The sequence below is a fragment of the Populus nigra genome, chromosome 1, assembly GCF_951802175.1.
Source record: "Populus nigra chromosome 1, ddPopNigr1.1, whole genome shotgun sequence".
NCBI classification, from domain to species: domain Eukaryota; kingdom Viridiplantae; phylum Streptophyta; class Magnoliopsida; order Malpighiales; family Salicaceae; genus Populus; species Populus nigra.
Window position 1 is genome coordinate 2347263 of NC_084852.1, and position 60948 is coordinate 2408210.

The window sequence follows — 60948 nt, forward strand, 5'->3', positions numbered from 1 at the left end:
ATCAAAACCTCTATAAATTCAAATAAACCTTCAATAAAATCCAATTGAGTCCATAAACATCCAATTTTGGCCCTTTTCTCTTCAAATTAAATTTTCTCTTCCAACAGGGCTCTCCTCAGTCAAATATATACTGTAAAATTTCACTCCTTGCATTTCTGAACATCCTTAATCAATTTTTCTGATTCTTTTCTGAGCGCTCCCACCTCTTATTATTTTTCTAATTTCTTCCGGCTATATATATATATATATATATATATATTTTGTGGGGACCCAAAAATGGGTTACAACAAAGTAAACTGACATTTAAATATCAGGAATTAACTAGAAAAATCTCAGAATTATTTTGAATATTCACCAATTTTATTTGAAAATACTTTTACCACAATATACAAGATGTGAAAAACTTTTTTGTCTTTTAAGATAGGTGAATCCTGTCAAAGCACTTATATGGACCATTTTCATAAGAATTCATTTGGCCATATGAGCCAATAATAAATTCAAAATGTCAAACTTATTTATGAAAGTAAATTTTTTTTTCTAGGTCATAGACGGAGCACTGGTTAAGAACCTGTCAATGTCGTTAAACCACAAATAGATCACACAATGCAGCCTACCTCTCTAATTTTCTTGATTATCCCGATGTGCCCTGTATATAATTCCTTTTGATGTCTTGCAGGTTTTGTTATTGATGCAGAACCTTACTGTTAACTTGTCTAGCCCTGATTTTGAGCCATATATAAGTGTTAATGTTTTGTAAGTATGTTCATAGCAGCTCTTACTAGCATGCATGTATATAGCCACTTATTTTGGCTTATTGAAAGAATTCGTAAATGTGATGATATATTGCAACTATAATCTGAGTATTATGGCAAAGCTGAGATTTCATTCAATGCTAAAGTTTCAACATGTTAGATTTTGAAGTGAAAACAGATTTACATCCATTTTGTTCAGTTCTTTTTCTCTTTTTTTTTTATGTCAAGGTTGTGATTGATAATGAAGCTTGCAAGAATGCTACTGTCATAAGGGTAAGAGTTTTGGTGTCCTTTTTTGGTGGGTGTGTGCTATTCAGTCTTGACCATCATTCTTATTGTTTTTTGGGTACTAAATATTTCATTGTGTTACAGGTTGATAGTGCTAACAAACATGGAATACTTCTTGAAGTTGATAGTTCTAACAAAATGTGTTTAAGGATGACCGCTTTTGCAATTGATTTTTCAGCTCATAGATTTATGGATTATTTTGTAGGAATATTATTTCAAGTATATTGATGAGTCCCCTGTAAAATCAGAGGCTGAGAGACAAATGATTATACAATGTCTTGAAGCAGCTACTGAAAGAAGAGTATCCAAGGTGAGTGAACTATGGTACCTTTAAATCTGAGATCGTTCTTAAGGTTTACTCATAAAACTCTCCTTGTTTTTACCAAAATCATGCATCCAGCCACTATGGTTTCAAGCTGTTCTATGTTCCTTTCCTTGCTATCAAAATGCAGATCTATCATATAATTGTATTGATTATGTTGTTACTTGGGCAATGGTGAGTTGAGTGAAGTTTATACACGGAAGAGGTGATTTTATTGTAATGATAATGACTGCATGTTGAGCTACGACTGGTGTCACTCACCAGTTAAAACACTCTTGCTATTTTATATTCCATGCCTTATGTTTAGTTTCTTCATTTTTGGTGGTAGATGATGATGCATTGATTCTGTTAGGAATTCACTCGCATGCTTGTGCAGAATGCTCTATTCAAAGGATAGCTTGCTATTGGGTTTTCTTGGTGTGCTAATATACAACTTGTTGGGAATAACTGATTGTATAATAGCAAAGGTTTATTAGATATCTTTTGTGTTTTATGATAATGGTATTTGTTGTTTTTTTCTTTAAGCCCTTTAAAGGCAATGGTTTGTAATTTGAATTTTAACTATTAGTGTGTGATTGTGAGTGTGTTATTTAAATTTTTTGAAAGCAGAAAAATATTAGGAAGGTAAAAAATATATTAAACACAAGATTGACATTAATAATTTCATATAAATAAATATTCAGTGGCCAAAAAACTTAATAAATATAAGAGTGACAATAACAATTTAATACAAATGAATATTTAGAGGTAAAAAAATTAAATATACTTTTGGATCTTCAAAGAAAATTAGACAATATCAACATTAATTGCAAGCCCATCAAAAATCCATTAAAAGCCCATCAGAAAGCCCATTACAAAGCCCAAAAAAATAAAGAGGTTTTTTCAGATTTGAGCATCAAAAACCGAACTGAAACCGGTCGATTTGGGCCGGTTTCGGGTTTTTTTTTCTGGTTTGGTTGTTTTTTATGGGTAAAAACCGAAACGAATTGAAAATGATCACCCCTAGCTAATATTTTTTTTTAGTAACAACTAGTGCTTTACCCTGAAAATTTTTGATAAGGCAATTCCTTGACCTCCCATCATTGTGCTTACACGTGCAACAAGAGATATCATCAAATAAAATCCTCTTAAATTAATTGAATGAGATCAAATATTTTACTTCAGTAATAATATCATAAAATATATTGAATAATTCCTCTCTTGTGTGATAAAAAATATTTGAGTGAAATTGTCATGTTATGTCAATGTTTCTTGCTCAAACGCCACCCCCACCGAAGTGCTCATTTATATTTAACATATTTTCTAATGTTTTATTAACATATGTCATTCAAATACTTTATTTATACTCTATACTTTGAGGCTATTTAAATTAAGCTAAAGTGATGATGACATTGAACTTCCTTTGTTATACTTTATACTTTAAAGCCGACGCTTTTAACTTTAAAGCCTCCCCTTCGAGAACCATTTTGACATTGGAGGACTTCACATGTGAACCATGAAACATGAAAGCCATTATTTGATTCTCGACTTAATATCTAATTACGATGGGATTGATTAATCTTGACTTCAATTCTAATTAATTAACTTTCTCAGAATTTAATATAACTTTTTTAACTTTACTTGTTGCTGGGTATGTAGTTAACTTTTCTAGAATGTGAAAAAAGTTCCATATATAGGTGAAACTAGAACTGTAGAATATATATATATATATATATATATATATATATAGAGAGAGAGAGAGAGAGAGAGATAGCATATTTAGAAAGGAAAAGGAGGAACAATGGGAAATTTTATTATTTTTTGAACTGGATTTCGTTTTCGAACAACGTATTCATTAATAATTGTGAGCTTCGGTTCTTCAATTGGTTCCTCGGAACTGGAGCAAATAACTTGTTCACTAGGAGGTCGTGTTTTGTATATCCTTAAAGACATTTAATTGTTAGATCTACTGTTCGATGCCAATTGCATTTATTATATGCTAAAATACATGCGACTGACCTCCTTTACTTTCATATGAACAAGCCTTATTTTTATTTTTATTTCATTTCCACTTGTTTTATTAATTTTTTCCTTTTTTTAAAACTTGTCTTGATATATTTTTTTTAACCAGCCGATTTACTAGGTTATATTAACATAATTTTTACATAATTTAATTTTAATTTCAAACTTAAATTAGAAAATTTTAAAGTTTACATATAAGGTGGAATCAAGAAATTTTAAAATTAACATATTAATCAACTCGATGTGTAAAAATAATGCTAGATAGTTCTCTATGATCCAAATATATATATATATATATATATATATATGGAATTTTTTCACATTCTAGAAAAGTTAATTACTCAGCAAAAAGTAAAGTTAAAAAAAATATATTAAATTCTAAGATAGTTAATTAATTAGAATTGAGGTAAAGAATAATCAATGCCATCTTAATTAGATTTTATGTCAAGAATCAAATTGGCTTTCATGATTCACATGTGAAGTCCTCAAAATGGTTCTAGAAGGATAGGCTTCTTTCTTCATAATGGTTATTTAATAAAAAAGAAGAAGATAGATACCACTCTTAATACTTAAGATAAGTTATATTCGTGTATATTTATAATAATAAATATAGTTTAATGTGGTTTGTCTAAACTAGTATATATATTATTTAAGCTATTGTCTTTATTCACATAACAAGGTCTAAAAAAATAGGGTTTGATATTGGAACTTATTAATTGATAATTCTATTATCTATTAATTAAAATTCAGTGGGACATAGTTTATTATGGTGTATTTTTTAATAGATTTTTTGTATTTTTAATTTCATCCATTGACTTATTTTTTGTATTTTTAATTTCACCCATTGACTTCTTCTTTTTTATTTTGTATTTGTTGTAAAAAAATATGTTAGATAGGCTATCATAATATCATGTTATATAGTTTGTTTCCTTTTAAAAATTATGCCTTTTATTATTATTTTATTAAAATAAAACTATTTTATTTAACCCAATCAAATATAAGTCAAATCACGAAATTTTCTTCTGCTTTTTAAAACACATTTACAGAAATCAAACATTAAAGGAGAAGAAGATGAATCCTGCGGGGAAGTGCCTTTATCATCTTCCCTTGAAAAAGAAAGGCCATGAGACATCTTTGTCATTTCCCTCTCCTTCCTCGAAATGGGATGTGGGAGTTCAACTTGCACCTTCATCGAAATTTGTCATTGAGTACATTTATATTCTGATTTTTACCCCTAATACAAAGCAATTTTCAGAGATTTTGTGGGTACGGGAGAGATGAGAGTAGAGTAGTCATAATTTCTTTTCTTTAAATTATTTTTAAAAATATTTTTAGATTGTTTTGATATACAAAATAAATTTTTAAAAATAATTTATTTTTATATATATCTAAGTAAAAATTACATCTATTAAGTATGTTTTATATTTCATCGGATGTGTAGAAAAAATACTTATTAATATGTATTTGGTAGAGGGACAGTTGTAGACGGTTAGAAAAGAACAATATTACTGGCCGGCTAATTATTAGGGATAATTAATACATGGTTAAGTTGATTGTTTGAAATTGAATACATAATTGAGTACCAATATTATGGAAACCCAAATTAATTTTTTATATTTTTAAATTGTTTTAATGTGTTAATCTCAAAAATAATTTTAAAAAAATAAAAAATATATCATTTTGATATATTTATAAACAAAAAAATATTTTAAATTACAATTACCACCAAAAACCCGAAACAAATCCTTAGAAGCTCCGAGAGATATTGCATTAGATAATGGAAGAATATTGAATGTATTAAAATAGGGAAGAAGAGGAGAAGAGAAGACAAGACAAGAGAGATGGAGGAACTCTTGTGCATAAATAAAGAAGAGCAACGTACAGTACTGATTAAACAAGAACCAACTAATTAAAGATTTCCCCCCTGTCAATTTCAATTCATAACATAGTGTGAACGGCTGTCAAGAAGCGACAGGACAGTTGACAATAAATGAAAAACAAATAAATTAAGGAATTATTCAGAAACTACAAAACCACGTCGTAATTTGTTATTGAGAAGTATAATAGAATATAAATCTGCTGGCTGCCTTACCATAACAAGGGTTAAGGTCTTGTATTATATTACGAGGATGATCGTATATACACAAGAGTAGAAAACAGAGTAAGGAGGGTGATATTTATTTTTATTTTTTTATTTACATGGATGTTTGAGCCAACTTATATACACTTTAATTAATTTTACATGTCCCTGAAATTAAATTAAATTTAATCATTGTATTGATGGATTTGATTAATTCTTTTAATCGTTGTATTGATGAATTTGATTAGTTCTCTTATACGTAGAGATGTTTGACTACCAATATGACGTTCCATTTGGCGCTTTTTTCTTAATTTTAATCCAATTGCATTTTCTGATGAACAATTTCTTAAAGTATCCATCGTCCAAAACATTGAGAAAAAGACAGTCATTACAGATGTCATGGCTGATCACAGATTTTTATTTATCAATCTTCCAGGAAACACATCATCAGAGCATAATACTCTTTCTTTAAAACAAAAACCCTACCAAACCTCATTAAAGCATGAGGTGACGACTGTTGAATCAGAGAAATGGCAGAGAGTCAGGAGCATTTTCTGGCATTTATTGTTTTTTCCAAACTCATACTGATCCGTCGGATGAAAACACTTTCTACTCTCTCTCGTCATTCAAGGTGGGTTCAAGTACCGAGTCGATCTTATATTGCAAAATTAATGTCAAATTGAACCAGCAATTATATTTAAAAAAGAAGAACCAAGTTTTTTAAAAAAAACACGAAAATAAATAGTGGTTTTAAAATTAATGTGAAAAGAACTTTTTAATTTTTCTGAGATGATTTGGTAAAGATTAATATATCTTTATTGAATACTATTAAATAAATATTTTTTAATGCTAAATATTTTAAAGATTCATGAACTGTGAAAATAAAACTGAATGTAACTTAATAAATAAGTGTTATTTTAAAGATTTATGCTAAATATTTTTTTATACTCAAAATTGCATTATCAAAATTTATTTTTCTAAAAATAGATTTTTTTGATGAAGTTAGAGTTAAACATAAAACTATAAAAATCTCATAAAATTATTTTATATCACAGCATCAAACATAAATACTGATAAAAAGAAAGCTCTTTTTAAATTCCCTGAAAGTCTTTAATTTGTTTGGTTCGAAATTGATTCATTGAATGTCGACAACAGAAATTACGTAAATAGGAATTTACGTTTTTCAATCATGAATAAAAGCTTTTTAAAAAATATTATTGGACAAAAAAGGGGATCGGAGTATACTATTCGTTGGCTTGCTCCCGTGCACATACGCTGTGTTTTATTTTCCTTACTTTGACTTATATAGTCAATACTTGTCATGTATTCTTAAAAGTATTTTCGAGTTGTCTTTGCCGATCAAAATTTGGAATGGAGCACTTAGGATCTTTAAGACAATCCTTTTCTCTTAACATTATTTGATTTGTTTATTTATTTTTGAGTTGGACTCTTTCTAATATATATATTTGTTTTCAAACTTTTAATGTGTGTACTTATATGCATATATAGTTATTTAAACAAAATGTAAATATACTAAAAATTATAAGTTTTAAGAGTGAAATAGCTATCTTATTTGAATTTCATAAAAATTTCCTAAGATATACTAAACATGGTGAATACATATTATTATTGAAAATTCCCATTCTGAAAAAAAAGCATTAAATTTTTTTTTATCTAAATTCCTTTCAATTGCATTAAATTTAAACAAGGTATCAATATTCACAGAGAAGCATCACAAGAAAAATTCAGCAGCTTCTACTAAAATCCAAATATGAAATTATCACATGAACAGAGAATCCAATAGCCCCAAATCAAACCTCAATGGTCATATCCAACATTTATATCGTTTAAAGCACATTCACTTGCAATTAGCACAAAGGTCGAGGTTTTTTTTTTTTTTTTTAATGGCACCACCAACCTGGAACCCACCTCCCAAGTTATGGTTCATCAAAGACGCCAAGAAAAGTCTAGTAGACCGTTCAAGAATGTAAGAAAATTCAAAGCTATAGCATTAGTTTATCGACCATAAAATAAGAGACAAGTACTGTTCTGCAAAGCCAATGCTGTGGTGTTAGTTTCCTCCTATAAATAGGGATACAAACCCACTTACTTAGACCATCAAATCCTACGTTCCACACAAACTTAAGAAGTCCCTGATTAATTACTACGCACTACTACTAATTCTAATCATGCCTGCCGCTGTGTTGCATGAAGCCGAAGGGGTTGCTTTACCCGAGACCAAACAGCTTCCACCCACCTACAAAAATCCCACTTCCACTCTAGCAACCGTCCCTGAGGCTGAGCTATGTGATGGCTCTATCCCTATCATAGACTTGGAAGCCCTTCATGGCCCTCGCCGTTCCCATATCGTCAAACAACTCGGCCATGCATGCCAACACAAAGGTTTCTTTGCGGTAGGTTTTTTCTTTTATTAAATGGATTCATTGCATTAAAAATTAGATCTAGCACCGTGAGAAGCACATCAAATTGTAAGAAAATCATTAGCGGTGTGCCCAGAAACTGAGAAAAGAAGAAGAAGAAATCACACCAGGAAATCTAGCTTCTGTTATATGTAATTCTCCAGGGTAGAGAAATACGTTGTTTGCACTGTTTCTGGTGACCTTTCCCAACAGCTTTGTCTCTCCAGCAAACTGCTGTTCTAGCTGCTAATTTTTTTCTTTATTTAAGCTGTAGTTGTAGCTTGGTATATTATATTCTGTTATGTATGAAAATAATCTTTTGGTAATATTTTTTTTTGGTAATATGTATGAAAATAATCTAGCTAGTTCTAACAAGAAAGTTTATGTTAAACTGTCAGGTGAAGAACCATGGAATTCCAAAGACAACTGTTAACAACATATTCGACACATCAAGGGAGTTCTTCCATCTGCCGGAGGAAGAAAGAATGAAATTCTACACTCCTAACCCTAACAGTGACATCAGGCTAATGACAGCGTATAAAGATGAGGTTGAAAATGTCTTCGTCGCAAGGGAATCTTTGAAATTCCATTGTCACCCTGTTGAAGATTATGTGAACAAATGGCCTACAAATCCTCCTTCCTTCAGGTGAACAAAAGCACAGATTGTTATTTTAGCCATGAATGACTCAAATGGGGTAGCCTCGACATGCATGGCGATTCTGTTTTAGATTATTTGTGTCCTTTTTTTTTTTGACATCTGATTGCTGACAGGAAGAAAGCTGCTGAGTATTTGACAAATGTTAGAAGGGTGGAGATGACACTACTTGATGCAATATCAGAGAGCTTAGGCCTGGAAAGAGATTACATAGAGAAGAGATTGGGTGGACATTATGTATCATTGAACTACTATCGAGCTTGTGAACAATCAGAACTAGAGCTTACTTATGGAGTGCGTGGCCATACTGATCCAACTATAATAACTATGCTGTTGCAAGATGATGTGCCTGGACTTCAGGTTCTAAGTGAGGGAAAGTGGATGGATGTTAATCCTATTCCAGACACGGTGGTTGTCCATGTTGGCGATCTTCTGCAGGTGATTTATATTCTATCTATATATGTCTTCTGTTAAAATGTACACTAATCCAAAAACCAACTAAAATATATACGATTCCTTAATTACTATTAACATTCAAAGCCCTCTAATTTATGGAAACTATAATATATTGCCATGACTTACTTTCCATGTTGTTATAATTACATTTTTCTCTTATGTTTCTATTGCATCAGGCAATTAGCAACCATCGATACAAGAGTTTGCTCCATCAAGCTATAGTAAATTGCGAGAAGGAGCGTATGTCCATTGCCTCTTATTGTTATCCATCATCTGATGCTACAATAGGACCTCCTAAGAAGTTGATAGACAATGATCATCCAGCAATCTATAAAGATTTCACATTCGGAGAATTCAGTAAACAGATGTGGAAAGTGATAACGCCAACTGATAAGCGTCTGGACGTTTTCAAGTGCTCTGCTGCCTGACCATTTTAGCTTCTGAGAGGGCACGCACTTGTCTAATAAGAGAACATATAGCAGTGTTGCTGAATATATAATAATTAATATATAATAACTTTCAGTTTTTTTTGGTTAAATAAGAGTCCAATTCAATGCCCCAAATACTTATAAGAGTGAACCCAAATGATGTAATTTTGTAGTTGTTCTGAAATTGATCAGTCCAGGTAAATTATTTAGCAAATGAAATGTTGCACAGTAAATTTAATTTTGAAAAGCTAGAGGGTATTGGCAGAGGACTTTCAGTGTCAATATATCTCCTTACTTGTGTAATTGACTTAATTTTATCCGTCAAATAAATCCTACTTGATTCGCAATGTTGTGTAATATTTTGAGTATTGACATCAAACTGATCAAAGCTACTTGACTGATTGCATTCATACTTGTCAGGAAATTGGAGTTTCTTTGGATAAATTGCTACCAAACCCTTTATTTTATCCATAAAATAGCATACTGACACCGACTTAAAATGTTTGTGATGTTTGGTTTTATTCAAAAAGCTTTAAAAAAATACAGGATCATTCGTAAAATTTGGTACACTTAAATAAAAATTATTTCCAGGCCTAATCTCTCTGATATTGAGGATAAGCAAGAGACAAGAGAGTGACTACAAATATCACGAGATCAAGAATATTTTTTTAAAAGATCCATCTTAGGTAATATCTTCATTAATTATAAGCAAGAGCACAGAGGTAATTAAGAATATCCCAGCTAAAGATTAAAAAAGAAGAAGAAGACTCCACCTGCACGCGCATCTTGCATTTCTTAATTTCATATCCTTATTTTATGTCTTAATTTGTTCATCTCCCTCGTCACCTTGCTTTCAAAGGTCAGCAGGCTTTGTTTCTTATCTCTCTGATCATTTGATTCGATTTCTGTATCCAGATGACATGAAAAGGGATAACTTAGAAGGCATTGCCTCGTGTATTCTATATGTATAATCAAAGATCAACGCAGTAAAATAATGCAAATATTGAGTAATCTATTCTTTCATCTCTATATGTACAGTTAGTAGGGATTTAATTGAATTTCTATAATTGTGTTCAAACAAAATTCTTATGTTTTGTTTTGGAGATGGATGTATGATGATGCAGGTGTTGTCGGGATTTAAATAGGTTTTTTTTTTATTTCATAATTTTGTATCTAATTAATAAACATGTAATTATAAATCAAGGAAAGACAAAATTAGTGGGATTTTCTTTTCTCAATTTTCTTTTATTGGTTTTCTTATTCCTATATTTTTTATTTTAAAATCTTCTTTTTTTACTTCATCTATTTTAAAATAATTGAATTAAATATTTCAAAGATGAGAGGTCTTACTAAAATCAAGAGATACCGAGCTCATTAATCCATATTTTATCCAAATCAAGGGAATGGGATTCCTTCGATTTTAATTTTGACAATGGAAAAGAGTAGGAAAGTACAGTGTGATGTATGGAGGGAAAAGTATTATTTTGATGGCGTTTGATTATTCTTGTCTAGAATGTGACAACTAATATTATTGAAGATCATGGAAAATAAATAAATAAATTGATAAGTTAAAAAAGATTTATTAACAATAGTTGAATATTAAAATAAAAGGCTAATTTTCTTAGTAAAAACAAAAAATAATTGTATATGCAAATATTTAACTTTGATTATGCTTTTTATTTTATAAATTTTTATTTATTTTATCTTAGAGGTTAATTATGATTGTTAATAACAACCTATTTTTATTTTATAAATATATCATGTAAATAAAATTTATTTATTTATTTAAATTATAAAAGAAGAACAATTTAAAGATAAATTACAATAATATCTTTGAAGCATTATAAAATTAAGAAATAAATACAAATATTAATTGTTATTAAAAAAAAAGGATGAACTAAATGATATAAAAAAAATAAGAGAGAGAGTATTAATTAAAATTTAAATACAAATATATATATATATATATATATATATATATAACAATATTTTTCAATTATCTTTAGTGACTGTAAAATCAAGATTCGAATTTTTTTACCTGGAAAACACCTTTAAAATCCTAACAAACCTCCTTTTCGAGTTGTTACAATTGCAAGGACACTGAAAATGGGGGGCCAAAAAAGACTCAAACTGAGTTACACTCACAGCCTCAAATCATTAAACAATTCAAATTTTAGAGGGAAAAAATAGGCATGCATGACGATGAAGGGGAAGGAACTCTCCCAAAGCTCAAGCCAATGGAGATCAGTTTGAGCATCGGAAATGGTGTCGGCTGGTGGAATGTTTTTGCCCTCTGCAGTTAATGTCGGTTGTCAGAATCACGATTTTAACACAGCACGGAACATATAAACTCGGACCATAAAAATAGATTGTAAAATTGTAAACTCATAAGAAATTTTAAAATATATTAAAAAAATTTTATGTTTCAAATAAAAATTTATGGGTGAATAATAGTTATCCTATACCTTTTAATTTTTATTACTTTATAAAGTTTAATAGCATAGTTTTTTTGTAAAATTATTATTTTTAATTTTATAAGAAAAAATAAACTATAAAAAAAGTCAAGTTTAATTAAAAAAAACACCTCACTAAATTTATAAACAAGAATAACCTGAGTTATTTGACAAAATAGTAAATCACTCTAGTTTAATAGAAAAAAAAATATAAATTTAACTTTCTAACCATATTAATATTAAAAAAAAAACAAAAATATTATTTTTAAAAAAAAGGAAAAATAAAACCTATTTTTCAACTAAAAACAAAAAACTCAACGTGGAAAGTAGCAAATAACAATTCATGTGAGAAGAAAGAACCACAGTTACCAAGTCAAGAAGAAAGAGCGCACAAAGTTCATTCAAGGTAAAAAGGAAACTAATACAAAGGACAACAAACCTGGTTTTTCCAGAAATTATTAACTTTTCCATTCAAAGCTAGCCTTTACGTGGCTTTATTCAAGCCTGCCACGCAAGGAAAGTAGGAAAGCATGAAACTTTTACCCTGGTGCAGACAAAATGCATTTTTCGTGTAAAATCGTTAAATCGGTAGTGAAATCGCGATTTTAGGTGATTTCACCTGATTTTAACGATTTTACCCGATTTTACTCATTCTTGAGTTTTACAAGCGATTTAGCACGTAAAGTCTATATCAACTCGTAAAAATGTACGATTTTACGAGTTGAATCGCGATTTTGACAACCTTGGTTGTGAGTGTAACTCAGTTTGAGTCTTTTTTTGCCCCTCATCTTCAGTGTCCTTGCAATTGTGACAACTCGAAAAGGGAGTTTGTTAGGATTTTAAAGGTGTTTTCCAGGTAAAAAATTTCGAATCTTAATTTTACAGTCATTAAAGATAATTGAAAAATATTGTTTTATATATATATACACACACACAGGGGCAGAGCCAAAAGATAAAATTAGAAGGGGCAAGATTTCAGTTCTATTATTATTTTAGTTAAAATCATATAAATTATCAAGGGAAAGTTAGAAAAATAATTTTCTTGCAGGGCCATGCTTGCCACCCCTTGTCTCCGCCTCTGTATATATATATATTGAAAAGTCCATGCATATATTATAAATATTATTTGAAACTAAATATTTTTTATTTTTTAAATAAAATTCATCCATATAAAAAATTAAAAAAAATATAAATGAATCAAAATAATGTTTTCAAAAACAAAAATAACACCATTAAAATCTCTATAAAAAAAAGTTAAATAAGAAGAAAAAAAACATAGTGGAGAGATATTAATTGAAACATAAATTTAAAAATTATTTAAGAAAAAACTTTAGAAAGAAATCAATTAAACAAATATTAGAAAAAAATATAGCCCGAATGTTGTGGCTTAACTCATCAAACTTGTGCTTTGTGCGTCTGGGTCATTGCAAGGAAAAGCCTAGGAGCATTTTCCATTTTCGAGATCAAACAAAGCAATTATACTATCAAAATTTGTGGGTAATTTTTTTTTTTTACCGACTTAATTCAGGTTTATTGAAATTTCTACTGAAATTTCGGCAGTCTTTCCTATACTGAGATGTCCCAACTACCAAAATTTCAGCAAAGTTTTTCTTATACTAGAAGGTCCCAACTTATCGATAATTTATCTTACACATATTTGATGCTCATTCTGCAATCATAACATATTCATATTGTATCACAACCACAATCATCACTGGTCACAAGCATAATAGCTCACATATTCATTTTTCCTTCTCATTTACAAACACTTACAAAGTGGTAGTAAGCATAAAAAAGTAAGAATCTTAAGTCTATATGATTAATATAAAGAGATACTAATACAATTTGATTCATATAATTACTTAAGTCAAAATACATTGGCATTCATTTAATTCTTAATTCATACAAAAAGAACTAGAAAGACTAATTTCCTAATTCATACAAAAGGAACTACAAACATGAATTTCCTAATTTATATAAAAAGAATTAGAAACATGAATTCTCTAATTCATACAAAAGAAATTAAAAACCTAGGACACTACTCCTAGCGTGAATGTGAAGGACTTGCAATATCAAAATTAAAAATAACTATATTAAAAGTAAATATACAGCAAAGATGAGGGAAAGTCACAAATACATGTAATTACACATATAATTGCCTACTCGTGGGTACACAATCATAGTTGTCATGGAAACCCACACTTAAATTTTCCTTTACTACATCTAGAGCCTATCATTTTGTAACCCACTTATGGTTTTCTTTTTACGATTATTATCCATTATTCTTCACCCGTTCCCAAATTTAGGGAGGCTACTATCAATACTAATAATTCCTATTAGTGTCATTAGTCACCCTTACCCGGACCGACTAATCAAATTTTTAACAATGACGACATCAACTTATCGGTTGGTGCCATTAACTATTTCCAACTTGAAATAGTCGATCAATTCTTTTCTGCCTCACCTTGGAGATTTTCCGGTAATGCCGATGCTAAGGTCTCTAGACATAATTAGCTTCTTTCTTGGAAGCTAATCAAATTATCCTGAGTTTGTAGATACCAGCATTGATCGTCGATATCATTAACTATTCTTAACCTGAATAGTCAATCAAGTTCAACATTCATTATATTTTCATAAAAAGCATGCTGATGTTAGCAAATCTTGCTAACATCATTAGCTGCCCATATTCGGGATCGACTAATCAAGTTCAAAGGCAGTTGTTTTGGATCCATCATTATAGTTCATTATTCGAAATCGAAGTCCATAAGTCCACAACCAAAATCAGATTTCAATCCACGTCCATTTCATCATATCTTTCCTTTCTTTAACTTTATTCACAAGTGTTAAATTCCAAAATAAAATAGAATATTAATTTCACTATTAACTAAGGATAGTATAGGTGTGAAACACCTACCTGTCACCGAAGCTCAATTTGCACTCCCTTGATGTTGTTGTACGCCTCCCATGGTTCCTCCTGAATCCTCAAGTACACCACATTAGTTCATGTTCAATTTACATTTCGTAAATAGCAAGACAACAACAATAACAACATTTACTCTTCGCGTTTCGTTATCTTAAATCATTACACATATTATCAAATTCATTATCAAATGTGGTTTATTCCCTTTTGAAGTCAAGGTACAACGTTACAAAATTCCTGGTGGGAAGGAAATCAGGTTCTGCTTTTATCGAGGCTAAACTTTCCCATTTTATCAATTTCACCGAAACTACCAGCAAAGACAACAACTCGACCTTTCCTCATACATTTATCTATATCTAAAGCTCTAGAGCTTCAAATCAAGTGAGGTCAAATTCGTTGGAAAGATAACATCCCTGACTACAATTTCTATGAAGAGACGTTTCCCAAAGTTTTTTGTTCTAAGGCTCGAAGCTCCCCTAGAACAGGGGTGATGAATCTGCCCAGATTTCGTCGATAATTCCTAAATAAATTTTTCGTCATCTTTACTTCTCCTTTTCTTCTACGACACTTATTTTCTACATTTTCCTACATTTTGTGATTCCTCTAATGCTAAAATCATGAGCTATTCCCATGGTTAACAATTTTGTCTTTGCTTCACGTAACACACATTAAACTCATGAAGTCTCCTATTATCAATTTTTTCATGCTTTTCCCTATTAGTGAGCTTTCTACTACAATTAATTTATGCATTAAGAACACACAATATACCATAATTCTTCTTCACTCCCCTCAATTGACTCTTGGCCAAACTTGGCCTAAGGGAACCAAGGTTTCCCTTTTTCTTTTTAGTCAATTTTTCTTGCCTCATTCACTCATTGTTCACATCATACACATACTATAAGTGTTCATCAACATAAATTTTAGAATTCCCTTCTTCCCCCATTCAATCCTCACATGGTCGGCCACCCAAGCCTTTAAGTTAATGATTTTTCTTTAACAATTTTGCATGTTTTTCATGTTCAAAACATCTTATGTTAGCTCAACTAACTTCATTCTAACAATTTTTACACTTCCCCTAGTTTTCACTGAAGAAACCTAATTTATAAAATCTGAAATTGGTGCATAACCTAATTAATTTTTAAATTATTTTTCACAATTAAGTCTAATGTCCATACCTTGCGAAATTTCAAAATTTCAGTTAATTTAGTTGAAGATTTTTGGCCTCTCCTCTCTTGCATACAGCCGACCCTCTCCCTCTTTTTCTCCAATTTCTTCACTTGTTTTCCTTGTTAAAATCCTTCTTAATGGGTGTCCTCTCTACTTAAAGGTCTTAGGTTTGTATAGTCCTAGGACATTTGGTATTTTTCCCTCTCTTTTGATGAAGAAAAATTTGTACTCTCTCCCCTCTTTTCTATGGTGTTCAGTCGGCCATGAAAGAGGAAGAAATTGGGTATTTATAGCCCCATTCTTTCTAATTACACATTGACCCATTTTCTTTTCTTTTCTTTACAATTGGAGTCACATTCCTTGTCTTTCGTATTTTTCTTATTTGATTTTTTTCTTATTATATTCATTTATTTTTATTTCATTTTATTTCACTTCATCATTCATCATACATTCATTTTTTTTAATTCTCGGGATTTTACAGTGTTGGTGGGCCTTCAAGCCTAGGCCCGCATGTCTGGGCTTGGTTTTATTTTATATATATATATATTTTAAAGGGGTGGATGGCAAAATATACAAGCAATGTGGCAAATGATGTGTCATCTGTAAGATCAGATCATTCCGACCACCCCATGGTGGCCAAAAAATCAGAGCAGTGCCCCTTTTATTCAAAAACAAGACTTAATTTTAAGTCATTTCAACTTCAAAACACCTCACCAACACTTTTGGTGACCTAAATGTATTTAAAAAAAAAACCTTTATGGCACGCCACCCATGTTTGATGTTTTTTTCATTTTAGTCCCTCTTTTTTCAATTCCACCTTTTTTACTTAATATTTACTAGTCAAATGCCCGATCAATTTTGTTTAATGTTTAGTAGATATATTAGATGATATTTTGTTTCAAATATTAAAATGATATCATATTAAATCGACTTGGGTTAATTAACATGTTGACTCATGTCATGAAACTATGATAACTCTATTTAAAACATATCAAAATAAATTATGAATGTTAATTTCTAATTAATCCAATGTTGAAGGAAAATTTTAAAAAATAAATAAATTAAAAAAGACAAAAAAAAACTTGCAACAGGTGAAGAACCATGGACCAATAATAATCTGCCAGAGGAAGAAAGGATGAAATTATACTCTCCTGACCGTACCAGTCCCATATGGTCGGCGACCGGATTTAAGGACAATACTCAGAATGTCTTCGTCTCGAAGGAATACTTGGTATTTCATTGTCATCCGCCGGAAGAATATGTGGATCTATGGCCAACAAATCCTTCATCCTTCAGGTGATACTTAATGGATCGATTAAGTTATAAGCAAAAAAAAAAAAAAAGGATTTCGAGTTTTTTGATCTAGATGGACTAATTTAATTGTTTTTTTTTCTAGTAAAGAAATCATTATTAAGTTATAGCCTTTCATTGTTTGCAGAGAGCTTTGTAGCTCTGAGTACAGTGAAGCTGCTAGAAGGGCAGAAATAACACCACTTGAGGCCATATTTGAGGGCTTGGACATGGAAAGGGAGTCTACAGACCAAATATTGGACAAACATGGACAGAAAGTGTCTATGAACTACTATCCACCTTGTGAAAAGTCAAATCTTGGGCATACTTTTGGAATGCGTGGTCATACTGATACCACTTTAGTCACAATTCACCGGCAGATGATCAGGTGCCTGGGCTTGAAATTCTACAAGGTGATGAGTGGATGCCTTTCAAGCCTATTGCAAACATCTTGTTTGTCCAAAGCAGGGAAGAAGACTTGCCTGGTGTGTTGCTGTTGGAGGCGAAGCTGTTGGTGATGGTGCGTCTGTTTGATCGGGTGGCGCCTCGGCGATGACTTCCTGGTCTGCTGTCTGCCTCTGCTTTTAGAGGGCGTTTGGTAGCGAGGTTGCATCTGCGTTTTTAACAAAACGCAGATACAACCCGTTTGGTAAAGAAAAAAAGCAATTGACTATTCATGGGACCCACGGCATTTCAGCGTCCAAAACACAGGAGAAAAAAAAGCAGACGAATGCTGCTTCTTGTGCATGCTGCTTCCTGCGCCCTTCATGCTAATTAATTAGCATGAACAGTGAACTGTTCATGCTAATTAATTAGCACACGAATAGTGTAGCATGGCTACACTGTTCACTGAACAGTGTAGTCATGCTACAGGTCAGACCGGTTTCGGTTCAGGCCGGACCGGTTCCGGTTCAAAGTTTAAAAATGCATTGAACCAGGTGCGACCCAGTAAAATGAAAAATAAAAATTATTTTTTATTTTTTAATTGTGTTTTATTAAAAAAAACTAGTGTTTAACATTATTCAATGACACTGCATAAATTACAGAGATCGCTTGATGAGGTAGCATTTATAGAATTTGATCGCAATTCCAATTTTATTCCTGATTATATTTTACCTGATGTTGTTGCGTGCTTAAAAAACAAAAAAAACTGTAGTCCTTGTCGTATGTATTTCTTACGTGATGGAATTGTAGATAGTTTAATGGAACAATAAAAAATATTTTATATAAAGTATTATTTATTTTATGATGTAATAGCAATAGTTAAATCCACAATATTTAAATTAAAAACCATTAATATAAATATATATTTTTTAAAATTATTTTATAACCTCAATTTCAAAAGCACTCTTAACCAAACATATTAAATTACTTTTTCTTCAACCTCAATTTCAACCACAGTTTTAACCAAACACCTATTTTTTCAAACCAACCTCAACTAAAAGTACTTTTTATAAAACAACTTTTTTTAAACCATAACCACAACAGCTACCGCAATACCAAACACATTCTTATAGGGTTGGATTTCATCCACGAACTTCATCCCTTATCTCCCAGGATGACGATCTCATGGATGAAGATAAACATAGCTTGGATTTGCTCCGTGTTTGATGGGTACAAAAAATCAACAGTACTACCATTGTTGGACTGTTGGTGATGCTTATCTTCATGTCAGGGGAGGGTCGTGAGGATGAGGGATACCGAACCAAATCCTATGGGTTCTGTGGTAGATAATGTAGTCTTAGAATCGGTCTAGGTTTGATGGGATTGATGAGGGTAATTGTTCTAGCCGAAGCCATTTCGGTGGCATCACCGAACGGACTTCCCCTGCTTCCAGAGGAAGAGGAGAATGCCTGGTGTTTGGAATGACGCCATTTTAGGCTAGGACTGTTATTCTTCATTTTGCCCCCTGACGTTCTGATGTTTTGCAATCAAGCTCTCTCTTTCTTTTTTAATTTTACCCCTGGATCAATGCAATTGGACCCCTAGATTTTTGCATCATTTACAAAATAATTTTTATTTTCAAATTTAATCAATTCAATTCTTAATTGACTCCTCAAATCCCCCTATAGTATCATCGTCTATTTACTTCAATTCTTGGAATGTAATTTCTTGTAATTTTAATCCAAATTGACCTTAAACTTTGATATTTTTAAATTAAATCCCTATTGAATTAATTAAACTAATTCAAAGTTTAATTAAGCTCCTAAACTTATTAATTCTTTAAATTTTAGCCAAATTAACTTCAATTTTATAATTTCATCCTTATTAGTCCCCAAACTTTCAATTTGTGTTATCTTGATCGAATTCTCAAATTATTATTTTTATTTATTATTTGTTATTATTTTATTTTTATTTTTAAATTCAAAATTATGTTTATGTTGTCCATAAAAATTCTTCCTAAAAACTTTTGGAAGTAATACTAAGGGTTAAATACGTGGGAATTAAGATAACAAATAGATATTGAGTTCCCAATAAATTCAATATAAGATAGTTAAGGTTTTAAAATAGTAAAATATAATAATTACAAATATTTTTTGTATAAAAATATTTTAAAAAGTTACTATAAAAAAGATGAAAATTAAAAAAAAATTTAAATAAAGGTAAATGATAGAACTTGATAGAAATATAAATAGACCATAAAAATTAATTATTAATTTGACCCTCTAGTCGGATAATTAATAAACTTGATTATTTGGCCCTCTAGCTAGTTGGCCAATAAAATTTAGAGTTTCACGTGGCTTTGCATAGTAAACAATCAAGCCATTATTTTGTTACAAGAGAAAAATTATTTCGTAAATCTGATGCAGACCATCCTATTGATTAACAGCGCAATGCTAAGATCCTGTGATATTAATTTCTAGTTGCTACAATTTATTTATTTATTTATTTATTTCATCTTAATTTCTTTATCAGGTGCTTAGCAATCGTCGATACAATAGTATAGGTCGAAAGGTCAAGCAACCCCAAATAAAATATTCCGGCAACGTCACCTAATTTTGGACTTCGGTAGAGCAGAAGATAAGTCGAAGGGTCTTATCTTATCATCTTGTTAGCTGATAAATTAGAGGAGCGATAGCACAAATTGTCCGTAAACTAGTGTTTTGTCTTCTCAGTCAAAATCAGAACCAGAACTTCCATAGATAAACAAATGGCAACCTCAAGCAATGAAGAAGACTATCATCTCCAGTATGCCATGCAACTTGCAAGTGCATCAACTCTGCCTATGGTTTTCAAAGCAGTGATTGAGCTAGGGGTTCTGGAGATCATAGAAAAAGCTGGCCCTGGTGCCTTGCTCTCAGCCTCACAGATTGCCTCTCAACTTCCCACCCAAAACAACCCTGATGCCCCTACTGTACTAGACCGTATCCTGTGCCTTCTTGCTAGCCATTCTATTCTGACTTGTTCTCTAGCCACCGAGAATCAAGATAGTGATCAAGTTCAAAGGTTATATGGATTGGCACCAGTAGCCAAATACTTTATCAAGAAGGAAGATGGAGGGTCCTTGAGTCCCTATTTTCTTGTTATTCAAGATAAAGTCACAGTGGATCTCTGGTAATTTTGGATCATCTCCAAAACTATCGTCTTCTTCTTTTCATCCCTGATTCTTTTTATGAAGAGAAACATTAAAGGATGTCGATTATAATATTTTGTAATATGTCGTATTGAAACAAACAACGGGTACCACTTAAAAGATGTTATTCTTCAAGGAGGGTTTCTATTTCAGAAGGCTTATGGGATGAGTTCTATGGAGTATGTGAAAAAGGATCCAAGATTTGGTGAAGTATTCAGTGGCTTTGTTAGAGGTTTCAACCCTTTATTTATGAAGAGGATTTTGGACATATATGATGGCTTTGAAGGTCTAACATCCTTGGTGGATGTTGGTGGTGGCAATGGTTCTGTCCTTAATATGATCATCTCAAAGTATCCTGCTATTAAGGGCATCAACTTTGATTTGGCTCCAGTTATAGAAAACTCGCCATCCTATCCAGGTACTGATTTTGTTCTGATCTTATAATTGACTTTCTTTGCCTTGTTCTTTACTGAGAATGTTGAGCTTTCTGACTAGTTACAGAAACAGATGAACTGAGCCGTGTTAGAAATTGTTAAATCTTTTGTTGTATTTCTATTGCAGGTATTGAGCATGTTGCAGGAGATGTATTCTTAACCATTCCTAAAGGAGAAGCCATTTTCATGAAGGTGAGGTTTGATAACACTCTGTTAAAATTAAGCTTCAGAGTATTGTACTGACAATCACAAAATATTTTGGAACGAAACAGTGGGTATCCCATTTCTGGAACGATGAGAACTTCTTGAAAGTACTAAAGAATTGCTATGAAGCTTTACCGGACAACGGAAAGTTGATAGTAGTGGAAATGGTAATTCCTGAAAGCCCCGGTACCAGTGTTGCAGATAGAAGCTTGCTGCAGAATTATTTATTCGTGACAAACATGAATCCGAAGAGAAATGAAAGGACAGAAAAAGAATTTGAACGTTTGGCCAAAGCAGCAGGGTTTTCTCATTTTCGAGTTGCCTGTTCCGCCTGTTCTTTCTCAGTTGTTGAGTTCATTAAAAAGAAGGCAACTGCTAGTACTGCTGCTATAGCAGCGAAGTGAACTGCTAAGGTTGTTACAGTTGAGTTGCCTATATATATGACGTGTATCAATAAGCCCAGTTGCTGACTGTCCTTTTCGTTTTATAAATTTTTATTATATTTATGTTTTGGGATGTCATAGTTTTTTTATTCGAGAAACAAAGATATTGTTAATACTTAATAAGATAAATTAAAACATATACAAATAAATAAACTAAAGAAATATTATTAATGTTAATAAAATACTAAAACAAAAGGTTAATTTTCTTAGTAAAGCAAAAGAAAAAGAGCATGCAAATATTTAATTCTGATTGTTCTTTTCATTTTATAAATTTTTATTTATTTTATCTTAAGAGGTTAATTATGATGGTTAAAGAACAAACAAATTTTATTTTAAAAATATAAGAAAATATAACTTATTTATTTATTTAAATTATAAAAAGAAAAAATTCAAAGATAAATTACAGTAATCTCTTTGAAGTATTATAAAATTTTAAAAAAAAATTGTTATTTTAAAAAAGGTGCACTAAATGATATAAAAAAATAAGAGAGTATTAATTAAAATTTAAATATAAAAATAATACACACACACTAAAATTTTAATCGGTGTAATTGATTTTTTTTCACGATTCAGGTTTTTTTTATTTTTTTCCCTAGTTTTCTCTATTTTCTTGGTTTTTTGGTTTTTGTACTTACTCTTAGTAGAGAGATAAAGCATTAAATGCTTTGAAAAGGTAGCCACTCAAGTAACTTTTTCGGGCAAACAGGTGGAAGAAGATGAACAATAACCAGATGACTTGTCGTCTTGTCATTATTTTGGCTTTAAGATTTTAATTTAGGGATTTGGTCAAAGTTCAATTTAGTCCCTGAGCTTTTGATTTCTTTTAATTGCATCCTAATTGATTTGGAACTTTTAATTTCATGTAATTTTACCCTTGTTGAACTTCAACATCAACCCTAAATTTTAATTTTCACACCTTTTTCATTTTGATTCTTGATATTAGGTTTATGCAAATTAACCCACAATTGATCATTAAACTTTTAAATTATTCAATTTCACCCCTATTTGAAAAAGATTATTGACTATGAATTTCTTTAATTTAACCCTAATCGACCCTAAACTTTTATTTTCTTATAGTTATACCTTTGATTTCAGTCAATTGACTTTGTAAAAATTAAGTTTGATCCTCTAAAATTACAATCTTCTCAATTAAGCTTAAATTGAGCTCCCAAACTTAATTTTTCACTAATTAAGTCCCTAATAAAATTAATTTAGCCCATTTAAAATATAATCAAGTCCCTGCACTTAATTAAATCCTGTAATTTGATCCAAAATAATTCTTAAACATAATTAAACTTTTTATTTGGCTCATGATTAAATCAAATTGGCCTATTAAAAATCTAGTCATGTACTTGAACTTAATTTTTATGCAAATCCATCCAAAAATCATGTAATTTGACCTTGAATTTGCATTGTTTTTCTAGCCTTGGATATGATAGGGTATGATTAGGCTTTCAATTTCATTCAAAACTCTAGCTTGATTTTTCTATATATATCTAGAACCTTCCTCAACTAGCTTTTTGCTAAATTGTTGATTTTTTTATTATTTTTATTTTTTTAATAAAATAATTCAAAAATAGATTATGACACCAAGTATGAATGGACAGCTAAATGAGAGGACACGGGAAGAACTTGAAAACTTAGCTAAAGAAGCAGGGTTTTCTCAGTTTCGAGTTGCTTGTTGTGCTTGTATTTTTTCTGTAGCGGAGTCCATAAAAAATAGTTGAATCGCTCTTATGGTTGCATTTCAGCAGCTGGTGTCTCCTACTTGGCAATTCTAAAAGGTGTGCTCGTATAGCCGTATAGGTCTGCAATCTCGATGCGGCAGTAGCTCTGCATGACTTAGGTCTCAAGTGTTGAGCTGTATTGAAGGTATAATTAATCATCAATAATGCTGAAATGTTGAGCATAATGGAAAATTAATGAAACTTTAATTATCAGCAGGTTAGCAAAAGACATAAGCAAGCCAACAGCAGACTCAATGGCAATTGTGTATCTATCTATCTATCTGCCAATACTACAATTCTATAGCAAGATAATATTTTTCATTCCATTTGACTAAGAACAGGAGCTTGCAGACGGAATGCTAATGATGTCTCTTGAACCTGTAGCTGCTCTTTTCCAGCAAAAGTGCAGTATTGAATTAAGAAATTTGAGCTTCCTTTAAGGTTACTAAATATTGAACGCTGATAGAGGTACAGAAAATCTCCAGTCAACCAGCTGGCCTAATTTCTTCATTTTGTTAGATAGATAAGCAAGCCAGAGGAATGATAAGATTCTTCAGTGCATATTGAGGAAAAAAGAAAATTTTCTAGTAAAAGACATAAACTCCAATGAAATTGAACTACCTATAAAATCCAGCAATCATCTACACCTTATTTTTGCATGGTATTCTCCAGTCTGAACCTGGACTAAATAAACTCCCAAGAAAATTAAAAAATAAAATGGCAGCCTCTACCAATGAAGATGATTGTCATCTCCAGCATGCCTTGTAACATTCAAGCGCACCGTGCCGCCTTTGGTTTTGAAAGCAGCAATGGAGATAGGTATGCTTGAAATCATAGACAAGCTGGTCCTGCCCTCAGCTTCACAAATTGCCTCTCACTAAAAACAGTTTCTGTGCTGGACCGTCTCCTTTGCCCTCTTGCTAGCCATTCCATTCAAACTCACTCTCCAGCCACCAAGAATCAAGATGGTAAAGTTTAGAGAATATATGGGTACCTGTAACCAAATACTTCATCAGAAATCAAGATGTTGGATCATTTAGTCCCCATTTATTTGTGATACAGGGCAAGGTCATAACGGATATCTGATAAGAAATCTTCAGTACAGTTGAACCTTTAAATTTTCTGGAGTTGTTATTACTAATAGCTACTGTTAATGTTTTGTACTCCCTTCAAACCTGTGGGCTACATGAAAAAGGATAAGCAGATTCGGTGAACTATTCAGTGTCACCACGAGAGCTTTCAGCCCTAGATTATGGAGAGAATTCTGGACACTTGTGTTTTGAAGGTCTAGAAAACATGGTGTCAACTCGAACGATGAGCACTTCTTAAAACTGCTATAGAATTGTTATGAAGCTTTGCAAGACAATGGAAAAATGATTGTACTGGGTTTTCTCATATTCGAGCTGCTTCTTGTGCTTCTATTGAGTTGATTAAAATATGTGATTGCTTTGTGATTAACATCAGCTTAGTGATGTAGTAGCTGAAGCCCCCTAAACTATGCAAGTCACCACAAACACATTCTATAAGATGAGTACGGCTTTCTATGAGGGATTATCAGATGGGGATTTGTAAGCAAGTTAGGCGAAGTCATGAGCCAGCAAAAATTCATAAAACCAGTTATTCATCAATGACAAAGAATTACAAAGTTCAAAGTTGAAGCTTCGCCACTCCAATACAACTTGCACTTACCCAGTCTGACGGTTTACTGTCGCTCTATCTGAATGGTCACATGAGTGATATTGTGTTCTCTCCTAATGTAATCTATAACCTTGTCCAGTACCATGTCAGCATCAGCATCAGGCTTGATCATAACATGGCAAGCCAACAGAAACTTCCCTACAGTTATTGCCCAAATGTGCAGTTCATGAATGGCAACCACCTCATCCATCTCGCAGAGACCCTTCTCAAGCCTAGTTGCATCAATCTCCCTCGGGGTACTTTCCATTAGAACCTCTAGAATATTCCGTATCATACCGATCGTTGTGCCCAGAACGATTATCGAAAACACGAGGGTGCATATCAGATCAATAATCTTCCACTCTGGCTTATACCATATAATTGCCCCACCAATCATCACCCCAACACTCTGAATTGAGTCTCCCAATACATGAAGATAGGCACCCTGAACATTGATATTTCTCTGCTTCTTTTGTTTACTCCCTCCTTTTGTTTTGTTGTCAACTTCTGTGTGAGTACTAAGCAGAGGCTCAGCAAGATCTGCTCCGTGTGTATGATGATGTTCATCATTGTTTTCACAGCTCCCTTCATGATGGTGGTGATTATGATGAGTGGCTCCACTCAGCATGTGGTTATGTGCATGATCATGATCCTCATGGCTATGATCATGATCCTCATGGCTATGGCCATCATCACCCTCGTGGCTATGGCCATCATCACTGTGGTCATGATTGTGCTCACCATGCTCATGACCATGCTCGTGGCCATGCTCGTGACCATGCCCGTGGCCATGCCCGTGGCCATGGTCGTGACCCAACAGGAGTGCCATGCCAATATTAACCAGTAAGCCAACAGCAGCAACAGCAAACATGAGTGCACCTTTAACTGCACCTGTATCATGAATAAGTCTAACAATAGCTTCATATACAAGGATACCTGCAAGAAGCCATATCATCTGGATGGAAATAAGAGCACCAAGTATCTCAATCCTAAAATATCCATAAGTCCGACGTGGAGTTGCCTCCCATCCGGATGCCCAGATTGAAAACAAGGAGATTGCAAATGCTGCAACATCTGATAAAAGATGAGCTGCATCGGTCAAAATTGCAAGACTATTGGCTTTTATGCCTCCAGCAATTTCAACACCCATGAAGACAAGACAGAGCCCAACTGCCCACCCAAGTTTCTTCATGGATGCCCCTCGTTCCTTTGCATCTTTAGAACTGGTTTGAGCATCTGAAAATCCACACGATACTCCTCCACAAATCCTACTCCCACCCAGGCTATTCTCCGCAGCTGGAACATCTACATGTACTTCAATTACACGTCCATGTTCTGAATTTCGCATGTCCATCTGAATTTAACCGACAGCAATAACAAAACTTAAATGAATATTAATCTAGAAATGCATTCAAGCACAAACATATCTCTAGCAATTATAAGTTCCTGCATCTAATATTTTTTTGGTGGCTCTATTCCATTAAGGAATACTTTCAGAGACACACACACAGGGCTTATAAGATGCTAATAAGACATTCTATATTAACTTGCAATAAGCATCGGGATTAGGAACTAATCGGTAACATAAAAAAAATGAATCATTAACAAAGGGCAAACTAACTATCATAAATATTCAACTTAACAAGTCTTCACGCAGAATACATTCTTCCATCACTACAGACCTTAAAAAACATAATCATTGATCACCCAAAACTCCATAAAAAAAAAAAAAAATCAGCCCTTGAAAATCAAAGATAACAAACCAAATCCACCATAAAACATACATGCTTAGAATGAACACAAGATCATCTCATCCCAAACCCAAAACCAACTAAAATTTTTTTTTGTTCAACGAAAACAAGACCTCAAAAACCCATAATCCAATTCAGAACAACGAACACAAAACAAGCCTAAAAATGGAATGAACAGCAAAAATGCACGAGACCCATTGACGAAAAGTACACCAAAAGTAATAAAGTAATAAACTTTAATCCAGAAGATAAATTCTCTTTCAAAGATCCAGAAGAAAATCCAAGAAAAAACATTACATTCCATATCCATAACTAATACCAGTCAATAAACAATAAAGAAAGGCAAAGAAAGTACCTTTCGGTATGCTTAAATTCTGAAGGTTTTGGTTTTGGTTTTGGCGACGATATGTTGTCTCAGCTTCTTATGATTGCTCTATCTCGAGAGAGCATGACACCACAAAAAATACTTTGTGTTTTTTTTTAATTTCTTTTTTTAATGTTTGTGTTTGTGTTGCCATGTTGTGCAATGATTTTTAGTATTTTATAGATAGGAAAAGACAACATCATCCCTACGCATGACTCATTTTTCCTTTCCATACTGTATTGTTCTTTGGATCCATTGAATATGCAGATTCTATAACTTAATAATGGATTTTTGTTTTGTTTTGTTTTGTTTGTTAGTTATTAATTTTCAATTAAGCATTGTTTCCTTTTACTTCCTCCTCACAATTACACAAACTTTTGGATTTGGTTTTGGTATAATTGTTTTGGTATAAGTTTTCTTCAAATAATTTGAAAAATATATTGGTATATTGGTATGATATATTTAAAGAAATATTTGTTAGTTATAAATTTGCTAACTATATTAAATTTAGTTTTCAAACTTTTTATTGCTATATATATATATTGTTTTGAATATTTTTTTTCAACTTTATCCTTTAAAATTTAATTTTTATATTAATTTTTGTTTTTATTTTTATAATTGTTATTTGTTTTTCTCTTATCATTTTTTAATTGAAATTTTTTATCTATAAAATTTGGTCCCCATTCTTTTGATTGTTATTTATTTTATTTGAAATAATTTATGAAATGTTAATTATTATTATTTTAATTTCTTCATCTTTTATTTTTTTTATTTTTTAGATTTGATCTCTATTATTTTGATTATTATTTATTTTATTTGAGATAATTTATGAAATTATATTTTTTTCAATTTCATTTGCATTCAACTTTTTAATTTGTAAGATTTGTTCCTTATTATTTTAATAAACTTGAAAAAAAAATAAAACATTAATAAATTATTTTTCAGCTCATTTTCCATAACATACCAAACACTGGAAAATATTTTTCAACTTATTTTTCATTACACTACCAAACATCGAAAAATAATTCACTTTTTCAGAATTTACTTTCTAAAAAAAACTACTTTTCAATAAACAAACGAGGCCTAAAACTTAAAGATTTGAAAAAAAAAATGTCAGAAACAAAGCAAATATTTTTAATCATTGGAATTTGATTTTTGGCATAAATGAGAGGGCATTTTACGTGTTAGGGTGACAATGATTAATTGATTATGATTATGTAGAGAGATAGGAGTTTGGATAGGATTTATATAATATATTAGATTGTTTATATGGATTAATTTATTAAATTTATGATTTAATTTTATAAAAAAATTATAAAACTCAATTTTAAATCAATCTAATATTGAATGATGAAATTGAAAAAAATATTTAATAAAAAATAAAAAAAATAATATGAGTCAAACTAGGTTAACATCTCAAATTTATAACTCGGGTTATGAGATGAAAATAACTTTATAAAAAACAAAAAAATAATAATTATGAAACTAATTTCATCGTATCTAATATTAAAGGTTAAAATTAAAAAAAAATTAAATAAATTGATACAAAGTAAATTAAGAAAAATTATAAAATTTAATTATTAAATAATTTAATATTTAATGATAAAATTAAAAAATAAACTAAATAAAAAAAGGGATGGTTGAAGTGTGTGATTAAAAAAAAACTGGAAAAAAAAAACAATGAACATTATTTTGCGCTATTGTAAGGGTTTTTTTATTTTATTTTTGGTAGCAGAGTTGTTAACCCTAGCAGTTGATTGGGTCATCAAGACGGAGGAAATCCATCTGCTATTCCACGCTCAACGACTTTTCTTTATGCGTCGCCGGCTTTACCACTTTCTTCTCCTCAGGCATAAAAGAAGTTTCTGCTGCCTGGTGGATCTCCATATCAGCGGTTGTGGCCTAGCCGCTTTGCCAAGGCTGAGAACAGTGTAATTACAGCTCTGATTCGCCTTTACGAATCAATGGTGTCGGCGTACGGGGTTCATGAGCTTGCCTGTATTTCAGCCGTCCCTGCACTCTCTCCAGCAACTTTTCTACTTCTTTTGAAGAACGTATTTTGATTAACTAGTCTGGAAATGGGATATGGGATAGTAATTATTTTTTATTTTTTAAAATTATTTTTAATATCAGTTTAAAATAATATAAAAATATTAAAAAATATATTAATTTTAAATAAAAAAAATTTAAAATATTTTTAAAAATACTTTTAAAATACAAAAACAATCAAAACAACGTTCATGATACATAGCATTGCTGGGTCATATCATTTATAATCATTTTTATTATTATTAGAATAAGCCACGAATATGCATTATGCTTTCTCATGATAAACCTCAATCTATTTTTTTTTTGACAAGATAAAAGGTAAAAAAACACATCAACAGAACATCTTTAAACAATTAGTTTCATAATTAAAATTTTTACTAACAATCAATTTTCTCTCTTCTTTCTTATTTCTTGATGAATCTCTCTTTCTTTTCTTTTTTCTAAACTAAGACAGCAAATAAATAAAATAAAATTTTATACCAAAACAAAAATTACAAAAACAAAAGACATCAGATGAAAATTAAGACAATTTTAAAGGGAAAAAAACTCCAAAAGGCGTGCTTTGAATAGTGCAAAAGAACTATAATTTTAACCATAATGTTAAATTGGAATGCTGTTTTTCAATTTTTTTCAAGCAATATAATCAATATTTTAATATAAAATTGAGCATTAACCAACTATCTAGATGTTTTTGGACATTTCAAGAACCTCGTACCAAGTTAATAAAAATAATTTCTCAATTATGCAAGATAAAATTGAAAAAAAAAATGGTAGTTAAAATTGAAAATAACTTATATAACTAAAAGAAAAATTAGGTTTATGTTAACAGTGGTTTATATGCTGGTGAATAGTAATTAACCGACACAATTAGGTTTTTGTAATTCACGTTGTTATTTGGAGTGTTTTGGATTCAATTAAGAGGGTTTATATGGACAGGTAATTTCACTTCAAATCTTTTAATATTTTTAGTAATTAAATACGTAGCTATTAGGTGGCCATTTTGAAAATCCGAAATCCAACCAGCACAAGAGCAACTCCAAGGGGCATGCTAAATAAAATAAAAAAAATATTATTTTAATTTTTTTATACTTGTTTTATGCTAGTTTTAAAGAGAGTGCTAAACAAAATATTAAAATATTTTTTTTAAAAAAATATTTTTTTTATATATCTTTAAAAAAAATTAAAACCAACAAAATAGAATCAACAAAAAATAAACTAAAATGTAGTCACATGAAAAACAAAATAACATGAAACTTATTAAAGAAAAAATAAAGTATTTATTTTTTTCATTTTAATACAATTGACTTTTCAAATATTTTTTTTAATGAAATATACATAATAAAAAAAACACATTTATATTGTTTAAAATATTATTTTATCAATTTAACTCTTTAAAATAACATTGTCCTTTTGTGAGCTCTAAAAAACAATAAAAAATAGTTAAACTACCCAATACCCTGGCTGTGAGATCTACCTATTTTTCTAAATGATAATTATTATATGGAAAAATACACAAATTTCACAAAATATATATATTAAACCAAAATATAATTTGATATGATATTAAATTAAATCATTTGAACTACACGTTTTTCACCTTGTTGATGAATAATAAGTGCACTTTTAAAGTGTTTTTACGGTACAGAAAATTTGACCCACAAAACAAGACTTTTAACAAATTTCATTTCAGCCGACAGTAAAAACATAATTAATAGAAAATAAACAAAATTGGAAAGAAGAAAGAAAAAACCATGTATTATTTGGTTAGGTTCAACTCTTGGTGTATAGTGTTTTTTTATTTTTTTAATTATTATTACTTCAAAATTATTTAAGAACTTATGTTTTCAAATAAAAAAATAAAAAATTACTTTAAAAAACAGGAAATGACAAGACCTTGATTGAAAAACAGAAAATGACAGGACCTTCAATTGGGAAAGGTCAAGAAAAAAAAAAAACCTTTTTTTATTTTACTTTTTACCGAAGTGACATTTTTTGGATTCTTTTTTTCTAAGTCGAGGTTTAGATTGACTAGCTTACCCGCAAATTAACCTGCTATTCAACATGTGACCAGCAACCCAAGTCCTGACTAGATCAACTTTAGGGATGATTTAAAAATGTGATTGCTAGATCAATTTTAAGGGATTTTTAAAAAGTATAATTCCACTTATTTTTTAAAATATATTAAAATAATATTTTTTTAATTTACGAGTTAATGCACGTTTCCTAACACATATTAGAGCATGTTTGGAAATGCGGTTTAACCAGTGTTCTTAAAAAATTTAAAATTTTTTTTTTGTTAAAATTTAATATGATTTATAGGTTTTGGATCGTTTTGATATGCTGATATCAAAAATAATTTTTTAAAAATAAAAAAACATCATTGACATACATTTTGACATGAAAAATTATTTGAAAAACACTTACAACCACATTGCCAAACAAGCTCTAAATCAAGTCTTATAAATAAAATAAAAGCATTTTTACACACACATTAAGTTAAGTCTTATAAATAAAATAAGAGCATTTTTACTTCTTTTTTTGTTCAAGGTTAATTAAGAGTATGTTTGACAATGTAGTAACGGTTTCCTTTCAAATAACTTTTCATGCGGATATACATGTTAATAATATTTTTTTTATTTTTTAAAAATCATATTTAACTTCAGCACATCAAAACACAATCCAAAACATTCAAACCATATTAAATTTTAACAAAAATAAATTAAATTTTTAAAAACAGGATTTCTAAATCTCAGTACAGGAAAAAAAAAGGAGAATATTTTTTTTTCCCTGAAGTTATTTTACAGTATCTAATAATTTCTCTATGGTAATCCTGTTTTAGGGTGTTCATCAACTAGCATCTGACTTCATAAATCATAACATGGTGGACAAAATCAGAAGCACACAACCATCCAGGAAAAGTCTGCTTCCTTTTCCAGTCTTCATCAATGCTTGGCTTTCTTCCCTCCATTTAAACTTGCAACAAATCTTTTAGCACATGGTTACCATCCATCAAAAGGGGATGATTGAACATGAAACAAACTTCATGTAACACAAAACGAGCATGCTAGAACCAATTCCAGCAGTATGAAACAGACCAATCATCACCTTCGAAATACGAACTTCAGACATGCTTAGATTTTCGATTGAAGCTCTAGCCATCCACCAGATTGTAAAATTTATTGCCAAAAGGACCAGGATTGAGGATTGTAGAACATGAATACAGATCTTTCCATGAATTGATTCTACAAATGATTATGAATACAGATATAACAAAATCAAGGCAAAAGTAACCAAGTGAACTACAAGACAACTTTCTTTTTAGGTTCAAGAATGGGAGGATCTACATCGATCCCCATGTTAGCTGCAGTGCCTGCTATGATTCTCATTGCTGATTCAATGGTTGTGCAATTCAAGTCTGGAAGCTTTTCAGTAGCTATGGTGCGTAATTGGTCAATCGTGACCTTACCCACTTTCTCCATCTTTGGATCTTTAGAACCTTTCTCCACTCCTAATTAAGAACACTCGCTATAATTAAACATCTATATTACAACAATGAAAATTGAATGGCAGTTGATATAACATCCACAATCATCTTGCAAAACTAGTACTCTACAATAACAAATTTGTCCATGAATTAAATGAAAATACCCTATACTCACTTTAAGCAACAGCTATTTGGAGGAACTTGTCAATATATAATTTCTTGTTCTTTCAAAATATGAGATTCTTAATATATTCATTAACTATGTTGAGGCTCTACGCATGAAACCTGCATATTTCCTGACATAATGCTAGTAACTCCTCAACAGATATATGGCAACACAAGTCTAAATTTTTAAAGCCTAATAGGGAGTCAAATTGTTAATATAGGCAAAAAAAAACTAGGATTAGTAGTAAGAATTCTATTCTAACCAGGAAAAAGAAGCAGAAAAAACAACAGTAAAATATTTTGTGCATCAACTAGGCAGAAATTATTTACAGATGTTTCCATTTTCAGAGTCAAGTATTTGTTTCTCTGAGTCAGAGAAAAAGAAGAAGAAGTGGCTTCATAATACCAAGAAACACAAATTTTGGTTTCACTTCAACAAGGACTGGTTGCACCCAAGAAGAGTTTCAGTTAAATTCTTCTCTGAGTGAACACCTAATGATAAACATTGAAGCACAACAAGGCAACTCTGGCATCAGCAGCGGTTCAATAAAAGTTACATGGGTTAAGGATGAAAAAGAATTGCTATGGAGCAGATAGGATGAATGGCAAAGTGAAATTTCAATTATCTAATCTAAATTGTTAGAAACACTGAGAATCATGTATTACTAATCACCAAAAGGGGGAAAACATGGCGTGTTTTGAGGTAACAATTTTAGGATTTCCCTTCCACAGCTCACTTAAGCTCTGATTGTTATACGAGTCTTCTCTACAATAGATTCCAAACTAGACTCAGGCAATTTGGCCAAATAAACAATCCCTCCATGAAAAACCTAATACAGCATAACAAGGGGGGTCCAAAACAAGGGAAGAATTCATGTCCCTGATATTTGAAAAAACTTCACAATGAGTTAAGCACTCTTGCACTGCAAAATGACAAACTTTTTCTTGCTCTAGACTCCCAAACCCAAATTCATCAAATTTCACAAGTATTAATACTGGAAGTCTGGAACTCCTTTTGGTATTAAGTAATCAAAGAGAAACACAACTCTGTCAAATATGAATGACTTCACTTAAATGCACAAAGAATGAGTCACAACATCACAAACTCTTAACCTAAAAACCAAGAAGCTTATAATGAGAATATTAGCAGGTGTATTTTCTGCACAAGGCTACCACCAACTCTCACAGAGTTATTACAGCCTTATGTGTGCATACTACACCCATACCTGTTTCTCTTTGAGGAACCTTTCAATGGTTTGATCATTTAACTATCTGCATACAACTTGTCCATTCTACTATTCACATTATATAATTTGTTTTAAAAGTATCATAAATGACTCTCACCATTTAAACTTGTAAAGACATTGTTGGGAATTCAATAATTACAGTTAATCATTCATATGTTAGCACACAATTATAGTATTCTAGATTCTATCTATGCATTATACACAACACCCTTGAAACATCAATTGGTCCATAGAATCATATGCAAGTATACCTGCAGCCTTAAGCAACAAAACTGAAGCAGGAGGTGTCTTCAAAATAAAAGTAAAGCTTTTATCCTGAAAAATAACACCATAACAAAAATCAAAACAAGAAAAACCATAAAACCCTCAAAATCTCAACCCCATAAAAAATTAACAATTATTTTTTAATTCTCACATCATAAACAGTAATCTCAACAGGAATGACATAACCAGCTTTATCTGCGGTTCTGGCATTATAATCCTTACAAAAAGCCATAATATTTACACCCTTTGAACCAAGCGCTGGTCCTACAGGTGGTGCAGGAGTTGCCTTCCCTGCCTCTAAAGCCAACTTTATCAATCCAATCACTGCAACCCCACAAAAAAGATCATCACAAAACAACCCAAAAATTGAAACTTCACAAATAAAAACATAAAGGGAATTTTTTTTACCTTTCTTGGCCTTTCCACCAGGCTTTGGAGGGGCCATTGCAATAACCGAGAGCCTTCTTGGAGCTGTTGAAAGAAGTGGGGAGTGTTTCTTGTCAAAGAATTGAAGAGAAATATTGGGGTTTGAAGATAAGCTAATGGGAGAAGCAAAAAGAAAAGAGGAAAGCTTGATGTTAGCATTGTTCTTTGAAGAAGGAGAAAGAGGAGAAATGAAGTGATAATGGGTTGAGAGAGAAGAAGAAGAAGCCATTGTTGAAGAGAGAATGAGTGATGAAGGAGAGCAGGGTTGAGAGAACTAACGTTGTGGATAAAACCTGTCATGTCGTTCTTTCTATCTTCAATTTCTGTTTGGGCTGAGCTTCTTGTTTCCTGTCTTCAACTTCTGGTTTTTCTGTAACTGGACTGATCTTCATTGAGTCCAAAAATTGTATACAAATGCCAAAGGCCTCTAAACCAATGTGATTTAGACTCGAATCCGGCCTGAGACAATCCTCGAGCTTTCAGAACTGGCTTTTAGGCTTTTCATAGATTGAAAAAAAGCCCATCATAATAATTGCAGCAACAATTTGTAGTGTCATGCAACTAGCTATTTAACTTTTTCTTTGCTGCGTCGATTTTTTTTTTCAATACAACGATATTTTTTTATGTATTTTTTAAATATAAAAAATGTTAATTGAAAATTAAAAAATTCATTTATTTAATTAAATAAATTGAGAATTATTTATATTTACGAAACTCAATTTCTAACCAACCGTAGTTAATCAATCAAACTCGTAATCTAAATTATGACTCATTTGGACTAAAAAAGATTTTGTTCAATAATTTTTCTTATCTAAAATAGACACTTATAAAATTAAAAATTAACTAAATATTGAGGTAACTGGATATAAATACCAAACCGAAACAAATTATATTACTTAATTAATAATCAACAAAACATTAGCTATGAAATTGTAAAAAAAAAAAATTAAGCAAGAAAAATATATATATAAAAAATTAAATTATGATGGGTAAAATCTGGGTTAGCCTAGAGAGCAAGGGCATAAAGAAAAAGGCTCGGGCGTGCGGGCCTAGAGCAGCCCATATGACTGGGTCTAATTATTATTTTTTAATTCTCTTAAAAGGCTGACAACCTATCATTTATCCCTTTAATGGTTTTTTTTATCAACTTTTTTAATTTTTGGTGACCTCTAATTGTTGGAAAATTGGGTTGCGATATGTCATACTAAAAAACAAATCTCATTTTCAACCATATTTCAATCCAAATAACCCAAAAAACCCTAAACATTTTGTAAAATATATTTATGGCTTCAAACAATACAAAAAAAAAGTGCATAAAAATTGATAATCAATCCAAAACCAAAATTGTTTGTGAGCTCAAGTCTACTATATAAGGCAATTTCAAGAGAAAAAACACCTAAGATAAACTCTTCCCATATAAAAAAACTCATTAACATCAAAATAATCCTTTTTCGTGACCTTAATCGGTGTAAATAATAATTTTCTCTATCTATTGCTAGAATCCGATCATTTTTCCTCATCTCTCAAATTAGGGAAAAAAAAAGTTTGGCATCAAAATTGACTTTATTCTTAATTTTTTAAAATTGAAAGGACCACATATTTATAATCAGGAAAGTTTGGGGATTAAAATGCACATTTCACACAAACTTTGTTAAAGCCACTTATTCCCACCATGTTTTTTCTTTTGATCCCCTATCTTTTAATGTCACTCTTTCTTAATAAATTAACTCAAATTGGTCTCCAATTTGACAATTTTAGGGTAAAATTAAAAAACAATCATTGTAAAAATCGATAGTGAACTGTGAGAGAGGCTACTTTCTATGAGGGAATAATTTCTCCACACCTTTTAGTGTGTAGTTAATGTTTCTTGAAAATAACATGTAACTAGGGAGATACTTTTAGGTAGTGTCTTATGATATAAAAAGAAATGGAAATAATGAAAACATAAACATATTTAGTTAAAAAAGCAAAGATGAAGATATAATGTCTGTTTATCATTAATGTTGAACCTGCTTTTCATCAAAATTAAAAAACAATTCTTCAAATTAATTTTTTTACATCCAAACTCCAGTATTTTATTTTAATTACAATTTTAAAAGTATTTTATTAATATATTGCAATCATTTTTTTTATAAAACATTTTAGTTAAAAAAGCTATAATTTATAATTTTCTTAAACTTATTTTTTTCAAACCACAACCACAAAAATTATACAATGAAAAACACATATATTCTTCAATATTTTACACCTTTTGTTGAGGGAAACTCAATGTGTTCTGTTTATTTTTGCGTTTTAAAACTCTTTTGAAAAAAAATAATTTTTTTTAATTTTTTTCTTTGCTTCAAATTAATATTTTTTAGGTGTTTTAGATTATTTTGATGTGTCGATATCAAAAATAATTTTTTAAAAATAAAAAAAACTTTATTCTGATACATTTCTAAGAAAAAAACACTTTGAAAAACAATCGCTACCACACTTCCAAACACTCAAAATTTATGTGGCTTACAATAAACCAATAAATAAATTCCATAGGGCCATCACTACTTCTCCTCCTTCACTCTCCAATTGAAAAAGGTTGTTTTATCAATAATGTTAGCTCCAACGTGGTTTATCATATTATCACTTAACTAACATCGCTTTTTTTTATTTGATTTTTGTGACATCAAACGTCAATTTAAAAGTGATATTAGCATTCAAAATTTGTGTCAAATTTTATTTTTAAAAAATAAAAAAAATTATATTTTCAAGTAAAAAGCACTTTGAAAAAAACCAACTAATATCACACTCCCAAACAACCCTTAGACTTTCAAATTGTGTGGCTAACAATAAACCAATAAATAAATTCCATATGGCCATCACTACTTCTCCTTCACTCTCCAATTGAAAAAGTTGTTTTATCACCAATGTTAACTCCAACATGGTTTATAATATTATCATTTAACTAATATCGTTTTTTTTGTTTGATTTTTGTGACATCAAACATCAATTTAAAAGTGATATTAATGTTCAAAATTTGTGTCAAATTTTATTTTAAAAAAATAAAAAAAAATATATTTTCAAGCAAAAAGCATTTTGCAAAAAACCAACCAATATCACACTCCCAAACAACCCTCAGACCTTCAAATTGTGTGGCTAATAATAAACCAATAAATAAATTCCATATGGCCATCACTACTTCTCCTTCCCTCTCTAATTGAAAAAGTTGTTTTATCACTAATGTTAACTCCAACATGGTTTATCATATTATCACTTAACTAACATCGTTTTTTTTATTTGATTTTTGTGACATCAAACGTCAATTTAAAAGTGATATTAGCGTTCAAAATTTGTGTCAAATTTTATTTTTTAAAAATAAAAAAAATTATATTTTCAAGCAAAAAGCACTTTGAAAAAACTCAACCAATATCACACTCCCAAACAACCCTCAGGCTTTTAAATTGTGTGGCTAACAATAAACCAATAAATAAATTCCATATGGCCATCACTACTTCTCCTTCACTCTCCAATTGAAAAAGTTGTTTTATCACTAATGTTAACTCCAACATGATTTATCATATTATCACTTAACAAACATTGTTTTTTGTTATTTGATTTTTGTGACATCAAAAGTCAATTTGAAAGTGATATTAGCGTTTAAAATTTGTGTTAAATTTAAAGAGAGAGAGAGAGAGAAATGCCAATAGAGACTTCAATTAAGAACATAAACAATTTGTTATTAATTCATTCATGAAAGAAGATTTAATATTAATGTATAAAAATTGTTCAAAACTTGTCAATATTGACATGACAATTAGCAAATCCACACATGCAATTGTCGCTATCCTAACTTCTTTGTGTAGGACACCCAATAATGTTTTACTTGAATGTTGTTTCCTAGGTTAAGTTGCCCTCCATTATCAACCCTACCATAAGTAGTGGCTTCCATCATTTCTTCAACTTCAAATCTCCCTCTACCTCCCTCCCTCCCTCCCTCCCTCCCTCTCTCACACACGCACGCGCACATAAAGACACAAAAATGGGGATTCCCAGCTTTGTTGCAGTGAAGATGCCAAAATGTTTTTGTTTCAAATTCCTGGTAGAGCTTCTCACTTTCATCAAGTTGGTGTTTCTATTGACTCTAACCATTCTACGTATGTTCAAGCCGCCTGAACTGCTTTACAATTCCGATCAAGATCAAGATACCACAGAGGGTTATGTTCTTTTAATGGATGAACTTTGTCCATCACCAATTCCAGTCCCAGTTTCCACTCTTGCAAGACTGATCAAGAAGAAACTGAAAGTGATAGCATACAGCAGTTTACTTGAAAGATCAGGGAAGCTTGAAGATGATCAAGAGAGCATATGTCCTGTCTGCTTGGACTGTATAGAAGGAAGAGATGAAGTCAGAGAACCATGCAACTGCTCTCATGTGTTTCATCTAAAATGCCTAGATAGTTGGGTGGATCAAGCTCATGTCACCTGCCCTACCTGCAGGTCCATGCTGTTTCCAAAGAAGGTGGGAGCTGCTGCAATGTATTTACTTGCTTTTCAAGATTCTCTTACGGATGAACAAGTTAGCTGAAGTAGCAAAACCAGGGGCTACTATCCCAAAATTTCTCTCCATCTGTAAAATAATTATTTTCTTTGATCTAATTTATGCATCTTGGATATTACTCTCTTTCTTTCTTAGTCTATCTGATTTTCAATTTTTTATTTCCTCCTTCACACTAAATTATTGTAAGGCTTGAGTTACGTGTTTATTTTACACTAAGGTCAATTATATCTCAAGTCAAATGAACTGACATAATATCCCTTACCAAATCTGAAAATAAACTTCTAGAACATGGTAAACTTGCAATCATAATTAAAATACTAGCATACATTCTAGATAAAAATTTCAATCATACAAAAAAAAAGTTAAAAATTATCTTCTAGCATGAATACCAAAATCAAAACCAGAATTTTGCATTTCATCGATAGACTATTCCGTTGGTGTTTAGATACTGATTCTCTAGAATAATTTTACCAACAAGATCACGAAACGGTTATTGTTTGTAAAAAAATTATCGTTGGTGATTTGTATTATGTTGGTTATCTTGTTGGTAAAATTATCATAAGTGGATTTATAAACAAAATAAGTATGCCAAACAAAAAAAAAACCATTTATTAGCATCAATTCATTGGTATTTTTATCGGTAAAGATGGCACAACACTCGTAGAAAAGACTGTTTGTAATCACATCAGTGATTTATTTTTATATTATCGAAGGAATTAACTTGTCGGTGAGTAAATAGTGTTAGTGACATTTCTTATAATTTTTTTCCAACTCTTTTTGGAAGTCCATCAGTAATTTTTTAATTTTTAAAAACACATATAAAAAGTATAAAATCAAATAAAATAAAAAATCAAATATTTATTACAGATTTAAAAAATTTATTAATTTAAACGCAATTCATCTAGAAGAAAGTGGTTAAAGGAGGAGGAGTAGGTAGGTCTTCATTAAGACTGAAGGGGAGATAAGGTTGGCAACATGTATCACTCATGTTTGATTTTAACTCATGTATAATCGCTAGAGTCCAATCATTTCAACACTAAGTCGTTTTATCTCAGCAGTAATATGGGTCGTCCAATCTTTAACTTGTTGGTTTAAAATCGCCTGGAACTTCAAAGATTGAGTGCTGAAAATTGATTGCGAGCATCCATTGGTTGAAAACACTACAGGTCATCCGCAACTTAGTCGTATTGTTTGAGATACCGTAATCCAATTTCTTTCGGGTCCACCAAACGATTCTACCTCTAACTATAAATTCAAATTGAGTTCCGGATAAGTCAAAGGATCATCCTCGTATCTCTACTACAACCAGGTGTTATATGTTTCCTAAAAAAAAAACAGTTAGCTAATTTAAAAAATATAACTTAAGAAAACAAAAATGTTGAAATACAACATACCATGAAGTTTGGAGCTCAGTTATCCATGAGCTGTTACACACTTTTTCAACAGTCATCATTTTGAATATGAGTTTCTACAAAAAGCTCCATTAGTTTTAGTTTGCACTCAAGAACTGTAGTTTACAAAAAAAAAAATTGTTGTTAGTTAAACATTTTCATATAAAAAAACAATTAAAAAAATGGATGTAATAAAAAGAAATCTTATCATTTGCTTCGCATGCAAAATAAACCGAATGGATCCACCAGTGTGCATGGTAATTGAACCATGAAATGCTTCGACATCACATGCTGGGTATAAGCTTCCTATAAAGCACTCGAGACATGCAGAGGTCTGAAATCCCTTCAAACCGTCATATCTTCTTAACTTGAAAGACCTTTTTCTTTATCATCTTTTTTTTTCCCTTTTTGTACCTCATATAAAAAATCATACAACCTATATGGTAGAAGTAAATTATCGATTAAGATAATGAAAAATATTTTTTTTCATTTAAATAAAAAATATAACATTGATAGTTCAATCTTACTTATTTGTGTTACGATTCTCCCAAACTCTCCTGACAATATCGTTGCCAACTGTATCCCAATAAAAGTTTTACTTGCAAGTAAAATTTGTTAAAAAGTTAGTTCATTAAAATCATTAAACTAATTGAATTAAAATAATAAAAAATTTATTTAAGTATATACTAACCTTGAACTTTCCTAACCATGTATCAATCATGAGTTTCCATTCAAGATTTTTGGAAACTTGATTCTATTGAAACAATGACACTTCCAACGATGATTTCATCACTGATATTATTGTGTGGGAAACTTCAAAATTTGCAAACCTAAAATTCAATTTGCTAATTGAAATTTATTTTTCAAAAATTATTATTATTATTTTAATCGTGCAAGAAAGGAAAACAAACTTACATTGAGTGGTCAAGATTCCATTAGGTAATGTACTTCCCACTGTATATATTTTTTCTCTTAACGAACCCCCCCTCAACAAGGCGACATCGCACTCAACGAGTTTGCATCGAGAGAGGCTGTCTATGCCTCAAGTGTCTGTTCATGATCGACACCAACAACTCATGGTTATTAAAAGCACTGCTAGAAGAACTAGTAGCGCTCTTATTCATATGATGCATAATTGACTTTTCCCTTGGCATCTACACAAATTAAAGGATTAAAAAAGGTAATAACATTCATATTTTTAAAAAAAATGATAGACACAAATCAATTGATTTTATTTACAACAAGTCCTTTTTCCTATTGATTTCTAAAAAAACAAAACCCTATAAAATGTGAATAATCAACTAAGGAAATATTTCTGCTAACAATTTGGTTAATTTCTGAAATTTTCCAAAATTATATAAACTAACAATTTGGCCAATTTTAACAAAATTTTATAATTTTGTTATAACTCCACAAAAATTATATTTTGTATACTAATATTGTTCACATGCACGTTGCATAGAAAGCAACTTGCAATAATTTTCTATTGAATTTCATTACATTTTTAAAATAAAATTAATTTTATATGATAATTGTAAATTACTTTTAAAATTAACATGTTTTCTACCTACAAATTATTTGTATTATTAACTAATTTCACAACAATATAAATTACCATTTAAACCAAAAGTAAATTACACAACTAACATAAATTCAATTTATAAAATAACATATTCAATTAAAAAATTACATTAATGAAACAAAATTAACCTAAATTACTCATGTTGACAAATAAAATATATATATATAACCTCAAATAAAATCTTACTTAATTTGAAACCAATTTTACTTTTACCAAAAATGTATTTCCCTCCCTTTCCCTTTTCTTCTCTAGGACTAAAATCCACTAAAATCTATTAAATGGGTCAAAACCCCATAATAAATATCAATGAAAAAAAAATAACTTATTATGCAGAATACCTCAAATTTTAAAAATGATGGAAATCAACTAAGAGCTCTGACTACTCAGCTTATAAGTTTGGCTATAAAAATTATATTTCATAAAAACATAATGAATTTTTTTAAAAAAAAAGAAAAAGAGAGAGGAAGAAGCGGGAGATTGACATGAAACTTTTCTTCTTACTGGTGTTAAAGACCTTGATGAAATGAAAGGGGAAGAGATTGAGTGTGAAATTTTTTTTAATTAACCTATAAACCTTGTCAAACAAGAAAAAAAAAGACGAAGAAGAAGGAAATTTACTTAGTATGGATGGTTCTCACATGAGGATGGAATGAGAGAGGAAGAGAATAAGAGGGAATAAGAAGAGGACTAGAATGATGACAAAGAGAATAAAGGGAGAAGTTGTAGAAAGAGTTTGTGAGGAAGAGAAGACGGGCTAGTGTTCTAAAGTTAGGGATTTTGGTCTTTTAATTAGGGTTTTTTTACTGAGAGACATTAACAAAAATATATATTTTTAATTTTTATTGATAATTCCATTGGTAATTAAAAATTATACTTCTGATTTAACCTGAGATTTTCCAGACACCCCTTTAAAATCACTAATGAATTTTCACCCCATTGGCGATTCCATCTATAATGGTCGATGACATTGGGGTGTGATTTTTTCTCAACTCTATGGAACTTTCTAACGGAGTTAATCCATTAATGATTCTATCTGTAATTGTCAGTGGCATATGAGTGTAATTTTTTTCCAACTATCTAGAAATTTTTGGCGGAGTTAATTCGTCGATAATTCTATTTGTAATGAACAACTGGTGGTGATTCCATCGGTATAAAACATTTTTTTCCCTTCATTATTTATTCTATATCTATCCATCCTTCAAATGCAGTAAAATCACAACACAATTAAACTATTTTTGTTTATAATAATAAAATCATAAAATTAAATGTTTCATAATTATGTAATAATAAATTTACGTCATTGTAAAGGAACAACCAAGAAATATTATATTAAAGTCAATTTATAAAGCACTAATGTTTTACAAATTAATCCAAATTATCTTTTTCTTCTTTAATTTTGTCATTGCCATGTCCACCATAATCTTTTATATTTAATTGCTACTCGTCAATATCATTATCTTCATCGAATTCTGTATATTCACTGGTTGTCAATATATTATTCAACTCCTCAGTATCAACATTAACAAAGGTATTCTCAGCGATGTGAAAATTTGAATTTTTTTCTAAGTCGGTAGACAAAGATTGATAATTTTTATTTTTATTTTTACACCTCTTATATAGACATCTAATATCACTTCCAATAATATTTCTCAGATTAGATAGTGTGTAATTAAACCCTTAACCACATTACAATGATCCATCATGCACAACCTTTCAAGTGAAACTCGATACTTCCAAGAATAATTATTCACTATTTATATCAAACCTATATAGAATACTGACGACAATATGTATTAATTAATTATGTGAACTAAATAAATTAGCTAACATTGATTTAACTCAAACGTATTCAATTTATTTTAATATTACTTTTAAATCATTATCAATTTTCTAAAAAACATTCAAATTCCTCCACATTTACAAAAAATTTCAACTTAACAATAAAATTGACAAAATATTAAACTTTCCCATTAAATAAGCCATTATTTATTTCATTACAAAACACCTAAATCACAAAATTAATATCAATTTCATCAACTTACAAATTTCTAAAATCTCAAACAAATCCTAACATATACAAATCATACTTTCATATAATAAATTTCTATAGAAAAAAGCTACAAAACAAGTAAACACACATACAAACTACATATATTACATCAAATTGCCATAAAAATTAACTTTTTAAAAATGAGTTCAAGCAAAAAATGGGTAGTTTTTCTTAAATAATTTTATAAACCAAACACAATTTTAAAATACACCCAAATACAATTCTAAATGAAAAATAAATTGTTGCTTAGACCCTATTTTTTTTTGCGTTTTAAAAGCGTTTTTGAAAAAAAATTATTTTTTTTTATTTTTTTCTTTGCTTCAAATTTTTTTTGATGTTTTTAGATCATTTTGTTGCGCTGATATCAAAAATAATTTTTAAAAATAAAAAAATATTATTTTAATATATTTCTAAAATAAAAATACTTTGAAAAGTAATTATAACTACAACTACACTTCTAAACAACCTTTAATATGCCTTTGGAGACTTGTACAAGTAAACTTTTGATTGCATGAATACTTCCAAAGATATATAAGTTTAAAAAATAAATTACGTGTGTGTATATATATATATATATATAAAATTTGGTAAAAAATAATATTTATTATTGATAGAAACACTCCTCTAACAGGAATTTATAATTTTTCAATGTAACTTGTTAAACACAGTGATGATTAATAAACAACTTTTGCTTATGTTTCGATATTCTGTAGGCTGCCATTGTCAAAAGGGATTTCCTTTTTTTCTAAGATAACGATAGAATAAATGCATTATTTAAGTCACATCATGATTCTTCCATGTAATCTAGTCAAGCAAGACAAATCAGTAGGTGGGGAAAGAAAAAAATTAACAACAATCCTCCAATTTCTATCTCTTTTCAAAAATTAAAAAAACTTGTAATTGCACCAACAAACTATCAACAACGAGTCAATTTGGTCCTCAACCCTTATTTTAGATTCATTTTGCAAACTCAAAACTTATTTGTATTTTAACTCTATTTCAAAATTGGCTTTGAAGTTCACAATCTTTCATTTGTACCACCAGCAAACTATCAGCAGTGAATCAATTTGGTCCTCAATCTTTATGTCACATTCTTTTAGAAACCTTTATAGAAATTTGCAAAGTTACATGTCTTCGTGTAACGTCGGCACACATTTTTTAATATATATATCAATAATAAATATATAATTATTAAAAAAATACAAAAACTAATATCATTTCAATGCCTTGTCCCAGGAAATTCGTGTTTATGATAGTGAAAACGATATGCTTGTTTTCCTTTAATGCCATCATTGAATAAAACAAATTAATTTATTATTTTTTTTTCATAAAACGTTTAAAATACGCATCAACATTCATAAGCCAAATGTCATGACAACACGACTAGAATGTAGGGATGCACACATTAGTGAATTAATGTTTTTTTTTTTTTAAAAAAATATATTATACTGACAAACAATATTGCTATGAGAAATAAATAAGAAAATCAGGTTGAATTTCGCTCACAAGTCGTGACAAGAGCTGATCTTATGCTTGCTGGAGACCATTAATTTTGCATGTAAATGTTTAACGTGAGCGATAACTCCTGATACGTGGGGACAAGCCATTGAAGTTCCTGATAGGGATTCAGATGCGTCACCGTCATCTCCGTTGGCTGGTGCGGCTATGTCAGGCGACTATCATCAACCAGACATGGGATTATTAGGTGGTTAATGACGACAAAATACACACAGAAACAAAATGCGAAAACCTTCAACTGCGTTTGGAAGATCTGCGTTGGTGCATCCTGCAATATCTTATAATATGGTCTGTTGTGCTCAAAAGGTATCCCATCCTGCTATCCTTTGACGGACCACAGAGCACCGTTTATGGTCTGTTGCAATCGGAAGAGTTGAAGTTCTCTCCGAGCAGGCATATTCCTTTCAAACCAGATGGCACAGGACAAATGCCAACGAAAACTTTAGGATTCTGGCCACGCTCTTGAGACACTGTGTTTGGTTCTGTGATGGCTTTTGTTTTTCTATCTCATCACGTGAAAAAATAGTTTAGTTTTTTTTATTTTATATGTAAAAATTTATTTATTTTTAGTAATTTTAACCAAAATCATATTTTTTAAAATATATATTTAAAAAATTATAATTAAAATTATTTTACCCCACCAGTTTGGGAAGCTTTTACTACCATCATTGGCACCTACTACAGGGCCATAGGAGTTAGAAGCTTCCTTGGCAATTAATTAAAAAAAAATTACTAAGGCTATTCCTTGATAACGTTTTTCACAAGCGACGGCCTGGTGGGGGCTGTGTAGTAGATTCGTTCAACCCACCATCATTAGTCTTTAAAGTAGGTAAGTGTTCTGCGATATGGCATGGACACAGTAAAATATTTTTCTAATAAAATAATAGTTAGATAATGACAGCACTTTTAGACGATCAGGAAAAATTTAGAATCCGAGTCATTCGTTTGAATAATTTCAACAATCTGATTAGTTTAATAATATAATTATAAAAAATCCAACAACAATATAAAAATAATGATTAATAAAAAATAAATAGTTGTTAATATTATAAAAAAATATTATCTATCTTTAAAATATCTCAATAGTTTTATTTGATATAATACAAAAATAGAATGAAAACAAAATAACTTCATAAAAAATAGAAAATATTTGAAGTTAAATTACCTGTAAATAAAAATGCAAAGACAATAGATACCTAATTTAATTTTTTAAAAGAATTAAAAAAAACTAAAGTCAAATCAGACTAATTTTTTAAATTCATGACCTGGTTCATGAGACTGTATTATTTCATAGAAGACAAGCTCATAAAAATCATGAATTAATTTTTTTTTTAAAAAAAGATAATAAATTCTAAGATGAAATCTAATATAAAGACTAATTAAAATAATATAATAAAGAATGAAATTGCAAGAGATTAATAATTAAAAAAAGTAATAAATTGGCAAATAGAGCCGTCTTTTTTGTTGTTTATTCTAATTTTAATGTGTCCATCATTAATCCTTGCATCAGCTAGATTTTGCAACGGAGATCAAATATGTTAGGTAAAAAGAAATATAAATAAAAAAAATAAAAAATAATTTTTTTATAATATTATAAACTATAAATAAATCTTGTATCATATTTATAATTTTTTTTTCACGGTTGATAAAAACTTAGGAATTATGATTTTTTTATATCTTTTTTTTTTAAATCATTATAGCCAAACTGGCAACGAGTAATTTCATACAACCCAAGTTTCAATGACTTGTTAAAGCAGCCATAATTTGTTTTCAGTGATTAGAGTGGACTTTTGGAATTATGATTTTTTCAATGTAACGTGTCAAAGTGAGTGATGATTAATCAACAACTTCAGCAAAAGACCGAGATGACACCTTTATTTTAATGAATAGTTCTGTACACAGACAACATGGATGTTTAGGATTGTAAGGTAGAGTAATTTTAAAAAAATGCTTTTATCGTAAAAATGTATATTTTTTTATTTTTATTTATTTTTAATCAGATTAAATTTATAAAAAAAACTTAAAAGAATTAATTTAATATTTTTTAAAATAAATATATTCTTAAAATACACTTCAATATTAAAAATTGATTGTTCTAACACAATTGCCTAAAAAAAACTAGGAGAGTGGCTAATTGATATGAGAGATTTTTTTCATGTGCATAATTCTATATTAATCGGTATAACTTTTAATCTAGTTATTGAAACGAGTTATAATTTTACTAGGACATATTATAAACTTTGTTTCATATATAGTTAAATTTTTGTAGCCAACTTGATTATCTCGATTATAAATTAGGTTAGAGTAGTAATTGTCATTGATCCCATCACATAAAATTGATTGTTCTAACATGATTGCCTAAAAAAAAAAACTGGTAAAGTGACTAATTGATATGAGAGATTTTTTTTATGTGTATAATTTTAAATTAATCGGTATAACTTTTAATCTAATTATTAAATCGAGTTATACTTTTACTAGTACATATTAAAAACTTTGTTTCATATATAGTCAAACTTTCGTAGCCTTATGAGGTCGGTAAAACCCCGAAATAAGGCACAAAAGTTACTACTTTTAATTTGCTGCATTTTCTTAGCTATTTTAGGATTTTTTCTATTTAGTTTGGAAATCTCTAATAATTCTTTCAACTTTGTTTATGATAATTTTTTCCTAGTATATAAACAACCTTAAGAGTTGTAATATGGAGTTTTGATTATTGTGATTATTATAATAGAATTACTATATAGTAAAACTATGAATTAGGTTTTTAGGATTCTTTTTTCTGAAAATTTTTCATTCCTTATTCTTAGATTTTCATTCTTTAGGTTCAGCTATGTTAATTGATATCAAAGCCTGATGATTCCTTGTGATTTTTTATTATGTTATTGAATCAGTATGATTAGAGTTTGTAGAAAAGGATGAGTCTATTGTGGAGGATGAGTTCATTGAGGATTGTGAAGATTATAATGATAATAGATTTTTAGCTAGTCTTATGAATCCATTTCAAAGGCGAGAGTAGAGAAGACAACCTCTTGATTGAGACGAGCATCGTGAAGACTTAGCGTTTTAGATAAAACTCTCTAAATTCATAAGAACCTTATAAGTAGAGGAGTTTATTGATAGGTTGCACGAAGAAGAAGCGATTTTATTTTTTTTTAGTATAAAAAAGTCTAATAGCATACAAGGGTGAAGCTAATTGTCATCAAATTAAAAAAGCAGAGTTTTTTTTTTTGTGAGAATATTTCAAAAGGACTTAAAAGAGGTAAGGGAAACAAAGGATTAGTGATCGAAAAAAGATGAAAAAGAAAATAAAAGAGGTAAGAGAACATTTTCTTCTCTTCAAGTACATTTAGACTCTGTACCAATAACTCCATACATGAAGGCAGGGGGGACTGTTAACAAAGACATTAACAATTTTTACCAACTTATGATAAAACACCTTAGTGGATTACAATAATCCATCTATGACATCCTATGTTTACAATCATTGTGAATGATTTGAAAAGCCTATTAGAGGGCTCTCACCATAGAGAAGCAACATGCTACTAGGATAACCAAATTTTTTTTTTGTGAACACCTAGAAAAGAGGGGGGAGTTGATGAGGTTGAACCAAATAAAGGTAAAACTTTGTTGTTTTTATCATTATTTATTGAGAAGGAAGAGAAGAAAGAGAGTGTAAAGAATGAGAATGATGTGAGAAAAAGATTGGTGTGGAACAAATCATTGACGACTAATAATGCTTTTATGGAGTCTGATAGTGTTACAAGGACTAATTCTTGGTATACTTTATCTATGTTTCCTAAACATCTGATATTAGCATGCCATAGGTCAATGGAGGGTAAAGATATTAGCACAACTTTTAATGATGGTACTCTTTAGTCACTAGAATAATAAAGAGTGGTTGGGGAAAGACATTTAAAAAACTCTTTTTTTATAGAGCACAAAAAGAGCAGTTTCTAATCCCGTAACTCTAATGATCATCAACAACATCAATGCAATTCATTTAAGAACCATGATTTGAAGCCTTTCAATGTTTTTAAAGTAAAATTTTTTTCCTTCTGTCTGATGAATGAGAAGAACTCATGGGCGAGTTCTTTCCAACATAGATAGATTGATGCAGTAGATTTTTCCAAAACATACAATCTCATGTTAATGGACATACCTTTCAATTTGGCCTTTAGATAAGCTAAAAGTTTATTAGAAGATTTTAGAAACACTATTTCCTATAATGTTGAATTTTTATAGCCATTTAAGGTTGATAAGGCCTCCAAATAAGACTTAAAATTTACTATTAGGGATTTGCCATTATTTTCTAGTTATTTTAGATTTTGTTTTCTATTTACTTTATATCTTTTTAATTATTTTTTAGCTTTATTTAGAATTTTTTCCCTAGCATATAAATAGTCTTAAGAGTTGTCACATGGAGTTTTTATTATTGAGATTATTAGAAGAGAATCATTCAGTGCTAAAACTGTGAATTAGGATTTCTGCGTGATCCAATCTTTCAAAATTATATCATCCTTATTCTTTAATTCCTATTTCTTAGGTTCAACTTTGTCATCGACTAGGCCAAAACTCAAACAAACTGTTTTTCAAAACTAATCTTCTCAAAGCTTTTACTTTGGTTAACTTGAAACTCTGCCTTTGCAATAATCTCCTTCAATCCAGAACTATGACCTAACTGTATCATCTTGGTTAACATGAAATTTCAATCTACCAATTTCCTTTAACTAGAACCTTGGTCTTTGTCTTCAATTCAGTTAACTTGAAATTTCAATCTGATGATTCCTTTTAACTAGAACCAGATTTTATGCCTTCAACTTGGCCAACCTAAAATCTCAATATGACGATTCCTTTTAAATAGAACCTTGGTCTTCGTCTTCAGCTTGGTTAACCTGAAATTGTAATATAATGATTTCCTTTAACTAGAACCTTGGTCTTCAACTTGGTTAATATGAAATTTTAATCTAGCGATTTCTTTGAACAAAAACTTTGGTCTCTTTCTTTAACTCGGTTAACCTGAAATCCTAATGTAGTGATTCTCTTTAACCAAAACTTTGGTCTTTATCTTAGTTAACCTAAAATCCCAATATGATTATTACCTTTAATCAAACCCAAAATTTCTGATACTTTTCGATCATGAGGTTTGAAAACTTGATGCTTCCTGATTGTAGGGTTAACCTAATACTTTCCAACCTTGAGATTTGAAAACTTGGTGCTTCCTGATTGTAGGGTTAACCAGAAGACTCTTCCTGATGATAGGGTTGATCTTCTTATTTTCTTGAGAATTTCCTAATAGTAGGATTATCCTCATTTTCTTTCTTGATTGTAGGGTTTAACTAATATTTCTCAATGGTGAGGTTTGAACTTGATGCTTCTTGATTGCAGGATTGACCTGATACTTTCCGATCGTGGGGTTTGAAAATTATGTATGCATCCTATCAATAATTATAAAAAACTTTTCTAGTGTTGGCCTCATCTTGGATTGTCAATCAATTACAAAGTTGCCTCCAGTTGAACCATACTCTTCTTTTTTTATTTGAACATTATTAATTGATTTGACCAAGCTTCTTTGTATTATCTTCATAAAGGATTTTATGAAACTCATCAATGGATCCCTTGCTTTCAAACAATCACCTTCTCCTCGAGATCTAACAATGGACTTTCAAATAGCATGCCCATTCCTATCTCATTATTAAAATGTAACCAAAAGGATGCTAGTTTTGAAAGTATTTTGAAAATTAACTTAGTTAAAGACCCAATACATATCATTCAAAACATGCAATCATTTGATTATTTTGTATTTTGAAAATAAAAATTGACTCAATGTAATATTAAAATAGTTTGTTTAACTATTTTATGGTTATTTATGTTAATTTTAAACTTTTATTTTTGGTACATAATAAGGTGACTTTCTAGAGATTTTAACACCAAAAGGTTCGAGGAACTATTTTATCAGCGTGTATCATAACTAATAACTTAATTCGTGAAGTTGTGACTTTTATGGAAAAGCTTTTCACATTTTAAGAGTATTATTTATCAGTTCAAATCACCTACTTGATTAAAAAAACTTTTAAAAACACGTAATGCAGGCTATGACTCATAGCTATGAAAAATAGAAATTCATAGGCTTAAAAGGTGTTTGAGGGTTTCAATGACCTAGAATTACCACAAACTATTCACTTATCTTTCTTTCTTTTGATGTCTTTGTAAAAGAAATGATGTATAACCATATCACACTTCTTAACAATACTTTTCATTAATAAAACTCCCATTATTATCAATCAAATAGCTATGCCACTCCTTTCAATAAGAATTTTCAACTCAATCAATCAATGATTCAAGAAGCTTTATGACTATGTCATTTATTTCATTGTCAATTTCAAACTTAAAGAGAAAACTAAAACTCATTGCTTGTCATTTATCTTATGATACTCCTTCATATTTTTGTTGTCTTAATAGAGACCATAAAACAACTCCAATTTTTTATTTGTTGGATAACTTATCTTTTATCTAATCATTTGAAGATATAATAATCTTAATATTATTTTCGTTAAAAAGAGGCTCTGTCATAGATACTAAAAGACATGGTATTTCAAACTTTCTTGTCTTTTGATCTTTTGGTTGCGTTTTCCCTTCAGTTTTGTTTCTCTTTCTTCCTTTTTTTTTTCTTTTTTTCCCTCTCTTTTTTGTTTCACCCATGCCCTCAATCATCAACTTTTGGCATTGGTTGTGCCTTTTTTTTTCTTTTTTCTTTTTTTCTATTTTTGGCCCCTTTTCAATCTTTCATTTTCATCATTTCCTTCACCATTGATTCTATCATTATCTCCATCATTTCAACTGAACATTTCTCGTTTGCTCTCAATATGGGGTATGATCTAGGTTAGGGTTTCTTTTTAAAAGATTCCATCAAGCTTAAATTGAGACTATAAAGGATATATATTTTAAAAATTATGAAAGGAATAAACAAAAATGGCCTTTTACCATTTCAAGCAAGATTAGTTAGAATTGATAAATTTTAACCTCGTCCAACAAAATGATTTGAACTTGCAAAAAATCATGATTTGCAAGTTTATAACTACTGAATCCACTACGAGTCAATATGCATACTACTAAAGCTTAGTTTTATGATGTGTGGTTCAAATTCATGTGAGTTCAAAATTTATTAGGTCACTCCATATTGCTTGTCATGTCGTTTTAGCAAACATAAAATCATTTTAGAAATCACAATTTTATATACCAGCTTAAGGCAGACCCTATGAGACTATCTTGAAAGAAATAGATTAACATTTTGTCATTCTGGATAACTTTAGCTATCTTGTTGTAGTATAGCCGAAGATGAGTATTTGGACATTTTAGTCCGGTATACTTGATAAAGTCTGACACTTTGAACTCCTTTGACACCATAATAGTTAGAACTAAATAAATTTTAGCTGCTAGTACAGGGTTGTCAGATCATTTCCTTCAACTTCTCTCAATTTCTCTTCTAGAGCAGGGACCAATAGTTTTATCATCAGATGGTCCTTCAGCTTTCAAATGCATAATAATCAGCTTTTAAATTTTTCTTTAAAAAGATGTTTAAATAATCTTATAATTTTTGGCCATATGCAAGAAAAAATAAAATATTTTTTTATCTGTATTTTTTAGACTTTGTTTGGCAAAATCCCATTTTGTTTTGAAATAAAACTACCCAAAATATGCCTAAGGGGTGTTTTTCAAACACACCATTTAACCAAAAAAATCCATTAACAAAAAATGAGAAACCAAACAGGATCTTAAACCTTTGACCTAATTTGACCTTATTAAGTTGACCTAAAATTTTTGTTTCAACCATAAATCAAATAAAAAATCTTGATTTGACCCGTAACAATCAAAAAACAAAACCAAAACCAAAAAATAGATTAAACACTTAAAAAACATAAAATCTAAAAAATTCTTGAATAAAACAGATCAAACACATAAAAAGATGAACACCAATAACATGAAGAACATTGAAACCCAACCTGGCAACGTGGGTTCCAAAATAGACCAGATTTGGTAAAAAAAAGAGCACATACATGTTGAACATCATATAAGGATCAATAATCTAGCATCCATTCATTTCAATTATTAAAGAATCAACATGATTTTATCAAAATGAGTTTTAGTTCTAAACCAAAATCTTAGGATTAAAAACCATCAAAAACATGTTATTGATGCAAATAAATACTAGATTATCTACTAATCAAATACAACGAAGGTGTCTGTGCAAAGAAATGGACCAAACTCGGTTAAAATCTTGGGGCTAAGCTAATGTTCTTTCCAAGAACACAAAGAACATTGCCTAGAAACCTAGCCACAAACCTAGCAAAGGTAGCCAATGTCAAGGCCTAGAAATGACATTTTTAATGTCCAAAACATACCTTTTTTATTCAAACATGTCACAATATCATACACAAACATGTTTGAATAAAACAACTAATAAAAAAAATAAAAACATTGAATCATAGATGAGGTATCAAATCTAAAAAACTATCAAAGTTAAAATCGACTATATGTTTATGCAATATGAATTCAAAATTGGTTTTCTAAAGACATTTTATGCATGAATATACCTAGCAAACCCATGATATTGTTTGCATAAGTGTTTTTTCTTCTTCTTTGACTTCTTTTCAATTATTTTTAAAAATTTTATCCTTTAATATTAGATTTGTATTTTATTAGGTTATCTCACTCTAATGACATGGATTGTGAGTTTGGCTTGTTAACCTAGTTGGCTTGAGTTTTGTTTGTTAATAAAATTTTTATTTTCAATTTCATCCTTTAAGATTGAGTTAATTGGAAATTAGACTTCATAATTTGTTTTATTTGCTTTCTATTAGGTTTTCTGGTCTCATAAACTGAGAATAATGCTTAACAGGTTAACCTGAGTTAATTCAGGTTATTTGTTTGGTTTTTGTAATTGATTTTTTTTTTTAATTTTGTTGATTGAGAATTGAAATTCCTAATCTATTTTGATTTGTTTTTTTATAGGACCATCTTGGTCTCATGATCAGGGGTGTGAGTTTTTACATTTTTATCCTAGTTAAATCAGGTTGTTTTTTCTATTTTCTTTTTAAAAGGTTATCTTGGTCTCATGACCCGAGTCATGGGTTCTTTAACAATGAATTTGCTTTTTATTAGGTTGTCCACGTCTCATATCACGGGTCCTTCAACACTGGATTTGCTTTTTATCAGGTTGTCCACGTCTCATGATGTAGGTCGAGGGTTTATTAGGTTAACTCAGTTGACTTTTTTTTAATTGACTTTTTTTTCTCAATTTTATCATTTAATATCGTGTTTTATTGGGAATTGAGCTTTATGATTTGCTTTGAATTGAACTCTCATTCTCATTTATCAGAGTCATGGATTTTGCAGGTTAAATCAGGTCATTTTTTTTTTATTTTCTTTCTATAAAGTTATATTTGTCTCATTACCCAAGTTATGAGTTTGACGGGTTAACTTGATTCATTTTTTAATTGATTTTTTTTAATCTCATCCTTCTACATTGGACTAATTAAGAATTGGATTTTTTTAATTTGTTTTGAATTGTTTTCTATGAGGTTATTTTGGTCTTATGACTCGGGTCGCGGGTTTAACAAGTTATGCCTTTTTAGGTCATTTTTTAATTGATTATTTTTTAATTTTATCCTTTAACATTGATTGATTGAGAATTATGCTTCATAATTTGTTTTGGTTTTTTTTTATAGGGTTATCATAGTCTCATAACTTGAGTTGTGAATTTGACATGTTAACCCGAGTTGATTCAAATCAATCCAATATATTGTTATCTTAAAAAAAGATGTCATGTTAAAAAAATTTATTAGTCAAACTATGTTTTTACAAGTTGTCATGATTGTTTTTAAACATGCAAAGTCAACTGAGTCACATCGAATTAATCCCCACATAATTTAGTTTTTCTTTTACACTATCAAAAAATTAAAACATTGGCAACATTTAAATTTTTTTTATTTTAAAAAAATTTGACCCGACTCATAGCGTAACGCGGATCAATAATCTAATATCTCCGTAGCACGTACAGATATTGGACTCCTAACAAAATGCTCACCATCAGTCCATGTTAGGCTCCCAAATCTATATTCTCCCTGAACTTTCTGACTCGACAAGAAGGTAACTCTGAAGGACAGAATTTTGTTGATCCTGTTGAAACTTAAAGTTTTAGGCTCTACTGCCATGCTTATGCCAATTGGAGCCTGAACTATAGCTTTGTACACTGAATTAACATTTCCCACATTTGTCACTTTTCTTGTCACTGTTACTTTTGTTTTCAGGTTGGGAATGGTGATTGAAGGGAGATTGAGGTTAAGTCTAGTATTGGTCTTTTTCATGCAATTGATTTTGGTATTGGTTAACCTGGTAATGGATGAACTACTGTAGCCTATGGAGCAAAGGTATTGAATATATTCCTCTGTGGTGGTGTCATAAACAAGGCCTGGATAGGCTGCTTTTTCAGGATTGACATGTCCCCCACCCATGTCAAATGGGTCTGCTTCCTTTCTTGTTGAGCCCTCCTCAAAGATTTTCATTCCATCTGTTCCAGTTTGGGAAGCTGCAGTTTGTTTCATTTCGTCAGACTTTTGCTATTAACCTGTAAAATGCGTTAAATAATTGAGGTTTGAATTTGACTGACCAGTTGTGACAAGAGCTGATCTTATGGCTGCAGGAGACCAATTTGGATGTAAGGATTTAATGAGAGCTACAATTCCAGATACATGGGGACAAGCCATTGAAGTTCCTGATAGGAATTCATACGAGTCACCTTGGTCTTTGTTGGCTGGTGTATATGCAGCTAAGATGTCCACACCCGGTGCGGCTATGTCAGGCTACCATCATGAATCAGACATTAATGATGACATTATACACATTGAAATGAAAAGCGAACACTAAACATTGCCTATTTTCAAGATTTCATACATTTGGCTATTAGTAATTCTGTTTCAGGACTATTTTTTATTGGATACGAATTTAGTTTATTTTATATACCTTTAGAACTTCTGGAGTAATTGAACTTGGTCCTCTGGAGGAGAATGAAGCAAGTCGAGGAGATACCCTTTTGCCAACAACGGTCTTTGGAAAACTCAGCTTTGCAGTTGGAGACCTTCATACGATGTTAAAGGAACGTCATATATTTTCGTATAACCAAGCTTCGTGTGTGTGTGTGTGTGTGCCTCGACCTCTTCACAGTCCTTACCTAGCTTGTCTAATGTAGGAAAGTATCTGTGTCCCTACTTCATAATCTACTTTGACGCATGGAATCCACTCGCATAACTCAATCCCATCATTGTGAAATTGCGCATATATGAGTCCAACGCCTCCTGCTTGAAACACAGATCCTGAAGCAGAAAACATATCCTGTGTATCTGATTTTGAGAGACAAAGTATGATTTTTCCTGCTGCTAATGTTGGATTTAGACTTCCAGGCTGACAATCCTGGCTGAAGATATGGAATGTTAAAGCTCACAGGATGTACGAAGAAAATAATAGCTCTTCAAAGAACAGAAAAGGAGTGATCTTACCTCGAAACCATTGGATCCAAAGCTATGCGCTCAGAGTATGTAAGGCCCGCAAATCTGTGATTATGCTTACCTATAGTAATAGATTGACCCTGAATTCAACAAGCCAAAAAGAAACTTAGCACGGTCTATATTAGTCTGATTTGTTTCAGCATTATAACCTTACCCTGAGGGTTTTGTTGTTTCCAAGTATAATAGCTGTTGGAAAGGCCCTGTCAATTGTAGAGGCTGCAACTGTGGTGAGCCAAGGTGCTGTATTCGCAACTGTCTGTGAGATAGGGCCATCATTTCCTGCTGAACAGACTACTGTGATTCCCTTTGAAGTTGCATGAAAGGAGCCAATTGCAATTGAATTACGCATATCGACATAAGAGAACAAAGGAATGTCATTGCCAATTGACACAGATAGGATATCTACTCCATCATGTATGGCTTTGTCAAATGCTTTCAGAATATCTGCGTCGGTGCATCCTCCATCTTCAATGTTCCAACAAACCTTATAAATGGCTAAGTGAGCAAGAGGTGCTCCTCCTCTTGCTAAACCTGTAGCTAGTCCTTTATAGCTTGCTTTTGCAACGAAATTACCAGCTGCTGTAGAAGCTGTATGAGTGCCATGGCCATCTCCATCCCGCGGCGACATGAATTCCCTGCTTTCAGTTGTGTTGAAATGTATTTGATCCTGAAATCCTTTTACGAACCAGCGTGCCCCAATGATCTTTCTGTTGCAATTGTATGGCTTGAAGTGCTCACCCTGCTGACATATTCCTTTCCAACGAGATGGCACTGGCCCCATGCCTTCATCATGAAAACTTTTGGATTCTGGCCACACTCCTGCAGAATTACATACCAACCCAATTTTCAATGACCCTGTGAAAGAATTGGTGTCAGCTACCGAAGAAAGAAAGAAAAAAAACCTGAATCAATAACACCAATGATAGTTCCTTGGCCCATGTTGCTTTGTGTTAACAGATTTTGTGGAGAATGATGATTGAGACCAATGAATTCCCAACTTCTAGTAGTGTGAAGCTTGTGAATCCCATTTGGAATTACTTGAACAACACCAGGAAACTCTGCAACTTAAAGTAAACAATCTCTTAAAGAATGGAAATATTGTAACTGACTAATAGAGTTTTGAGCAATTATCGTGCCTGCTATTTCTGCCGCTTGAGACTCTGTAATTCTTGCAGCGAACCCAGAGAAGCCATGCCTATAGCTGTACAGAATTGAACTCTGTGCTGCTTCCTTACTTCAACAGAACAGAGGAACTTTTAGCTGTTTTATGTAAAATTACAAATCATATCAACCTTTATTTTCATGAGGGATGTTGGTGTAATCATACCTGCCTAACAATGTCGACAGCATTTGATAGTGAGTTTTTTTGGTTGTTGCTGGATCCTCATGCCTATTCTCTCCCATATACACAATGTGCACCTGGAAAAATTTCCATTTATAAACCACTTATACATACAGAGTTGTACTTTGCCTGAAATATTTAAACTCACTTTCTTTGCCGTCTCAGCATGTGTTACAGGAATATGAAGCTGGTGTTGAAGAAAAATGATAGCTAAGATCATGAAGAACTGATTTTTGCTTGACCCTCTCCATTTACTGGATTTAGGGTCCATCACGCAAACAGAAGTGATGGTTTGTGAGTAAGAATTTTTAAATTTTGTGTGCTAGTATTCTGTCAAGGTCTACAAGCTGGTCATTATTGCACTTGTAATTATATTTCGAGCTCGTAGGAATACAGGTAAAGGGGAGACCATTCTTTTGTTACACTTTTTGCTCTTTATGCTTAATCAATGCAAACGAAAGTGAATGTGATTGTGGGCTCTTCCGGGGTTGGAAGATAATGGGAGAATTGCTTCGAGCATGATAGACTGAGAATCATGTATGCATGTCATGTGGGCCATGAATTTATAAAGAAAGATTTTGCTAAAATTGATCCCTTTTCCCACCTTTCCTGCCTTTTTTTTATTTATTTAGTCAACATTTACAGGAGGGCATAAATGTTTTGTTAGGCTGCTTTAAAGTACTTCAAAGCATATTTATAGGCTTCTCAAACAATAGGCAATGATCATGCATTCATTTATCTCCTTCTTGGAAATTTGTTTGGTCTCATCACATGAACTTTCTGATATTCTAGAGGCATTTTATTTACTGTTGAAGTTAAAGGACATTTGTGGTTTTTTGTCTATGGCCAGGTTGATTTGATTGATGAAGCCCTTCTAAACGAGTGACAGCAGCAAAAAACACTCTTGAACTATAGGTTCGTCTACAATGCTTTCAAAGACACTTAAGAATGCATTGGTCGTGACTTCTAGTCTTCTGGTTCACTCATTTACGACCAATGATCACAGCATTAGGCCACGGCTTGTAGTTGGTGTAGTGGATGTCAAAACATTTGGAAAATTGTAAACTTACGTCACAGAAAATGTCATCTATTCTGAATTTTTATGTGATTTTTCAAACATATTATGAAAATCGTTGAGAATTATCCGAAGGCTTTGTAGAAAATGATGCAGGCCCCTGTAGACACAATCATTGTATTGCCTTGCTTTGAAGACTGGACGTGAGATTCCCAGCCCACAATCTACATGTTTCTCTTTAGCTTTCGATTTTTTTTGTCAGTTGAGTGAGACTTTCCCTTTTCCTTTAGCTGGCATGGCTTTAAGGAAAGTGTCTCTGATAAGGAATTCTATAATGCTTGGAAAAGGTCTTCAGGATGGATGATGACTTGGGAAAAAAGTTGGGAAGGCAATGGGCATCCTACTCTTTCTTGTGGACCGACCTCGTGCCCCATCAAACTATATTCTTAATTCATTTCTCTTGTGTTGTAATGGACAAGTCCCTGAATCCTAAACAAAAATGTTCTCCAAATTAATTAATATTTGATGATAGTTGAAATGCTACTTAACTTTTTGTTAAGATTTTCATAAATAAAAATCTTCTTATATCAAAATATAAGAACCAAGATGTATGAACATTTGATAATCAGTCAAGTCCAAAGTACATTGACTTGGTAGTTAGTCAAGCTCAAGGTGTCTGGATTTGACAGTCAACAAAGTTCAAAGTAACATGAATCTGATAAATATATTAGATCTAAAGTATCTAGACTTGACAGTCAGCAAAATCAAAGGTACATGAACTTGGCAGTAAGCTAAGTCTAATGTAACGTGGGTCTCTGACAAATGTGTCAGACCTAATATATTTGGATTTGGCAATTAGCCATGTTCAAGGTACCCGGACTTAGTAATTAGCCAAGTCTAGGGTAATGTAAGTT

General features: G+C 30.9%; 7 protein-coding genes across 10 annotated transcripts; 4 read left to right on the forward strand and 3 right to left on the reverse strand.

The window, feature by feature from the left end:
* Positions 1-7528: 7528 nt before the first annotated feature.
* LOC133698717 (protein DMR6-LIKE OXYGENASE 2-like) lies at positions 7529-9749 on the forward strand. Its single transcript, XM_062121750.1, has 4 exons — positions 7529-7857; positions 8262-8509; positions 8635-8956; positions 9151-9749. Exons 1-4 carry the CDS (start codon positions 7633-7635, stop codon positions 9400-9402), a joined length of 1047 nt encoding a protein of 348 aa, XP_061977734.1. The 5' UTR covers positions 7529-7632; the 3' UTR covers positions 9403-9749.
* A 7328-nt stretch (positions 9750-17077) lies between these two features.
* On the forward strand, positions 17078-17788 carry LOC133672660 (protein DMR6-LIKE OXYGENASE 1-like). The gene is made up of 3 exons (XM_062093145.1): positions 17078-17238; positions 17381-17620; positions 17701-17788. Exons 1-3 carry the CDS (start codon positions 17078-17080, stop codon positions 17786-17788), a joined length of 489 nt encoding a protein of 162 aa, XP_061949129.1.
* A 2480-nt stretch (positions 17789-20268) lies between these two features.
* On the forward strand, positions 20269-21960 carry LOC133680968 (caffeic acid 3-O-methyltransferase 1-like). The gene is made up of 4 exons (XM_062104039.1): positions 20269-20786; positions 20913-21224; positions 21368-21432; positions 21513-21960. Exons 1-4 carry the CDS (start codon positions 20384-20386, stop codon positions 21846-21848), a joined length of 1116 nt encoding a protein of 371 aa, XP_061960023.1. The 5' UTR covers positions 20269-20383; the 3' UTR covers positions 21849-21960.
* A 2123-nt stretch (positions 21961-24083) lies between these two features.
* LOC133705880 (metal tolerance protein 1-like) lies at positions 24084-27563 on the reverse strand. The gene is made up of 3 exons (XM_062131303.1): positions 27398-27563; positions 25304-26645; positions 24084-24608 (listed from the first exon to the last, which is right to left on the reverse strand). The coding sequence occupies exon 2, from the start codon at positions 26643-26645 to the stop codon at positions 25317-25319; it is 1329 nt and encodes a 442-aa protein (XP_061987287.1). The 5' UTR covers positions 27398-27563; the 3' UTR covers positions 24084-24608; positions 25304-25316.
* A 5028-nt stretch (positions 27564-32591) lies between these two features.
* On the reverse strand, positions 32592-35333 carry LOC133690631 (large ribosomal subunit protein uL11c-like). The gene is made up of 4 exons (XM_062110866.1): positions 35024-35333; positions 34767-34939; positions 34603-34666; positions 32592-32963 (listed from the first exon to the last, which is right to left on the reverse strand). The coding sequence occupies exons 1-4, from the start codon at positions 35268-35270 to the stop codon at positions 32755-32757; spliced, it is 693 nt and encodes a 230-aa protein (XP_061966850.1). The 5' UTR covers positions 35271-35333; the 3' UTR covers positions 32592-32754.
* Positions 35334-39007: 3674 nt separating this feature from the next.
* LOC133685361 (E3 ubiquitin-protein ligase RHA1B-like) lies at positions 39008-39709 on the forward strand. The gene has a single exon (XM_062106897.1). It carries the CDS (start codon positions 39057-39059, stop codon positions 39600-39602), a length of 546 nt encoding a protein of 181 aa, XP_061962881.1. The 5' UTR covers positions 39008-39056; the 3' UTR covers positions 39603-39709.
* A 16361-nt stretch (positions 39710-56070) lies between these two features.
* LOC133701401 (subtilisin-like protease SBT3.5) lies at positions 56071-59451 on the reverse strand. 4 transcript variants are annotated; one of them, XM_062125311.1, is made up of 10 exons: positions 59168-59451; positions 59005-59096; positions 58814-58911; positions 58580-58735; positions 57832-58496; positions 57669-57757; positions 57344-57586; positions 57136-57250; positions 56783-56975; positions 56071-56701 (listed from the first exon to the last, which is right to left on the reverse strand). In XM_062125311.1, the coding sequence occupies exons 1-10, from the start codon at positions 59288-59290 to the stop codon at positions 56142-56144; spliced, it is 2334 nt and encodes a 777-aa protein (XP_061981295.1). In that variant the 5' UTR covers positions 59291-59451; the 3' UTR covers positions 56071-56141. The 4 variants fall into 4 exon arrangements, with proteins under 4 accessions (XP_061981295.1, XP_061981302.1, XP_061981309.1 ...); XM_062125318.1 differs by lacking the exon at positions 59168-59451 and having other exon boundaries at positions 58814-58907; positions 59005-59095; XM_062125325.1 differs by lacking the exons at positions 58580-58735; positions 58814-58911; positions 59005-59096; positions 59168-59451 and having other exon boundaries at positions 57669-57733; positions 57827-57850.
* Between the last annotated feature and the right edge of the window lie 1497 nt (positions 59452-60948).

Bases quoted from the DNA above. Each gene is read 5' to 3' on its own strand.
- LOC133698717 (XM_062121750.1), top strand. From the start codon at position 7,633: ATGCCTGCCGCTGTGTTGCATGAAGCCGAAGGGGTTGCTTTACCCGAG. The intron at 8,510-8,634 runs GTGAACAAAAGC...GATTGCTGACAG, and splicing joins ACAAATCCTCCTTCCTTCAG to GAAGAAAGCTGCTGAGTATT. The intron at 8,957-9,150 runs GTGATTTATATT...CTATTGCATCAG, and splicing joins ATGTTGGCGATCTTCTGCAG to GCAATTAGCAACCATCGATA.
- LOC133672660 (XM_062093145.1), top strand. From the start codon at position 17,078: ATGAAATTATACTCTCCTGACCGTACCAGTCCCATATGGTCGGCGACC. The intron at 17,239-17,380 runs GTGATACTTAAT...CATTGTTTGCAG, and splicing joins ACAAATCCTTCATCCTTCAG to AGAGCTTTGTAGCTCTGAGT. The intron at 17,621-17,700 runs GTGCCTGGGCTT...TGTCCAAAGCAG, and splicing joins ATTCACCGGCAGATGATCAG to GGAAGAAGACTTGCCTGGTG.
- LOC133680968 (XM_062104039.1), top strand. From the start codon at position 20,384: ATGGCAACCTCAAGCAATGAAGAAGACTATCATCTCCAGTATGCCATG. The intron at 21,225-21,367 runs GTACTGATTTTG...TTTCTATTGCAG, and splicing joins AAACTCGCCATCCTATCCAG to GTATTGAGCATGTTGCAGGA. The intron at 21,433-21,512 runs GTGAGGTTTGAT...GGAACGAAACAG, and splicing joins GAGAAGCCATTTTCATGAAG to TGGGTATCCCATTTCTGGAA.
- LOC133705880 (XM_062131303.1), bottom strand. From the start codon at position 26,645: ATGGACATGCGAAATTCAGAACATGGACGTGTAATTGAAGTACATGTA.
- LOC133690631 (XM_062110866.1), bottom strand. From the start codon at position 35,270: ATGGCTTCTTCTTCTTCTCTCTCAACCCATTATCACTTCATTTCTCCT. The intron at 34,940-35,023 runs GTAAAAAAAATT...GTGGGGTTGCAG, and splicing joins TGGTGGAAAGGCCAAGAAAG to TGATTGGATTGATAAAGTTG. The intron at 34,667-34,766 runs GTGAGAATTAAA...GTTATTTTTCAG, and splicing joins TTGAGATTACTGTTTATGAT to GATAAAAGCTTTACTTTTAT.
- LOC133685361 (XM_062106897.1), top strand. From the start codon at position 39,057: ATGGGGATTCCCAGCTTTGTTGCAGTGAAGATGCCAAAATGTTTTTGT.
- LOC133701401 (XM_062125311.1), bottom strand. From the start codon at position 59,290: ATGGACCCTAAATCCAGTAAATGGAGAGGGTCAAGCAAAAATCAGTTC. The intron at 58,736-58,813 runs GCACGATAATTG...TTTAAGTTGCAG, and splicing joins TCAAGCGGCAGAAATAGCAG to AGTTTCCTGGTGTTGTTCAA. The intron at 56,976-57,135 runs GTATATAAAATA...TCATGATGGTAG, and splicing joins TTACTCCAGAAGTTCTAAAG to CCTGACATAGCCGCACCGGG.